This window comes from Oncorhynchus masou, chromosome 23, assembly GCF_036934945.1.
Source record: "Oncorhynchus masou masou isolate Uvic2021 chromosome 23, UVic_Omas_1.1, whole genome shotgun sequence".
Classification (NCBI taxonomy): Eukaryota; Metazoa; Chordata; class Actinopteri; order Salmoniformes; family Salmonidae; genus Oncorhynchus; species Oncorhynchus masou.
In genome coordinates, this window is record NC_088234.1 from 1,848,207 (window position 1) to 1,920,295 (window position 72,089).

Here is a 72,089-nt window from a genome sequence, read left to right on the forward strand (position 1 = left end):
AGAGAAGGGGAGACAGAGAGAGAGAGACAGAGAGAGAAGGGGAGACAGAGAGAGAGAGAGAGAGAGAGAGAGAGAGAGAGAGAGAGAGAGAGAGAGACAGAGAGAGAGAGAGAGAGAGAGAGAGAGAGAGAGAGAGAGAGAGAGAGAGACAGAGAAGGGGAGACAGAGAGAGACAGAGAAGGGGAGACAGAGACAGAGAGAAAGAGAGAAGGGGAGACAGAGTGAGACAGGGAGAGAGAGAGAGAGAGAGAGAGAGACAGAGAAGGGGAGACAGAGTGAGACAGGGAGAGAGAGAGAGAGAGAGAGAGAGGAGAGAGAGAGACTCCTTTAGGGAGACAGAGAGAGAGAGATTTACAGAGAAGGGGAGACAGAGATCCAGAGCAACAGAAAGGGGAGACAGAGACAGAGAGAAGTGAGAACAGGGGAGACACAATAGTGCATCTAAATCATTAGAGGAGGGGTGGGAGAAGAGAGACTCCTTTAGAACACAGTAGACCCAGCAGTATTCTCATATAGAATCCTATAAAGGATAACATTCTGTAAAGAAGAGTGGGGTTTGTACTCCTCCAGTGGTTTGCGAGGGGGAGTGTTCCACCATTGTGATGCTGTAGGAGAGGGGATCAGTAGCAGTGGGCCTCATCTTAACATCTAAAGTGTTGTCCCCATCAGTGTGGAGATTATCTCTCAGGACAGTACACTTGTTCCCACTGAGATGAAGACCGCTGACGAAGAGAGGAGAACGATCCAATGACATCATCCAGATCTCTGCAGCCTAGATGAGTTGTAGGGGAATGGAGAGAGAGAGAGCCCAGAGAGAGCGAGAGAGTAATCCAGACGAGAGATGACAAGAGATGGATTAGAGGTACCACACCAGCTCCATCTAGTGGCTGTACAGTTTACCTAGTAAAGACATTACTGCAGTGTTTCCCAGTGAGGCCAAACCATGACAAACAACATTGAACACTATGGAACAAAAAGCCTTCACTATATCATCCTGGAATATCCAAGGCCTGAGGTCATCTGCCTTTGGCCTGAAGAGCAGAAATCCGGACTTCACCAAAGAAATCGGTAATACAGACACTGTCATCCTGCAAGAAACCTGGTATAGAGGAGACGGACCCACTGGTTGCCCTCTAGGTTACAGAGAGCTGGTAGTCCCATCCACCACACTACCAGGTGGGTGGTATAGAGGAGACAGACCCACTGGTTGCCCTCTAGGTTACAGAGAGCTGGTAGTCCCATCCACCACACTACCAGGTGGGTGGTATAGAGGATACAGACCCACTGGTTGTCCTCCCATTTACAGAGCTGGTGTCCCATCCACCACACTACCAGGTGGGTGGTATAGATTTACGGACCCACTGGTTGTCCTCTAGGTTACAGAGAGCTGGTAGTCCCATCCACCACACTACCAGGTGGGTGGCATAGAATGAGACAGACCACTGGTTGCCCTTAGGTTACAGAGAGCTGGTAGTCCCATCCACCACACTACCAGGTGGGTGGTATAGAGGAGACAGACCCACTGGTTGTCCTCTAGGTTACAGAGAGCTGGTAGTCCCATCCACCACACTACCAGGTGGGTGGTATAGAGGAGACGGACCTCGCCCGCCACCTGGTAGCGACCTGTCAAGGCCGCAATCAAAGCGTGGGCCGGACTGGTTGCCCTCTAGGTTACAGAGAGCTGGTAGTCCCATCCACCACACTACCAGGTGGGTGGTACAGAGGAGACGGACCCACTGGTTTGACCAAGAGGTTACAGAGAGCTGGAGAGTCCCATCCACCACACTACCAGGTGGGTGGTAAAGAGGAGACAGACCCACTGGTTGTCCTCTAGGTTACAGAGAGCTGGTAGTCCCATCCACCACACTACCAGGTGGGTGGTATAGAGGAGATGGACCCACTGGTTGTCCTCTAGGTTACAGAGAGCTGGTAGTCCCATCCACCACACTACCAGGTGGGTTGGTATAGAGGAGATGGACCCACTGGTTGTCCTCTAGGTTACAGAGAGCTGGTAGTCCCATCCACCACACTACCAGGTGGGTGGTATAGAGGAGATGGACCCACTGGTTGACCTGGTTACAGAGAGCTGGTAGTCCCATCCACCACACTACCAGGTGGGTGGTATAGAGGAGATGGACCCACTGGTTGACCTCTAGGTTACAGAGAGCTGGTAGTCCCATCCACCACACTACCAGGTGGGTGGTATAGAGGAGACAGACCCACTGGTTGCCCTGGTTACAGAGAGCTGGTAGTCCCATCCACCACACTACCAGGTGGGTGGTATAGAGGAGACGGACCCACTGGTTGTCCTCTCGGTTACAGAGAGCTGGTAGTCCCATCCACCACACTACCAGGTGGGTGGTATAGAGGAGACGGACCCACTGGTTGTCCTCTAGGTTACAGAGAGCTGGTAGTCCCATCCACCACACTACCAGGTGGGTGGTATAGAGGAGACAGACCCACTGGTTGTCCTCTAGGTTATAGAGAGATGGTAGTCCCATCCACCAAACTACCAGGTGGGTGGTATAGAGGAGACAGACCCACTGGTTGTCCTCTAGGTTATAGAGAGATGGTAGTCCCATCCACCAAACTACCAGGTGGGTGGTATAGAGGAGACGGACCCACTGGTTGCCCTCTAGGTTACAGAGAGCTGGTAGTCCCATCCACCACACTACCAGGTGGGTGGTATAGAGGAGACGGACCCACTGGTTGTCCTCTAGGTTACATAGAGCTGGTAGTCCCATCCAACACACTACCAGGTGGGTGGTATAGAGGAGACAGACCCACTGGTTGTCCTCTAGGTTACAGAGAGCTGGTAGTCCCATCCACCACACTACCAGGTGGGTGGTATAGAGGAGACAGACCCACTGGTTGCCCTCTAGGTTACAGAGAGCTGGTGGTCCCATCCACCAAACTACCAGGTGGGTGGTATAGAGGAGACGGACCCACTGGTTGCCCTCTAGGTTACAGAGAGATGGTAGTCCCATCCACCAAACTACCAGGTGGGTGGTATAGAGGAGACGGACCCACTGGTTGCCCTCTAGGTTACAGAGAGCTGGTAGTCCCATCCACCACACTACCAGGTGGGTGGTATAGAGGAGACGGACCCACTGGTTGTCCTCTAGGTTACAGAGAGCTGGTAGTCCCATCCACCACACTACCAGGTGGGTGGTATAGAGGAGATGGACCCACTGGTTGTCCTCTAGGTTACAGAGAGCTGGTAGTCCCATCCACCACACTACCAGGTGGGTGGTATAGAGGAGACAGACCCACTGGTTGCCCTCTAGGTTACAGAGAGCTGGTGGTCCCATCCACCAAACTACCAGGTGGGTGGTATAGAGGAGACGGACCCACTGGTTGCCCTCTAGGTTACAGAGAGCTGGTGGTCCCATCCACCAAACTACCAGGTGGGTGGTGATAGAGGAGACAGACCCACTGGTTGCCCTCTAGGAGATTGGACATGACAAGCTGGTGGTCCCATCCACCAAACTACCAGGTGGGTGGTATAGAGGAGACTTATTGACCCACTGGTTGCCCTCTAGGTTACAGAGAGCTGGTGGTCCCATCCACCAAACTACCAGGTGGGTGGTATAGAGGAGACGGACCACTGGTTGCCCTCTAGGTTACAGAGAGCTGGTAGTCCCATCCACCACACTACCAGGTGGGTGGTATAGAGGAGATGGACCCACTGATGCCCTCTAGGTTACAGAGAGCTTAGTCCCATCCACCACACTACCAGGTGGGTGGTATAGAGGAGATGGACCCACTGGTATGCCCTCTAGGTTACAGAGAGCTGGTAGTCCCATCCACCAAACTACCAGGTGGGTGGTATAGAGGAGATGGACCCACTGGATGCCCTTAGGTTACAAGAGCTGGTAGTCCCATCCAACACACAACCAGGTGGGTGGTATGAGGAGACAGACCCACTGGTTGCCCTCTAGGTTACAGAGAGCTGGTAGTCCCATCCACCACACTACCAGGTGGGTGGTATAGAAAGACAGACCCACTGGTTGTCCTCTAGATTACAGAGAGCTGGTAGTCCCATCCACCACACTACCAGGTGGGTGGTATAGAGGAGACAGACCCACTGGTTGCCCTCTAGGTTACAGAGAGCTGGTAGTCCCATCCACCACACTACCAGGTGGGTGGTATAGAGGAGACAGACCCACTGGTTGCCCTCTAGGTTACAGAGAGACCCAGCAGTCCCATCCACCACACTACCAGGTGGGTGGTATAGAGGAGACAGACCCACTGGTTGTCCTCTAGGTTACAGAGAGCTGGTGTCCCATCTTACCACATCTACCAGGTGGGTCCCCATATAGAGGAGATGGACCCACTTGGTTGCCACTCTGAGGTTACAGAGAGCTGAGTAGTCCCATCCACCATCACTACCAGGTGGGTGGTATAGAGGAGATGGACCCACTGGATGCCCTCTAGGTTACAGAGAGCTGGTAGTCCCATCCACCCATCTAGGTGGGTGGTATAGAGGAGACAGACCCACTTACCTGCTAGGTTATAGAGAGATGGTCCAAACCACCAAACTACCAGGTGGGTGGTATGGAAGACAAACCTTCACTGGTATCCCTCTAGGTTACAGAGAGCTGGTAGTCCCATCCACCACACTACCAGGTGGGTGGTATAGAGAGACGGACCCACTGGTTGTCCTCTAGGTTACATAGAGCTGGTAGTCCCATCCAACACAAACCAGGTGGGTGGTAGAGGAGACAGACCCACTGGTTGCCCTGGTTACAGAGAGCTGGTAGTCCCATCCACCACACTACCAGGTGGGTGGTATAGAGGAGACAGACCCACTGGTTGCCCTGGTTACAAAGAGCTGGTGGTCCCATCCACCAAACTACCAGGTGGGTGGTATAGAGGAGACGGACCCACTGGTTGCCCTGGTTACAGAGAGCTGGTAGTCCCATCCACCACACTACCAGGTGGGTGGTATAGAGGAGACAGACCCACTGGTTGCCCTCTAGGTTACAGAGAGCTGGTAGTCCCATCCATCACACTACCAGGTGGGTGGTATAGAGGAGATGGACCCACTGGTTGCCCTCTGGGTTACAGAGAGCTGGTAGTCCCATCCACCACACTACCAGGTGGGTGGTATAGAGGAGACAGACCCACTGGTTGTCCCTCTAGGTTACAGAGAGCTGGTAGTCCCATCCACCACACTACCAGGTGGGTGGTATAGAGGAGACAGACCCACTGGTTTCCCTCTAGGTTACAGAGAGCTGGTAGTCCCATCCACCAAACTACCAGGTGGGTGGTATAGAGGAGACAGACCCACTGGTTGCCCTCTAGGTTACAGAGAGCTGGTAGTCCCATCCACCACACTACCAGGTGGGTGGTATAGAGGAGACAGACCCACTGGTTGCCCTCTAGGTTACAGAGAGCTGGTAGTCCCATCCACCAAACTACCAGGTGTGAAACAGGGAAGGGACTCAGGGGGTATGCTAATTTGGTGTAGAGCAGACCTAACTCACTCCATTAAATTAATCAAAACAGGAACATTCTACATTTGGCTAGAAATTCAAAAGGAAATTATCCTAACAGAGAAAAATGTCCTCCTGTGTGCTACCTATATCCCCCCACTAGAATCCCCATATTTTAATGAAGACAGCTTCTCCATCCTGGAGGGGGAAATCAATCATTTCCATGCCCAGGGACATGTACTAGTCTGTGGCGACCTAAATGCCAGAACCGGACAAGAACCTGACACCCTCAGCACACAGGGGGACAAACACCTGCCTGGAGGTGACAGCATTCCCTCCCACATATGCCCCCCTAGGCACAACTATGACAACATAACCAACAAAAACGGGTCACAACTCCTGCAGCTCTGTTGCACGCTGGGTATGTACATAGTCAATGGTAGGCTTCGAGGGGACTCCTATGGTAGGTACACCTATAGCTCATCTCTTGGCAGTAGTACTGTAGACTACTTTATCATTGACCTCAACCCAGAGTCTCTCAGAGTGTTCACAGTCAGCCCACTGACACCCCTATCAGACCACAGCAAAATCACAGTCTACTTAAACAGAGCAATACTCAATCATGAGGCATCAAAGCCAAAGGAACTGAGTAACATTAAGAAATGCTATAGATGGAAGGAATGCAGTTTGGAAACCTACCAAAAAACAATTAGGCAACAACAAATTCAATCCCCTTTAGACAATTTCCTGGGTAAAACATTCCACTGTAATAGTGAAGGTGTAAACTTGGCAGTAGAAAATCTTAACAGTATATTTGACCTCTCAGCTTCCCTATCAAATCTAAAAATCTCAAATAGAAAACCGAAGAAAATTAACAACAATGACAAATGGTTTGATGAAGAATGCAAAAATCTAAGAAAGAAATTGAGAAACCTGTCCAACCAAAAACATAGAGACCCGGAAAACCTGAGTCTACGCCTTCACTATGGTGAATCACTAAAACAATACAGAAATACACTACGGAAAAAGAAGGAACAGCGTGTCAGAAATCAGCTCAATGTAATTGAAGAATCCATAGACTCTAACCACTTCTGGGAAAATTGGAAAACACTAAACAAACAACAACACGAAGAATTATCTATCCAAAATGGAGATGTATGGGTAAACCACTTCTCCAATCTTTTTGGCTCTATAACAAAGAATAAAGAGCAAAAACATATACATGATCAAATACAGATCTTAGAATCAACTATTAAAGTCTACCAGAACCCACTGGATTCTCCAATTACATTGAATGAGTTACAGGACAAAATAAAAACCCTCCAACCCAAAAAGGCCTGTGGTGTTGATGGTATCCTCAATGAAATGATCAAATATACAGACAACAAATTCCAATTGGCTATACTAAAACTCTTTAACATCATCCTTAGCTCTGGCATCTTCCCCAATATTTGGAACCAAGGACTGATCACCCCAATCCACAAAAATGGAGACAAATTTGACCCCAATAACTACCGTGGAATATGCGTCAACAGTAACCTTGGGAAAATCCTTAGCATTATCATTAACAGCAGACTCGTACACTTCCTCAATGAAAACAATGTACTGAGCAAATGTCAAATTGGCTTTTTACCAAATTACCGTACAACAGACCATATATTCACCCTGCACACCCTAACTGACAACCAAACAAATCAAAACAAAGGCAAAGTCTTCTCATGCTTTGTTCATTTCAAAAAAGCCTTCGACTCAATATAGCATGAGGGTCTGCTATACAAACTGATGGAAAGTGGTGTTGGGGGTAAAACATACGACATCATAAAATCCATGTACACAAACAACAAGTGTGCGGTTAAAATTGGCAAAAAACACACAAATTTCTTCACACAGGGTCGTGGGGTTAGACAGGGATGCAGCTTAAGCCCCACCCTCTTCAACATATATATCAACGAATTGGCGCGGGCACTAGAAAAGTCTGCAGCACCCGGCCTCACCCTACTAGAATCCGAAGTCAAATGTCTGCTGTTTGCTGATGATCTGGTACTTCTGTCACCAACCTAGGACGGCCTACAGCAGCACCTAGATCTTATGCACAGATTCTGTCAGACCTGGGCCCTGACAGTAAATCTCAGTAAGACCAAAATAATGGTGTTCCAAAAAAGGTCCAGTCACCAGGACCACAAATACAAATTCCATCTAGACACTGTTGCCCTAGAGCACACAAAAAACTATACATGCCTTGGCCAAAACATCAGCGCCACAGGTAACTTCCACAAAGCTGTGAACGATCTGAGAGACAAGGCAAGAAGGGCATTCTATGCCATCAAAAGGAACATACATTTCAACATACCAATTAGGATTTGGCTAAAAATACTTGAATCAGTCATAGAGCCCATTGCCCTTTATGGTTGTGAGGTCTGGGGTCCGCTCACCAACCAAGACTTCACAAAATGGGACAAACACCAAATTGAGACTCTGCACGCAGAATTCTGCAAAAATATCCTCCGTGTACAACGTAGAACACCAAATAATGCATGCAGAGCAGAATTAGGCCGATACCCACTAATTATCAAAATCCAGAAAAGAGCTGTTAAATTCTATAACCCCCTAAAAGGAAGCGATTCCCAAACCTTCCACAACAAAGCCATCACCTACAGAGAGATGAACCTGGAGAAAAGTCCCCTAAGTAAGCTGGTCCTGGGGCTCTGTTCACAAACACAAACACACCCTACAGAGCCCCAGGACAGCAGCACAATTAGACCCAACCAAATCATGAGAAAACAAAACGATAATTACTTGACACATTGGAAAGAATTAACAAAAAAACAGAGCAAACTAGAATGCTATTTGGCCCTACACAGAGAGTACACAGCGGCAGAATACCTGACCACTGTGACTGACCCAAAATTAAGGAAAGCTTTGACTATGTACAGATTCAGCGAGCATAGCCTTGCTATTGAGAAAGGCCGCCGTAGGCAGACATGGCTCTCAAGAGAAGACAGGCTATGTGCTCACTGCCCACAAAATGAGGTGGAAACTGAGCTGCACTTCCTAACCTCCTGCCCAATGTATGACCATATCAGAGAGACATATTTCCTGCAGATTACACAGATCCACAAAGAATTCGAAAACAAATCCAATTTTGAAAAACTCCCATATCTACTGGGTGAAATTCCACAGTGTGCCATCAGAGCAGCAAGATTTGTGACCTGTTGCCATGAGAAAAGGGCAACCAGTGAAGAACACGCACCATTGTAAATACAACCCATATCTATGCTTATTTATTTTATCGTGTCCTTTACCATTTGTACATTGTAAAAACACTGTATATATATAATATGACATTTGTAATGTCTTTATTGTTTTGAAACTTCTGTATGTGTGATGTCTACTGTTAATTTTTATTGTTTATTTCACTTTATATATTATCTACCTTGCTTTGGCAATGTTAACACATGTTTCCCATGCCAATAAAGCCCTTGAATTGAATTGAATTGAATTGAGAGAGATGTTAGAGGTACCACACCAGCTCCATCTAGTGGCTGTACAGTTTAACTAGTAAAGACATTACTGCAGTGTTTCCAGAGAGAGAGAGAGATGTTAGAGGTACCACACCAGCTCCATCTAGTTGTGGATAGTTTAAATCAGCTGCACCCCTTTGGGTGCCGAGAACAGAGTTAGATAAACTCTGTCGACAACCACATGAATCAGATAGATGCAACTGTTTAGTAACTCACTCAATTCAGCAACTAACTACAAACTAGTCAATCAGACTCAGACCTCTCAATGCATCCACCTAGTAGTGACAGAGTTAGTCTACGGCCAGACACAGTTAACTCACCTAGACTAACCCATCCTAACACTACAGTTAACTCACCTAGACTAACCCACCCCTAACACTACAGTTAACTCACCTAGACTAAACCACCCCTAACACTACACAGTTAACTCACCTAGACTAACCCACCCCTAACACTACACAGTTAACTCACCTAGACTAACCCATCCTAACACTACAGTTAACTCACCTAGACTAACCCACCCCTAACACTACAGTTAACTCACCTAGACTAACCCACCCCTAACACTACAGTTAACTCACCTAGACTAACCCACCCCTAACACTACAGTTAACTCACCTAGACTAACCCACCCTAACACTACAGTTAACTCACCTAGACTAACCCACCCCTAACACTACACAGTTAACTCACCTAGACTAACCCATCCTAACACTACAGTTAACTCACCTAGACTAACCCACCCCTAACACTACAGTTAACTCACCTAGACTAACCCACCCCTAACACTACAGTTAACTCACCTAGACTAACCCATCCTAACACAAAACTCTGACACAACACTACAGTTAACTCACCTAGACTAACCCACCCCTAACACTACAGTTAACTCACCTAGACTAACCCACCCACCTAACACTACACAGTTAACTCACCTAGACTAACCCATCCTAACCTAACCTGACACAGTTAACTCACCTAGACTAACCCATCCTAACCAACCTGAAACCCACCCCTAACAAGTTAGAACAGATCTCCAGGAACAGGGTTGGACTTACAACCCACAGGAGGGTCTCTCTCCAGAACAGGGTTGGAGTTAAAACCTGAAGCAGGAGGTAGAACATCTCTCCAGGAACAGGGTTGGAGTTAAAACCTACAGGAGGGTCTCTCTCCAGGAACAGGGTTGGAGTTAAACCTACAGGAGGGTCTCTCTCCAGGAACAGGGTTGGAGTTAAAACCTACAGGAGGGTATCTCTCCAGGAACAGGGTTGGAGTGTAAACCTACAGGAGGGTCTCTCTCCAGGAACAGGGTTGGAGTGTAAACCTACAGGAGGGTCTCTCTCCAGGAACAGGGTTGGAGTGTAAACCTACAGGAGGGTCTCTCTCCAGGAACAGGGTTGGAGTGTAAACCTACAGGAGGGTCTCTCTCCAGGAACAGGGTTGGAGTTAAAACCTACAGGAGGGTTTCTCTCCAGGAACAGGGTTGGAGTTAAAACCTACAGGAGGGTATCTCTCCAGGAACAGGGTTGGAGTTAAAACCTACAGGAGGGTATCTCTCCAGGAACAGGGTTGGAGTTAAAACCTACAGGAGGGTCTCTCGCCAGGAACAGGGTTGGAGTTAAAACCTACAGGAGGGTATCTCTCCAGGAACAGGGTTAAAACCTACAGGACGGTTGAGAAAGAGAGAGAGAGAGAGAGAGAGAGAGAGAGAGAGAGAGAGAGATAGATATTACAGGATCCTAACTGCTATATTGCCTCATGTATATTCAACAGGTTACATTTAAGCAATAAGGCACCTCGGGGGGTTTATGGTATATGGCCAATATACCACGGCTAAGGGCTGTTCTTATGCACGACGCAAATCGGAGTGCCTGGATACAGATCTTAGCCATGGTTTATAGTGCCAGCCTCAGCCCATACTTGTATCCAAAATAGTAGGCTATTTGAGTGAAAAATATAGTAAAAAAAAAAAAAAAAAGGATTTTCTGTTTTCTCATTGAAAAGTGCTTCTTGTTTTCTTGGTTTTCGTCAGCTAAATCATCTTTTGATTTGTGAATGTGTCGGCATCGGGGACTCGGGACGTGGCTGCGTTGTTGATGTCATGTAATCAGGCCTTTTGATTTCAACAAAATGGATTGATTTTAGTTTAGTAGGCTATTTCTTTCACTACTTCCTTCATGAATCTTAACAGTCATTCTGATCCCAATGATCAGTGTTTTAGTTGAATTATGTTGCTATTATGTTGCTATCCAGCGGTTCTGAATAGCAGCTTTATTTTAAAATCGGTTCTGAATTTGCACCGACTCTGTGCAAATAGCTTTCAAACATATTTATTAGATTTTAACATCTGAAAGGTTTTAGTACCAGAAGAGGACTGGCCACCCCACATAGCCTGGTTCCTCTCGCCCCTAGGTTTCTTCCTAGGTTTTGGCCTTTCTATGGAGTTTTCCTGTCTCAGCCTCCAGCCACCTTGCTTCTGCACCTGCATTGCTTGCTGTTTGGGGTTTTAGGCTGGGTTTCTGTACAGCACTTTGAGATATCATCTGATGTACGAAGGGCTATATAAATACATTTGATAGTCAATCGTTCAATAATACTTTTAGCAAAAAAAGGTTCTTTAATTTACAATCTGTAGAAACTATGAGAATAGAAAGATTCAGAACACAGTTGAAATATATATACAAATACAAATAGACCTGGATGGTTGAATTGAGCTGAAGGACTAAAAACAAACTAAATCTAACTATTGTAAAATAGACTTGTCTGTTAAATGTATATACACTGCTCAAAAAAATAAAGGGAACACTAAAATAACACATCCTAGATCTGAATGAATGAAATATTCTTATTAAATACTTTTTCTTTACATAGTTGAATGTGCTGACAACAAAATCACACAAAAATGAGCAATGGAAATCAAATTTATCAACCCAGACGGATTTGGAGTCACACTCAAAATTAAAGTGGAAAACCACACTACAGGCTGATCCAACTTTGATGTAATGTCCTTAAAACAAGTCAAAATGAGATCAGTAGTGTGTGTGTGGCCTCCACGTGCCTGTATGACCTCCCTACAATGCCTGGGCATGCTCCTGATGAGGTGGCGGATGGTCTCCCGAGGGATCTCCTCCCAGACCTGGACTAAAGCATCCGCCAACTCCTGGACAGTCTGTGGTGTTGGTGGATGGAGCCAGACATGATGTCCCAGATGTACTCAATTGGATTCAGGTCTGGGGAACGGGCGGGCCAGTCCATAGCATCAATGCCTTCCTATTGCAGGAACTGCTGACACACTCCAGCCACATGAGGTCTAGCCACCCAGGGCCAACCGCACAATCATATGGTCTCACAAGGGGTGAGGTCTAGCATTGTCTTGCATGGAGGGCTAGGAGGAACCCAGGTCATGCTGGAGGATGTTGCAACCTCCACGCACAATCATATGGACCTGCTTTCATCTGTGAAGAGCACAGGGCGCCAGTGGCTAATTTGCCAATCTTGGTGTTCTCTGGCAAATGAAAACGTCCTGCACGGTGTTGTGCTGTAAGCACAACCCCCACCTGTGGACGTCGGGCCCTCATACCACCCTCATGGAGTCTGTTTCTGACCGTTTGAGCAGACACATGCACATTTGTGGCCTGCTGGAGGTCATTTTGCAGGGCTCTGGCAGTGCTCCTCCTTGCACAAAGGCGGAGGTAGCGGTCCTGCTGCTGGGTTGTTGCCTTCCTACAGCCTCCTCCACGTCCCCTGATGTACTGGCCTGTCTCCTGGTAGCGCCTCCATGCTCTGGACACTACGCTGACAGACACAGCAAACCTTCTTGCCACAGCTCGCATTGATGTGCCATCCTGGATGAGCTGCACTACCTGAGCCAGTTGTGTGGGTTGTAGACTCCGTCTCATGCTACCACTAGAGTGAAAGCACCGCCAGCATTCAAAAGTGACCAAAACATCAGCCAGGAAGCATAGGAACTGAGAAGTGGTCTGTGGTCCCCACCTGCAGAACCACTCCTTTATTGGGGGTGTCTTGCTAATTGCCTATAATTTCCACATGTTGTCTATTCCATTTGCACAACAGCATGTGAAATTTATTGTCAATCAGTGTTGCTTCCTAAGTGGACAGTTTGATTCCACAGAAGTGTGATTGACTTGGAGTTACATTGTGTTGTTTAATTGTTCCCTTTATTTTTTTGAGCAGTGTAGTATGTATAAACTGGAAGTAGAGGACTACGTTTTGTTGTTCATTAGTTTACTCCAATTAGGGGAGGGGTTGGAGGGTTAGGGGAAATATTATTTATATATATATTTAGGGGAAATATTTATATATATATATTTACCCCCAGAAAATATATGAGGATTGGAAATGATGCAGACAATTACATTGATGGAAACCATAATCCATACCAAATGGAAACATGTAGATTTCCACCTAAATAGACGTACCCAAAAGTACCTGCTATTCAACTGTAATTACAAGATTCTGACATGCCTGAACTGGTATATTTGGAAAGACGACATCTGGGAGATGAGGAAATGATCAGAAGATAGGAGTTACATAGTTCAGAATACACAAGATCAAGCACACAGAAAACTGTTTTGTCAAAATGTTTATTTTATAGTCTCGGGGCTGGTGACAAATAAGACATTGTTATGATCTGTGGCGTTCCGTGTGTATCAAGGTATTCTGTGTTTATTTCGATGAACTTCACAATGGTAACCGGAATGTAGGTAGCAGCCATCTTGAAATTACGGACATCGGCTCTGCCTGCCATTACAAATCTGTATGCCCATATATGGTAGTAAGTCCTACCAAAGATTTTAGGAATCCGGTCAATAGCCAAGATACTCAGCTTTCCGCAGACATCTTGCTTTTGCAGATAGGAGCTACCGTTCGGGGATTTTTGTTTTACATTTAAGATGAAAGCTGATCTTCCAAAAAAAATAAAACGCTTTGCGTTATCAGCCCCTTCATTTGAGGAAGACAACCAATGAAATACTTTATTAAATGTTTGTTAAAAAACGTGATCCCAACTTTCCCCATTTTCAGATGGAGGTGCACCCCAATATGAAGGTGTTCCTAATGTTTGGTATAGTCAATTTAGCATATTGAAGATCGGAGTCTGTACTTTTATCCCCCCAAAAATGTAAAACGTTTTGGAACAGAAGATCAAAAATGTGGGAAGCATTGGACCTATATCATGAGAACCTATGTAAAACACTATCTAGACCTATATCATGAGATCCTATGTAAAACACTATCTAGACCTACATCATGAGAACCTATATCATGAGATCCTATATCATGACATCCTATATCATGAGATCCTATGTAAAACACTATCTAGACCTATATCATGACATCCTATATCATGACATCCTATATCATGACATCCTATATCATGACATCCTATATCATGACATCCTATATCATGACATCCTTATGAACTAACTCAGTAAATTCTTTGAAATTGCTTTGCTTGCCTATATCATGACATCCAGGCTCTGATCAGGCCCTACACCCAAGAAGGGCATCCCACCTCTGGCCTGCTCGCCTCCCTACCATTGAGGAAGTACAGTTCCCGAGCCCAGTCAAAACTGTTCGCTGCTGGCCCCCAATGGTGGAACAAACTCCCTCACGACGCCAGGACAGCGGAGTCAATCACCACCTTCCGGAGACACCTGAAACCCCACCTCTTCAAGGAATACCTAGGATAGGATAAGTAATCCTTCTCACCACCCCCCTTAATGACTTAGATGCACTATTGTAAAGTGGCTGTTCCACTGGATGTCAGAAGGTGAATTCACCAATTTGTAAGTCGCTCTGGATAAGAGCGTCTGCTAAATGACTTAAATGTAATGTAAATGTAAATTGTTTTGTCTCGTTGATATTTTTGTTCAGTCAGAGTCGGTTTAAAGAACTATTCCTTTTGAAATTTTAAAAAAAAATCAGAGTAAAAGCAGGTGTGAGCTGGTTCTAGTCTTTCCAGCAATTATCTGGTGTTAAAATCACTGATGAATCCATCCACCAATCTTCTAGATCAGCTGTTCCCAACCTCGGTCCTCAGGACCCCAAGAGGTGCAAGTTTTGGTTTTTGCCCTCGCACTACACAGCTGATTCAACTACTCATCAAGCTTTGATGATTTGAAATCAGCTGTGTAATGTTTAGGCAAAACCCAAACCTGAGGACAGAGCGCGGGAAAAGCTGATATAGGAGATTCTGAAAATTGTTATCAACAGCATGTGAAATAAACAAACAACAAAACCTTGTTTTTCAGAAATAAATCAGTTTTTAATCTGTTTGTCATCATCAAGGTTTTCCAGCCAGCCATCTGTTCCATAGTGGGGGGAGGGAACGACTGTACCAAGTGTCAATATGCCCTGTGCATGTGGGGGGGGGACTGAGATGGTACATTCTGAGGTTCTGAGTCCTTCAGTAAAAATAACAGAACATACACAATGGGGTCAGGTCACATGACATGGGTTAAAGGTCACTCACATGACACATGAGGGAGTGTCTGTCCGTGTGTATAGTGTGTGTGTGTGTGTGTGTTGCTCCGGGGTGAAGTTTCCCATAGGTGCAGAACTAGGATCAGCTTCCCTTCCTCCCAATCCTTACATCTCCTGTCTCTAATCCAGGAAGTAGACTTTATAAGCCTTGTTCATCTGTTCCAGGAAGATGAATGTGAGGACGGTGTGAGGTCCCAGTCTGGCGTAGTATGGAGTGAAACCCTTCCACAGAGAGAAGAACCCTTCATTACGGATCACCCTCGCCAACACGTCCTGTAGGGGGAGACAGAGAGAAACCCTTCATTACGGATCAACCTGGTCAGGACGTCCTGTAGGGGGAGACAGAGAGAAACCCTTCATTACGGATCACCCTGGTCAGGACGTCCTGTAGGGGGAGACAGAGAGAAACCCTTCATTACGGATCACCCTGGTCAGGACGTCCTGTAGGGGGAGACAGAGAGAAACCCTTCATTACGGATCACCCTGGTCAGGACGTCCTGTAGGGGGAGACAGAGAGAAACCCTTCATTACGGATCACCCTCGCCAGGACGTCCTGTAGGGGGAGACAGAGAGAAACCCTTCATTACGGATCACCCTGGTCAGGACGTCCTGTAGGGGGAGACAGAGAGAAACCCTTCATTACGGATCACCCTCGCCAGGACGTCCTGTAGGGGGAGACAGAGAGAAACCCTTCATTACGGATCACCCTCGCCAACACGTCCTGTAGGGGGAGACAGAGAGAAACCCTTCATTACGGATCACCCTCGCCAGGACGTCCTGTAGGGGGAGACAGAGAGAAACCCTTCATTACGGATCACCCTGGTCAGGACGTCCTGTAGGGGGAGACAGAGAGAAACCCTTCATTCGGATCACCCTGGTCAGGACGTCCTGTAGGGGGAGACAGAGAGAAACCCTTCATTACGGATCACCCTCGCCAACACGTCCTGTAGGGGGAGACAGAGAGAAACCCTTCATTACGGATCACCCTCGCCAACACGTCCTGTAGGGGGAGAGAGGAGACAGTAAATCAGTTTGTCCTGCATCGATTTCTCAGCTTAAAGATGGAACCTGCAGTAGGGGAAACAGCGACACCGTCCGCCCCACGGCCGTTGTTATGGCTTTTATTTTGGTGATAAAGCTGATCTGGTCACGCATCATCAAAACAAATGGCCATATTCTGCTGTTCTATAGAGGGAGACCCGGCAGGGGTGTCAGGGGGAGACCCGGCAGGGGTGTCAGGGGGAGACCCGGCATTGGTGTCAGGGGGAGACCCGGCAGGGGTGGCTGTTTACAGTAACTTTTGTTGTAATATCCCAAACAGACGTGACAGTTTGACCAATAAGGATTCAGCTTGAAGGGAAAGATCCAAATTGACGGGTGCTAAAGGAGCGTTCTACTGGGCCGGGACCAAGGAGCGTTCTACTGGGCCGGGACCAAGGAGCGTTCTACTGGGCCGGGACCAAGGAGCGTTCTACTGGGCCGGGACCAAGGAGCGTTCTACTGGGCCGGGACCAAGGAGCGTTCTACTGGGCCGGGACCAAGGAGCGTTCTACTGGGCCGGGACCAAGGAGCGTTCTACTGGGCCGGGACCAAGGAGCGTTCTACTGGGCCGGGACCAAGGAGCGTTCTACTGGGCCGGGACCAAGGAGCGTTCTACTGGGCCGGGACCAAGGAGCGTTCTACTGGGCCGGGACCAAGGAGCGTTCTATTGGGCCGGGATCAAGGCCATGTTTGACACGTTCGTCCACCGGACCTTCCTCGGATTGGTGTGTTTAGGGACTGAGTACTCACCAGGCCGTCATTATATACAGTACCAGTCGTTTGGACACGCCTACTCATTCAAGAGTTTCTACATTTGTACTATTTGATACATTCTGGAACAATAGTGAAGACGTCAAAACTATGAAATGGAATATGGAGTCATGTAGTAACCAAAAAAGCGTTAAACCAATCCAAATTTTATATTTGAGATTCTTCAAAGTAGCCACTCTTTACCTTGATGAGAACTTTCAACACTCCAGATTCTTGAGGTAGTCACCTAGAATGCATTTCAATTAACAGGTGTGCCTTCTTAAAAGTTAATTTGTGGAATTTCTTTCCTTCTGAATGCGTTTGAGCCAATCAGTTGTGATGTGACTAGGTAGGTATACAGAAGATGGTCTTTTACCAAATAGGGCTAAGTCCATATTATGGCAAGAACAGCTCAAATAAGCAAAGAGAAACGACAGTCCATCATTACTTTAAGACATGAAGGTCAGTTAATCCGGAAAATGTCAAGTGCAGTCGCAAAAAGCGCTATGATGGAACTGGCTCTCATGAGGACCGCCACAGGAAAGGAAGACCCAGAGTTACCTCTGCTGCAGAGGATAAGTTCATTACAGTTACCTGCACCTCAGGTTGCAGCCCAAATGCTTCACAGAGTTCAATTAACAGACACCATCAACTGTTCAGAGGAGACTGCATGAATCAGTCCTTCATGGTTTTGCTGCAAAGAAACCACTACTAAAGGACACCAAGATGTGACTTGCTTGGGCCAAGAAACACGAGCAATGGACATTAGACCGGTGGAAATCTGTCCTTTGGTCTGATGATTCCAAATTTGAGATGTTTGGTTCCGACGCAGAGTAGGTGAACAGATGATCTCCGCATGTGTGGTTCCCACTGTGAAGCATGGAGGTGGTGGTGCTTTGCTGGTGACATTGATTTATTTAGAATTCAAGGCACACTTAACCAGCATGGCTACCACAGCATTCTGCAGCGATACACCATCCCATCTGGTTTGCTCTTAGTGGGACTATCATTTGTTTTTCAAAAGGACAATGACCCAACTCACCTCCAAGCTGTGTAAGGGATTTATGACCAAGAAGGAGAGTGATGGATTGCTGCATCAGATACCTGGCCTCCACAATCACCCGATCACAACCCAATTGAGATGCTTTGGAATGAGTTGGACTGCAGAGTGAAGGAAAAGCAGCCAACAAGTGCTCAGCATATGTGGGAACTCCTTCAAGACTGTTGGAAAAGCATTCCAGGTGAAGCTGGTTGAGAGAAGGCCAAGAGTGTGTAAAGCTGTCATCAAGGCAAAGACTGGCTACTTTGAAGAATCTCAAATATATTTTGATTTGTTTAATACTTTTTTGGTTACACCATGATTCCATGTGTGTTATTTCATAGTTTTTATGTCCTCACTATTATTCTAGTAGTCAAAATAAAAACCATGGAATGAGTAGGTGTCCAAACTATTGACTTGTGCTGTATATACACAATATATATTATCTTATATATGAAGTGATAATACCCGAGAAGTCGGTGTTTGCAGGATACATTGCCAATGTTGTTAGCCCCGAGACAAAGTCCGCTTCACTTTTATACAGTGGGTTACCAACATATTCAAATAATGGACGTTTTCATTAGAAACGTTATTTTGAAGAATTTATTCATACTATTTCATCCAGTTGGTCTTTCGTTCTATTGGGTCGGTGGCCAGAGACGTGACCCAAGTCGTTTGTTGTTGATGACTCCAACGCTTCCTACAGTTGTGTCAAGTTGTCTAGATGTCCTTTGGATGGTGGACCGTTGTTGATACAGACAGGAAACTGTTGAGCGTGAAAAACCCAGCAGCGGTGCAGTTCTTGACAAACCTGGAACCTACTACCATACCCCGTTCAAAGGCACTTAAATATTTAGTCTTGCCCATTCACCCTTCGAATGGCACACACACAATCTAATTTCCATAAAAATCCGTCTTTAACCCGTCTCCTCCCCTTCATCTACACTGACTGAAGTGGATTTAACAAGTGGCATCAATCAGGGATCATAGATTTCACCTGGTCAGTCTGTAATGGATAGAGCAGCTGTTCTTAATGTTTACTCAGTGAAGTTATAACTTACCAGGCCATTCTTAAACTCTGGTTTTCCATCTATCATTCTCATGTTCTGAATCCTGGTCTTGACGATGTCGACGGGCATGGACGCTGCCGTGGTTACCAGGCCGCTGATCATACTGGCACAGAAATGGAGGAAGATCCCGTCCACAAAATACCCTGGGGGGGGGGGGGGGGGAAGTTATTCAAAAAGAATGGATTGCTGTAGGAGATACACCCCAACCCATCTAGGGGAAACACACCCCAACCCATCTAGGGGAAACACACCCCAACCCATCTAGGGGAAACACACCCCAACCCATCTAGGGGAAACACACCCCAACCCATCTAGGGGAATCACACCCCAACCCATCTAGGGGAATCACACCCCAACCCATCTAGGGGAATCACACCCCAACCCATCTAGGGGAATCACACCCCAACCCATCTAGGGGAATCACACCCCAACCCATCTAGGGGAATCACACCCCAACCCATCTAGGGGAATCACACCCCAACCCATCTAGGGGAATCACACCCCAACCCATCTAGGGGAAACACACCCTAACACATCTTTTAGAAGAGAAAGGAGTTCTCCTAACCTGCTATATAACTAAAGCATCGGTTGTTGGGGACTCGGAAGAGGGTTAGAATTAGAGGTCAGGGGTTACCTGTCTCTATAAGAGCCTGTTTGCTCTGAGAGTAGGAGGCCAGCTGGGCAGCGTTGACCACTACAGCACGGGCCATGGTGGGAATACACCCCTGGAGGAACACACACATGGTTACTGTTTTTGTTAAGCTCAGCAGTCTCTCAGAGGTCTGTACTGGAATATAATATAGTAGCAGCGGTAGTATAGTAGCAGTGGTATGGTGGTAGTATAGTAGCAGTGGTATAGTGGTAGTATAGTAGCAGTGGTAGTATAGTAGCAGTGGTATAGTGGTAGTATAGTAGCAGTGGTAGTATAGTAGCAGTGGTATAGTGGTAGTATAGTAGCAGTGGTAGTATAGTAGCAGTGGCATAGTGGTAGTATAGTAACAGCATAGTGGTAGTATAGTAGCAGTGGCATAGTGGTAGTATAGTAGCAGTGGCATAGTGTAGTATAGTAGCAGTGGTATAGTGGTAGTATAGTAGCAGTGGTATAGTGGTAGTATAGTAGCAGTGGTATAGTGGTAGTAGCAGTGGTATATAGTAGCAGTGGCATGGTGGTAGTATAGTAGCAGTGGCATAGTGGTAGTATAGTAGCAGTGGTATAGTGGTAGTATAGTAGCAGTGGTAGTATAGTAGCAGTGGTATAGTAGCAGTGGTAGTATAGTGGTAGTATAGTAGCAGTATAGTGGTAGTATAGTAGCAGTGGTATAGTGGTAGTATAGTAGCAGTGGTAGTATAGTAGCAGTGGTATGGTGGTAGTATAGTAGCAGTGGTAGTATAGTAGCAGTGGTATGTGGTAGTATAGTAGCAGTGGTATAGTGGTAGTATAGTAGCAGTGGTATAGTGGTAGTATAGTAGCAGTGGTAGTATAGTAGCAGTGGTATAGTGGTAGTATAGTAGCAGTGGTATAGTGGTAGTATAGTAGCAGTGGTAGTATAGTAGCAGTGGTATAGTGGTAGTATAGTAGCAGTGGTAGTATAGTAGCAGTGGTATGGTGGTAGTATAGTAGCAGTGGCAGTATAGTAGCAGTGGTATAGTGGTAGTATAGTAGCAGTGGTAGTATAGTAGCAGTGGTGCAGTGGTAGTATAGTAGCAGTGGTAGTATAGTAGCAGTGGTATAGTGGTAGTATAGTAGCAGTGGTAGTATAGTAGCAGTGGTATGGTGGTAGTATAGTAGCAGTGGTATAGTGGTAGTATAGTAGCAGTGGTATAGTGGTAGTATAGTAGCAGTGGTATAGTGGTAGTATAGTAGCAGTGGTATGGTGGTAGTATAGTAGCAGTGGTATAGTGGTAGTATAGTAGCAGTGGTATAGTGGTAGTATAGTAGCAGTGGTATAGTGGTAGTATAGTAGCAGGGGTAGTATAGTAGCAGTGGTATGGTGGTAGTATAGTAGCAGTGGCATAGTGGTAGTATAGTAGCAGTGGTATAGTGGTAGTATAGTAGCAGTGGTAGTATAGTAGCAGTGGTATGGTGGTAGTATAGTAGCAGTGGCAGTATAGTAGCAGTGGTATAGTGGTAGTATAGTAGCAGTGGTAGTATAGTAGCAGTGGTAGTATAGTAGCAGTGGCAGTATAGTAGCAGTGGTATAGTGGTAGTATAGTAGCAGTGGTAGTATAGTAGCAGTGGTGCAGTGGTAGTATAGTAGCAGTGGTAGTATAGTAGCAGTGGTATAGTGGTAGTATGTGCGGTGGTAGTATAGTAGCAGTGGTATGGTGGTAGTATAGTAGCAGTGGTAGTATAGTAGCAGTGGTATGGTGGTAGTATAGTAGCAGTGGTAGTATAGTAGCAGTGGTGCAGTGGTAGTATAGTAGCAGTGGTAGTATAGTAGCAGTGGTATAGTGGTAGTATAGTAGTGGTAGTATAGTAGCAGTGGTATAGTGGTAGTATAGTAGCAGGGTATAGTGGTAGTATAGTAGCAGTGGTAGTATAGTAGCAGTGGTATAATGGTAGTATAGTAGCAGTGGTAGTATAGTAGCAGTGGTATGGTGGTAGTATAGTAGCAGTGGTAGTATAGTAGCAGTGGTATGTGGTAGTATAGTAGCAGTGGTAGTATAGTAGCAGTGGTGCAGTGGTAGTATAGTAGCAGTGGTAGTATAGTAGCAGTGGTATAGTGGTAGTATAGTAGCAGTGGTATAGTGGTAGTATAGTAGCAGTGGTATAGTGGTAGTATAGTAGCAGTGGTAGTATAGTAGCAGTGGTATAGTGGTAGTATAGTAGCAGTGGTATAGTGGTAGTATAGTAGCAGTGGTAGTATAGTAGCAGTGGTATAGTGGTAGTATAGTAGCAGTGGTATAGTGGTAGTATAGTAGCAGTGGTAGTATAGTAGCAGTGGCATAGTGGTAGTATAGTAGCAGTGGTAGTATAGTAGCAGTGGCATAGTGGTAGTATAGTAGCAGTGGTAGTATAGTAGCAGTATAGTAGCAGTGGTAGTATAGTAGCAGTGGTATAGTGGTAGTATAGTAGCAGTGGTAGTATAGTAGCAGTGGTATGGTGGTAGTATAGTAGCAGTGGTAGTATAGTAGCAGTGGTATGGTGGTAGTATAGTAGCAGTGGTATAGTGGTAGTATAGTAGCAGTGGTATAGTGGTAGTATAGTAGCAGTGGTATAGTGGTAGTATAGTAGCAGTGGTATAGTGGTAGTATAGTAGCAGTGGTAGTATAGTAGCAGTGGTATGGTGGTAGTATAGTAGCAGTGGTAGTATAGTAGCTGTGGTATGGTGGTAGTATAGTAGCAGTGGTATAGTGGTAGTATAGTAGCAGTGGTATAGTGGTAGTATAGTAGCAGTGGTATAGTGGTAGTATAGTAGCAGTGGTATAGTGGTAGTATAGTAGCAGTGGTATAGTGGTAGTATAGTAGCAGTGGTATAGTGGTAGTATAGTAGCAGTGGTATAGTGGTAGTATAGTAGCAGTGGTATAGTGGTAGTATAGTAGCAGTGGTAGTATAGTAGCAGTGGTATGTGGTAGTATAGTAGCAGTGGTAGTATAGTAGCTGTGGTATGGTGGTAGTATAGTAGCAGTGGTATAGTGGTATATAGTAGCAGTGGTATAGTGGTAGTATAGTAGCAGTGGTATAGTGGTAGTATAGTAGCAGTGGTATAGTGGTAGTATAGTAGCAGTGGTATAGTGGTAGTATAGTAGCAGTGGAATAGTGGTAGTATAGTAGCAGTGGTATAGTGGTAGTATAGTAGCAGGGGTAGTATAGTAGCAGGGGTAGTATAGTAGCAGTGGTATGGTGGTAGTATAGTAGCAGTGGTATGGTTGTAGTATAGTAGCAGTGGCATAGTGGTAGTACAGTAGCAGTGGTATAGTGGTAGTATAGTAGCAGTGGTAGTATAGTAGCAGTGGTATGGTGGTAGTATAGTAGCAGTGGCAGTATAGTAGCAGTGGTATAGTGGTAGTATAGTAGCAGTGGTAGTATAGTAGCAGTGGTATGGTGGTAGTATAGTAGCAGTGGCAGTATAGTAGCAGTGGTATAGTGGTAGTATAGTAGCAGTGGTAGTATAGTAGCAGTGGTATAGTGGTAGTATAGTAGCAGTGGTGCAGTGGTAGTATAGTAGCAGTGGTATATAGTCGCAGTGGTAGTATAGTAGCAGTGGTATGGTGGTAGTATAGTAGCAGTGGTAGTATAGTAGCAGTGGTGCAGTGGTAGTATAGTAGCAGTGGTAGTATAGTAGCAGTGGTATAGTGGTAGTATGGTGGTAGTATAGTAGCAGTGGTATAGTGGTAGTATAGTAGCAGTATATAGTAGCAGTGGGTAGTATAGTAGCAGTGGCAGTATAGTAGCAGTGGTATAGTGGTAGTATAGTAGCAGTGGTAGTATAGTAGCAGTGGTATAGTGGTAGTATAGTAGCAGTGGTAGTATAGTAGCAGTGGTATAGTGGTAGTATAGTAGCAGTGGTAGTATAGTAGCAGTGGTATAGTGGTATATAGTAGCAGTGGTAGTATAGTATAGTAGCAGCTGTATAGTGGTAGTATAGTAGCAGTGGTATATAGTAGCAGTGGTAGTATAGTAGCAGTGGTGGTGGTAGTATAGTAGCAGTGGTAGTATAGTAGTGGTATAGTGGTAGTATAGTAGCAGTGGTAGTATAGTAGCAGGTAGTATAGTAGCAGTGGTATAGTGGTAGTATAGTAGCAGTGGTAGTATAGTAGCAGTGGTATAGTGGTAGTATAGTAGCAGTGGTAGTATAGTAGCAGTGGTATAGTGGTAGTATAGTAGCAGTGGTAGTATAGTAGCAGTGGTATAGTGGTAGTATAGTAGCAGTGGCATAGTGGTAGTATAGTAGCAGTGGTAGTATAGTAGCAGTGGTAGTATAGTAGCAGTGGTATAGTGGTAGTATAGTAGCAGTGGCATAGTGGTAGTATAGTAGCAGTGGCATAGTGGTAGTATAGTAGCAGTGGTAGTATAGTAGCAGTGGTAGTATAGTAGCAGTAGCAGCGGTAGTATAGTAGCAGTGGCATAGTGGTAGTATAGTAGCAGTGGCATAGTGGTAGTATAGTAGCAGTGGCATAGTGGTAGTATAGTAGCAGTGGTAGTATAGTAGCAGCGGTATAGTGGTAGTATAGTAGCAGTGGCATAGTGGTAGTATAGTAGCAGTGGTATATAGTAGCAGTGGTATAGTGGTAGTATAGTAGCAGTGGCATAGTATATAGTAGCAGTGGTATAGTGGTAGTATAGTAGCAGTGGTAGTATAGTAGCAGTGGTATGGTGGTAGTATAGTAGCAGTATAGTAGCAGTGGTATGGTGGTAGTATAGTAGCAGTGGTAGTATAGTGGCAGTGGTAGTATAGTAGCAGTGGTAGTATAGTAGCAGTGGTAGTATAGTAGCAGTGGTATAGTGGTAGTATAGTAGCAGTGGTAGTATAGCAGTGGTATAGTGGTGGTATAGTAGCAGTGGTAGTATAGTAAGCGTGGTATAGTGGTAGTATAGTAGCAGTGGTATAGTGGTAGTATAGTAGCAGTGGTAGTATAGTAGCAGTGGTATAGTGGTAGTATAGTAGCAGTGGTAGTATAGTAGCAGTGGTATGGTGGTAGTATAGTAGCAGTGGTAGTGTAGTAGCAGTGGTATGGTGGTAGTATAGCAGTGGTAGTATAGTAGCAGTGGTACAGTGGTAGTATAGTAGCAGTGGTATATAGTGGTGGTAGTATAGTAGCAGTGGTATATAGTAGGTGGTAGTATAGTAGCAGTGGTATAGTGGTAGTATAGTAGCAGTGGTAGTATAGTAGCAGTGGTATAGTGGTGGCATAGTGGCAGTGGTAGTATAGTAGCAGTGGTATAGTGGTAGTATAGTAGCAGTGGTATAGTGGTAGTATAGTAGCAGTGGTAGTATAGTAGCAGTGGTATAGTGGTAGTATAGTAACAGTGGTAGTATAGTAGCAGTGGTATAGCGGTAGTATAGTAACAGTGGTATAGCGGTAGTATAGTAGCAGTGGTATGGGGGGGCAGGGCAGCCTAGTGGTTAGAGCGTTGGACTAGTAACCGGAAGGTTGCGAGTTCAAACCCCCGAGCTGACAAGGTACAAATCTGTCGTTCTGCCCCTGAACAGGCAGTTAACCCACTGTTCCCAGGCCGTCATTGAAAATAAGAATTTGTTCTTAATGACTTGCCTGGTTAAATAAAAGGTTAAATAAAAGGTAAAATAAAAAAATGTAAAAAATGGTGGTGGTATAGTAGCAGTGGTGGTATAGTACCAGTGGTAGTATAGTACCGGTGGTAGTATAGTAGCGGTGGTAGTATAGTAGCGGTGGTAGTATAGTGGTAGTATAGTAGCAGCGGTATGGTAGTAGTATAGTAGCAGTGGTATAGTAGTATAGTAGCGGTATGGTAGTAGTATAGTAGCAGTATAGTAGCAGTGGTATAGCGGTAGTATAGTAGCAGTGGTATAGCGGTAGTATAGTAGCAGTGGTATAGCGGTAGTATAGTAGCAGTGGTATAGTGGTAGTATAGTAGCAGTGGTATAGTGGTAGTATAGTAGCAGTGGTATATAGTAACAGTGGTATAGTAGTATAGTACCGGTGGTAGTATAGGTATGGTATAGCGTGGTAGTATAGTAGCATAGTGGTAGTATAGTAAGTGCCATAGTGGTAGTATAGTAGTAGTGGTAGTATAGCAGTGGTATAGTGGTAGTATAGTAGTGGTAGTATAGTGGTTGTATGGTGGTAGTATAGTAGCAGTGGTAGTATAGTAGCAGTGGTGCAGTGGTAGTATAGTAGCAGTGGTAGTATAGTAACAGTGGTATAGTGGTAGTATAGTACGCGGTGGTAGTATAGTAGCAGTGGTATAGTGGTGGCAGTGGTAGTATAGTAGAAGTGGCATAGTGGTGGTATAGTATAGTATAGTAGCCATGGTAGTGGTAGTATAGTAGTAGTGGTGCAGTGGTAGTATAGTAGCAGTGGTAGTATAGTAGCAGTGGTATAGTGGTAGTATAGTAGCAGTGGTAGTATAGTAACAGTGGTATATAGCGGTGGTAGTATAGTAGCAGTGGTGGTAGTGGTAGTATAGTAGAAGTGGCATAGTGGTAGTATAGTAAGTGCCATAGTGGTAGTATAGTAGTAGTGGTAGTATAGTATAGTGGTATGGTGGTAGTATAATAGCAGTGGTATGGTAGTAGTATAGTAGCAGTGGTATAGTGGTAGTATAGTAGCAGTGGCAGTATAGTGGTAGTATAGTATAGTAGCAGTGGTAGTATAGTAACAGTGGTATAGCGGTAGTATAGTAGCAGTGGTGGTATAGTAGCATAGTGGTGGTAGTATAGTAGCAGTGGTATAGTACCAGTGGTAGTATAGTAGCAGTGGTAGTATATAGTAGCAGTGGTATGGTGGAAGTATAGTAGCAGTGGTGGTATAGTAGCAGTGGTGGTATAGTAGCAGTGGTGGTGGTAGTATAGTAGCGTTGGTAGTATAGTAGTGGTAGTATAGTAGCAGTGGTATGTAGCATAGTAGCAGTGGTGGTATAGTAGCGGTGGTGGTATAGTAGGGTTGTGGTATAGTAGCGGTAGTATGGTAGTAGTATAGTGGTAGTATAGTAACATGGTAGGTGGTGGTATAGTGGTAGTATAGTAGCAGTGGTATTGTGGTAGTATAGTAGCAGTGGTAGAGAGTATATTCATTTGTAGTATAGTATATTTATTAATAGTATAGTACAAGTAGTGTATTCATTAGTAGTGTAGTATATGTATTAGTAGTGTAGAAATAGTATATTAGTAGTATATAAATAGTATAGCAGTAGTGTAGAAATAGTATAGCAGTAGTGTAGAAATAGTATAGCAGTAGTATAGAAATAGTATATTAGTAGTAGTGTAGAAATAGTATAGCAGTAGTGTAGAAATAGTATAGCGGTAGTGTAGAAATAGCATAGCGGTAGTATAGAAATAGTATATTAGTCGTATAGAAATAGTATATTAGTAGTAGTGTAGAAATAGTATAGCAGTAGTAGTGTAGAAATGGTATAGTAGTAGTGTTGTAATAGTATCTTACCCTCCATAGTGTGGTGACCCACTCTTTAGTGATGCTGTAGTATAGTAGTAGACGTATAGTAGTTCGATAGTTGTAGCAGTAGTAGTAGTGTAGTAGTAGTAGTAATATAGTAGTAATAGTATCTTACCCTCCATAGTGTGGTGACCCCCTCTTCTTTAGTGATTCTGGCCAGAGCATTGAACACATTAGAATACCCTCTCTTCTGGTCTGCAGGGAGACTGGGGGAGAGAAAGAGAGCGAGGGAGGGAAATTACACAATTAGACATAATTTAACTCCTGTTACCACTGTTCATCTTCTGTCTCACACCCTCCCTCTCACCGTCCGTCAGCGGTCACCCACCCTCCCTCTCACCGTCCGTCAGCGGTCACCCACCCTCCCTCTCACCGTCCGTCAGCGGTCACCCACCCTCCCTCTCACCGTCCGTCAGCGGTCACCCACCCTCCCTCTCACCGTCCGTCAGCGGTCACCCACCCTCCCTCTCACCGTCCGTCAGCGGTCTCCCACCCTCCCTCTCACCGTCCGTCAGCGGTCTCCCCCCCTCTCACCGTCCGTCAGCGGTCTCCCTCCCTCCTCTCACCGTCCGTCAGCGGTCTCCCTCCCTCTCACCGTCCGTCAGCGGTCTCGCTCTCCCTCCCTCTCTCCGTCCGTCAGCGGTCTCGCTCCCGCTCTCCCTCCCTCTCCGTCCGTCAGCGGTCACCCTCCCACCCTCCCTCCCTCTCACCGTCCATCAGCGGTCATCCTGATCAAGGCAACTTCAGCAGGTGTTCCTACGAAGGCTCCGGTTGCTCCAGCCGTCATCCCAATCAGAGCCTTCATGAGGAAGTTGGGCGGGGTCCCGTCCTGTCCCGTCATCTTCTCAAACAACACTGTGTAGATACCTAACCTCGTTGTGGTGTAGGTAGCCTGGCGGAGTAGACCTGCTGACAGACTGGAAACAACAACATGATGTAGATACCTAACCCACACCATGTTGGTAGCCTGGCGGAGTAGACCTGCTGACAGACTGGAAACAACATGATGTAGGTACCTAACACAAACCATGTTGGTAGTCTGGTGGACTGAATTAGTATAATAGTAGAGTAGTGTTATCATAATAGTATTAGTAGTATTGTAACAGTATAGTAATATTGGATGATAACTTGTTTTGAACTAGGACAGAGGAATTTATAACAGACTTTTTCCAGACATAACTTGGGTAAAGGAGATCCCCTGATTGTATGGGATACTTTTAAAATGTGCCTTTAGATGCCATGCAATTCAATACTCATCTCTAAAACACCATTTAGGTTAACAGGGTCCATGTAAACAAAGAAAATTGAAGGACGAAGAGTACACATACATTTGAAGTCGGAAGTTTACATACAAGTTTTAATGACTCCAACCTAAGTGTTTTTCAACAACTCTACAAATTTCTGGTTAAAACCTATTTGGGCTAGGGGGCAGTATTTTGACGTCTGGATGAAAATCGTGCTCAAATAAACTGCCTGTTACTCCAGCCCAGAAGCTAGGATATGCATATTATTAGTAGGTTTGGATATAAAACTCTAAAGTTTCCAAAACTGTTCAAATAATGTCTGAATATAACAGAACTGATATGGCAGGCAAAAACCTGAGGCAAATCCATCCAGGAAGAGCCATTATGTTTTTTCCATTGAAAGCCTATCCACCATATAAAGGGATATGACCCAGATTGCATTCCATATGGCTTCCACTAGATGTCAACAGTCTTTAGACATTGTTTCAGGCTTTTACTCTGAAAAATGTGGGAGATACAGAACTTTCAATCAGTGGCCAGTGGATGCTGTCTCCTACCCGAGTGAAGTTAACCTCTTACACTTATGGTGGCGCTATTTTTCATTTTTAAGAAAAACTGTTCCCGTTTTAAACAAGATATTTTGTCACAAAACAGATGCTCGACTATGCATATAATTGCTACTGTTCGAAACAAAACACTCTGACGTGTCCAGAAATACAAATATCTTCTCTGTGCGTGCCCTTTAACGTGAGCTTCAGGCAAAACCAAGATGACTTGGCATCCAGGAAATGACAAGGATTTTTGAGGCTCTGTCTTTCATGATCTCCTTATATGGCTGTGAACGCAAGAAATGAGTCTGCCCTTTCTGTCGTTTCCCCAAGGTGTCTGCAGCATTGTGACGTCATTTGTGAAGGCAGTTCGTTGGAAGATTGACCATAAGAGACCACATTTACCACGTGTCCGCTCCGGTGTCCTGTCTCTTAAAGATGAATGTGGTGCGCAAAAGTCACCTGCCAGTATTTTTCCATGGGGCACAGAAGATGAGGAAACAGCAAAAGCTATATCCACAGTAACTGCATGTCAATGAAGAGATATGTGAAAAAACACCTTGAAGCCACTGATTCCAAACAACGTTTGCCATGTTTCGGTCGATATTATGTAGTTAATCCATGGAAAAAGTTTCACGTTTTGGTGACTGCATTTGGTCTGATTAGAACTGTTTGGCCATAATGACCATCGCAATGTAAGAAAAAAGGAGGATTTCTCCTACACACAGACACTTTCAGGAAACACTGGCAGCATTTGGTATGTGGGGGTGCTTTGCTGCAGGAGTCTCCTCATTGAAAACATCAGAAGCTCTTCAAAGGTAAATGATTTTATTTATTTGGTTATCTGGCTTTTCAAGACATCAAAATGTTAAAGCGTGCAAATGCTACACAAAATGGATATGCTAAGCATTTGCATTGTGGCTGGCTTACACAAATTAGTCAATTTCTATGGTTCAAAAGCATATTTTGAAAATCTGAGATGACAGTGTTGTTAAGAAAAGGCTAAGCTTGAGAGCAAACAAACATTATTTTAATTTTATTTGCGATTTTCAGAAATCGTTAACGTTGCGTTATGCTAATGAGCCTGAGGCTTAGTCACAATCCCGGATCCGGGATGGGGAGTTTCAAGAGGTTAAACTATAGTTTGGCAAGTCGGTTACTGGGAATGTGCATGAAAGAAATTTTTCCAACAACTGTTTACAGATAGATTATTTCACTGTATCCCAATTCCAGTGGGTCACATATAATAAGTTGACTATGGCCTTAAACAGCTTGGAAAATTCCAGAAAATGTCAGGGCTTTAGATATGTTTTGTTAATTAACATAATTTGAGTCAATTGGAGGTGTACCTGTGGATGCATTTCAAGGCCTACCTTCAAACTCAGTGCCTCTTTGCTTGACATCATGGGAAAATCAAAAGAAATCAGCCAAGACCTCAGAAAAACAATTGTAGACCTCCACAAGTCTGGTTCATCCTTGGGAGTCATTTCCAAACGCCTGAAGGTACCACGTTCATCTGTACACACAATAGTAGGCAAGTATAACCACCATGGGACTGCGCAACCCTCATACCGCTCAGGAAGGAGATGTGTTCTGTCTCTTAAAGATGAATGTACTTTGGTGATCAAAAATGCAAATCAATCCCAGGACAACAGCAAAGGACCTTGTGAAGATGCTGGAGGAAACAGGTACAAAAGTATCTATATCCACAGTAAAACTAAGTCCTATATCGACATAAGCTGAAAGGCTGCTCAGCAAGGAAGAAGCCACTGCTCCAAAACAGCTATAAAAAGCCAGACTACGGTTTGCAACTGCACATGGAGACAAAGATCATACTTTTTGGAGAAATGTCCTCTGGTCTGATGAAACAAAAATAGAACTGTTTGGCCATAATGACCATCGTTATGAAAGGAGGAAAAAGGGGGAGGCTTGCAAGACGAAGAACACCACTCCAACCGTGAAACACGGGGGTGGCAGCATCATGTTGTGGGGGTGCTTTGCTGCAGGAGGGACTGGTGCACTTTGCAAAATAGATGGCATCATGAGGAAAGGAAATGTATGTGGATATGTTTAAAAACATCTCAAGACATCAGCCAAAAATTAAAGCTTGGTTTTCAAATGGGTCTTCCAAATGGATAATGACCCCAAGCATACTTCCAGTTGTGGCAAAATGGCATAAGGACAACAATATCAATGCATTGTGAATGGCCATCACAAAGCCCTGACCTCAGTCCTATAGAAAATTTGTGGGCAGAACTGAAAAACATGTGCGCAAGGAGGCCAACAAACATGACTCGGTTACACCAGCTTTGTCAGGAGGAATGGGCCAAAATTCACCCAACTAATTGTGGGAAGCTTGTGGAAGGCTCCCCGAAACATTTGACCCAAGTTAAACAAATACGAATTGAGTGCATGTAAACTTCTGACCCACTGGGAATGTGATGAAAGAAATAAAAGCTAAAATAAATTATTCTCTATTATTATTCTGACATTTCACATTCTTAAAATAAAGTGGTGATCCTAACTGACCCACAATTCCCTAAACAGTATTTTGAAAGAGGAAGCAAAGTAACTTTAAGCATATGTTTTTGTTTCAGTCTCCTCCATCTCCACTAACCGAAGCTAATTGTCTGGATTTTTTTTCTATCAATAATGGAAAATTAACAGCTGTACATAAAGACTCAGGTGAAGGCGAGGAAGGAACTTCTTGATGCAAGGAGGGAGGGTGGCCACAGACGGTGAGAGGGAGGGTGACCAGGAAATCTCCAGGGCTGAATGGTTGTTGATCTACTCAGAGGAACGTTATTAGCATGTTTGAACCACTCCAACAAAAATGGTAAATTATCAGATAACTCAACAAGAAGGTCTGATTTCATTATTACTGAAACGGGATCTAAGTGGTAAATATAAAGATCATTAAAAACATGGAGGCCCTTTACACTCTGGTGATCAAAAATTATAGCAAAACAAATAGCGCATAGAATTTAAAAAGTATTGTTGGATATTATTCAGACAGCTTTTTTACATGGACGATACACATTGGAGATAATATAATTTATTGGAGATAATAAGTACTGGAAACAGTAGAACACTATGAAAAATCAGGGAAACCAGGCCTGGTATTCATAGCTGACTTTGAGAAGGCTTTTGATCAAGTATGACTGGAATTTATATATAAATGCCTGGAATATTTCAATTTAGGAGAGTCTCTTATACAATGGGTTAACATTATGTATAGTAAACCCCAGGTGTAAAATAGTAAATAATGCCTACTTCTCAGAAAGTTTTCAACTGTCAAGAGGAGTAAAACAAGGTTGTCCTCTATCAGCATATCTATTTATTATGGCTACAGAAATGTTAGCTATTAAAATCAGATCCAACAATAATCAAGGGATTAGAAATCCAGGGTTTAAAAACAAAGATGTCATTGTTCTCAATGATTCATGTTGTTTTCTTTTAATTCCACAATTAGAATCCCTCCACGGATTCAGAGTATCTAGATACTTTTAGAATCTGAATCCCTCCATGACCTCAGAGGATCTAGATACTTTTAGAATCTGAATCCCTCCACAGCCTCATAGAGGATCTAGATACTAAGTATTAAGTAGTATTAGCAGCATAGCAACAGTATGGTAAGTAGTATTAGTAGTACAGTAATAGTATAGTAGTAGTATATAATAGCATAGTAACAGTATGGTAAGTAGTATTAGTAGTACAGTTATGGTATAGTAGTAGTATATAATAGCATAGCAACAGTATGGTTAGTATTAGTAGTATTAGTAGTACACTAATGGTATAGTAGTAGAATATAATAGCATAGCAACAGTATGGTTAGTATTAGTAGTACAGTAATGGTATAGTAGTAGAATATAATAGCATAGTAACAGTATGGTAAGTAGTATTAGTAGTACAGTAATGGTATATAGTAGAATATAATAGCATAGTAACAGTATGGTAAGTAGTATTAGTAGTACAGTAATGGTATATAGTAGTATATAATAGCATAGCAACAGTATGGTAAGTAGTATTAGTAGTACAGTAATGGTATATAGTAGTATATAATAGCATAGCAACAGTATGGTAAGTAGTATTAGTAGTACAGTAATGGTATAGTAGTAGTATATAATAGCATAGTAACAGTATGGTAAGTAGTATTAGTAGTACAGTAATGGTATAGTAGTAGTATATAATAGCATAGTAACAGTATGGTAAGTAGTATTAGTATATAGTAGAATATAATAGCATAGTAACAGTAGGATAAGTAGTATTAGTAGTACAGTAATGGTATATAGTAGTATATAATAGCATAGTAACAGTATGGTAAGTAGTATAGTACTAGTAGTACAGTAATGGTATATAGTAGAATATAATAGCATAGTAACAGTATGGATAAGTAGTATTAGTAGTACAGTAATGGTATATAGTAGTATATAATAGCATAGCAACAGTATGGTAAGTAGTATTAGTAGTACAGTAATGGTATATAGTAGTATATAATAGCATAGCAACAGTATGGTAAGTAGTATTAGTAGTACAGTAATGGTATATAGTAGTATATAATAGCATAGCAACAGTATGGTAAGTAGTATTAGTAGTACAGTAATGGTATAGTAGTAGTATATAATAGCATAGTAACAGTATGGTAAGTAGTATTAGTAGTACAGTAATGGTATATAGTAGTATATAATAGCATAGTAACAGTAGTATTAGTAGTACAGTAATGGTATAGTAGTAGAATATAATAGCATAGTAACAGTATGGTAATAGTAGTATTAGTAGTACAGTAATGGTATAGTAGTAGTATATAATAGCATAGTAACAGTATGGTAAGTAGTATTAGTAGTATTAGTAGTACAGTAATGGTATATAGTAGAATATAATAGCATAGTAACAGTATGGTAAGTAGTATTAGTAGTACAGTAATGGTATATAGTAGTATATAATAGCATAGCAACAGTATGGTAAGTAGTATTAGTAGTACAGTAATGGTATAGTAGTAGTATATAATAGCATAGCAACAGTATGGTAAGTAGTATTAGTAGTACAGTAATGGTATAGTAGTAGTATATAATAGCATAGCAACAGTATGGTAAGTAGTATTAGTAGTACAGTAATGGTATAGTAGTAGTATATAATAGCATAGTAACAGTATGGTAAGTAGTATTAGTAGTACAGTAATGGTATATAGTAGTATATAATAGCATAGCAACAGTATGGTTAATTAGTAGTATTAGTAGTACAGTAATGGTATAGTAGTATATAATAGCATAGCAACAGTATGGTAAGTAGTATTAGTAGTACAGTAATGGTATATAGTAGAATATATAATAGTAACATAAGTAATTAGTAGTATTAGTAGTACAGTAATGGTATATAGTAGAATATAATAGCATAGTAACAGTAGGGTAAGTAGTATTAGTAGTACAGTAATGGTATATAGTAGTATATAATAGCATAGTAACAGTATGGTAAGTAGTATTAGTAGTACAGTAATGGTATATAGTAGAATATAATAGCATAGTAACAGTAGGGTAAGTAGTATTAGTAGTATAGTAATGGTATATAGTAGTATATAATAGCATAGTAACAGTATGGTAAGTAGTATTAGTAGTATTAGTAGTACAGTAATGGTATATAGTAGAATATAATAGCATAGTAACAGTAGGATAAGTAGTATTAGTAGTACAGTAATGGTATATAGTAGTATATAATAGCATAGCAACAGTATGGTAAGTAGTATTAGTAGTACAGTAATGGTATATAGTAGTATATAATAGCATAGCAACAGTATGGTAAGTAGTATTAGTAGTACAATAATGGTATATAGTAGTATATAATAGCATAGCAACAGTATGGTAAGTAGTATTAGTAGTACAGTAATGGTATAGTAGTAGTATATAATAGCATAGTAACAGTATGGTAAGTAGTATTAGTAGTACAGTAATGGTATATAGTAGTATATAATAACATAGTAAGTAGTATTAGTAGTACAGTAATGGTATAGTAGTAGAATATAATAGCATAGTAACAGTATGGTAAGTAGTATTAGTAGTACAGTAATGGTATAGTAGTAGAATATAATAGCATAGTAACAGTATGGTAAGTAGTATTGGTATAGTAGTACAGTAATGGTATAGTAGTAGTATATAATAGCATAGCAACAGTATGGTAAGTAGTATTAGTAGTATTAGTAGTACAGTAATGGTATAGTAGTAGTATATAATAGCATAGTAACAGTATGGTAAGTAGTATTAGTAGTACAGTAATGGTATAGTAGTAGTATATAATAGCATAGTAACAGTATGGTAAGTAGTATTAGTAGTACAGTAATGGTATAGTAGTAACAGTATAATAGCATAGTAACAGTATGGTATATAGTAGTATAATAGTAGTACAGTAATGGTATAGTAGTATATAATAGCATAGCAACAGTATGGTAAGTAGTATTAGTAGTACAGTAATGGTATAGTAGTAGAATATAATAGCATAGTAACAGTATGGTAAGTAGTATTAGTAGTACAGTAATGGTATAGTAGTAGTATATAATAGCATAGTAACAGTATGGTAAGTAGTATTAGTAGTACAGTAATGGTATATAGTAGTATATAATAGCATAGTAACAGTAGGTAGTACAGTAATGGTATAGTAGTAGTACAGTTATGGTATAGTAGTAGAATATAATAGCATAGTAACAGTATATAATAGGTAAGTAGTATTAGTAGTACAGTAATGGTATAGTAGTATATAATAGCATAGTAACAGTATGGTAAGTAGTATTAGTAGTACAGTAATGGTATATAGTAGAATATAATAGCATAGTAACAGTATGGTAAGTAGTATTAGTAGCACAGTAATGGTATATAGTAGAATATAATAGCATAGTAACAGTATGGTAAGTAGTATTAGTAGCACAATAATGGTATATAGTAGTATATAATAGCATAGCAACAGTATGGTAAGTAGTATTAGTAGTACAGTAATGGTATAGTAGTAGTATATAATAGCATAGTAACAGTATGGTAAGTAGTATTAGTAGTATTAGTAGTATAGTAATGGTATAGTAGTAGAATATAATAGCATAGTAACAGTATGGTAAGTAGTATTAGTAGTACAGTAATGGTATAGTAGTAGTATATAATAGCATAGTAGTACTAACCCAGTGTAGATGCCTCCTAGTCCTTCATTCTTCAGTATAGATGCCAGAGCATGGAAGCTGGTCTTGTATTCCCGGGCCTTTCCTCCCTGACCACTCAGCTGCATCCTGTTCTTCACTAGATCTAGAGGCTGGACGAACACTGTCGCTCCCATCCTGGAGAAGGGACACACAGAGAATCCATCTGTTATTTCATAGTTTTTATGTCTTCTACCATGTAGAAAATAACAAAAAATAAAAACCCTTGAATGAGTAGGTGTGTCAAACTACTGACCGTTGCTGTATAGATCGATGTTTTATCTAGATGTGTTGTATATTGACAGGTACTGTATGCATGTATGTACGTACAGTGGGGCAAAAAAGTATTTAGTCAGCCACCAATTGTGCAAGTTCTCCCACTTAAAAAGATGAGGCCTGTAATTTTCATCATAGGTACACTTCAACTATGACAGACAAAATGAGAAAAAAATCCAGAAAATAACATTGTAGCATTTTTTATGAATTTATTTGCAAATTATGGTGGAAAATAAGTATTTGATCACCTACAAACAAGCAAGATTTCTGGCTCGCACAGACCTGTAACAACTTCTTTAAGAGGCTCCTCTGTCCTCCACTCGTTACCTGTATTAATGGCACCTGTTTGAACTTGTTATCAGTATAGAAGACACCTGTCCACAACCTCAAACAGTCACACTCCAAACTCCACTATGGCCAAGACCAAAGAGCTGTCAAAGGACACCAGAAACAAAATTGTAGACCTGCACCAGGCTGGGAAGACTGAATCTGCAATAGGTAAGCAGCTTGGTTTGAATAAATCAAATATGGGAGCAATTATTAGGAAATGGAAGACATACAAGATCACTGATAATCTCCCTCGATCTGGGGCTCCACGCAAGATCTCACCCCGTGGGGTCAAAATGATAACAAGAACGGTGAGCAAAAATCCCAGAACCACACGGGGGGACCTAGTGAATGACCTGCAGAGAGCTGGGACCAAAGTAACAAAGCCTACCATCAGTAACACACTACGCCGCCAGGGACTCAAATCCTGCAGTGCCAGAAGTGTCCCCCTGCTTAAGCCAGTACATGTCCAGGCCCGTCTGAAGTTTGCTAGAGAGCATTTGGATGATCCAGAAGAAGATTGGGAGAATGGTTTCATCTGACCATATGACAAAATATAACTTTTTGGTAAAAACTCTACTCGTCGTGTTTGGAGTACCAAGAATGCTGAGTTGCATCCAAACAACACCATACCTACTGTGAAGCATGGGGGTGGAAACATCATGCTTTGGGGCTGTTTTTCTGCAAAGGGACCAGGACGACTGATCCGTGTAAAGGAAAGAATGAATGGGGCCATGTATCGTGAGATTTTGAGTGAAAACCTTCCATCTGCAAGGGCATTGAAGATTAAACGTGGCTGGGTCTTTCAGCATGACAATGATCCCAAACACACCGCCCGGGCAACGAAGGAGTGGCTTCGTAAGAAGCATTTCAAGATCCTGGAGTGGCCTTGTCAGTCTCCAGATCTCAACCCCATAGAAAATCTTTGGAGGGAGTTGAAATTCCGTGTTGCCCAGCAACAGCCCCAAAACATCACTGCTCTAGAGGAGATCTGCATGGAGGAATGGGCCAAAATACCAGCAACAGTGTGCGAAAACCTTGTGAAGACTTACAGAAAACGTTTGACCTCTGTCATTGCCAACAAAGGGTATATAACAAAGTATTGAGATAAATAAGTATTTGGTCAATAACAAAAGTTTTCCACCATAATTTGGAAATAAATTCATAAAAAAATCCAACAATGTGATTTTCTGGATTTTTTTTCTCACTTTCTCTGTCATAGTTGAAGTGTACCTATGATGAAAATTACAGGCCTCTCATCTTTTTAAGTGGGAGAACTTGCACAATTGGTGGCTGACTAAATACTTTTTTGCCCCACTGTATGTATATAAATGAGTAGGTGTGTCCAGACTATTGACTGGTACTGCAGACAGACGTTGTTTTATCTGGATTTGAACAATAACCTAAAACAAAAGGCCAAATATACCCTGGAGTTGCTAACCAAGATGACATTGAATGTTCCTGAGAGGCCGAGTTACAGTTTGGACTTAAATCTGCTTTTAAATCTGTAAAAGAATTGAAAAGTGCTGTATAGCCATGATCCCCAACACCTTGACAGAGCTTGAAGAATATATATATATATTTTTTTTTTAAAGGATCAAATACAGTCTTGTACAATCCAGATGTGAAAAGCTCTTATAGACGTATTACTCAAGACTCACAGCTCTCATAGACTCAAAAACCTACAGCTCTCATAGACTCAAGAAGACTCACAGCTGTCAGACTCAAGAAGACTTGAAAATAAAAGAGAGCCGCACACTCTTGGAGCTCAGATGCAAAAATTTAATACCAACGTTTCGACAGCCAAGCTGTCTTCATCAGGGTATAATCACAAACAGACTCAAGAAGACTCACAGCTGTCAGACTCAAGAAGACTCACAGCTGTCAGACTCAAGAAGACTCACAGCTGTCAGACTCAAGAAGACTCACAGCTGTCAGACTCAAGAAGACTCACAGCTGTCAGACTCAAGAAGACTCACAGCTGTCATCGAGGCCAGAGGTGATTCTAACATGTATTGACTCATGGAGCTGAATACTTATGCGACAACTATATTAACTTTTTATTTTATTTTTTATTATTTTTTTATTAAACAACCTTTAAAAAAAATAGTCCACTTAGACAAAGCATTTTGTGCAGATTGTTGATGGAAAATTACAATTTAATCCACTTGGTTAAACAATAAAATGTGTAGAAAGGATTGGGGTCTGAAAACTTTGGCAAGGCACTGTAGTCTTCAAGTTGGAATGCATTGCTGTGAAACTACCACATCCGTTTGTGATATTACAACAAAGACAACTTCAAACAAACACTATTTAGGAGTAGAAGAACAGAGAAGAAGAGGAGAGAAGAGCAGAGAAGAAGAGGAGAGAAGAGCAGAGAAGAACAGCAGATATCAGCTCTGCATGCGCGCGGAGACATAAGGGCCTTCAGTGTTATGCCCACAGCACAGACAGAAATACAGCAACATCACCATACACAGCCAACCCACTGTCATCACACCACTACAGTACAGGTACTCCCACTATACGGAGAAGAGACCATTCTGAATAGCACCCTCCTCTACTAGCAGTAAAGCCAATGACCCTCTCTACACTGATAGCACACTTGGTGTAAACTCTACCTCAAACACCCTTTTGATAGATCAGAGGCTATACTTGACAGGCTAGGGTCCCAGGTCTCCCTCTCTGAGAGAACAGACTAGGGTCCCAGGTCTCTCGCTCTCTGAGAGAACAGGCTAGGGTCCCAGGTCTCTCTCTCTGAGAGAACAGGCTAGGGTCCCAGGTCTCCCTCTCTGAGAGAACAGACTAGGGTCCCAGGTCTCGCTCTCTGAGAGAACAGGCTAGGGTCCCAGGTCTCTCTCTCTGAGAGAACAGGCTAGGGTCCCAGGTCTCTCTCTCTCTGAGAGAACATGCTAGGGTCCCAGGTCTCTCTCTCTGGGAGAACAGGCTAGGGTCCCAGGTCTCTCTCTCTGAGAGAACAGGCTAGGGTCCCAGGTCTCGCTCTCTGAGAGAACAGGCTAGGGTCCCAGGTCTCGCTCTCTGAGAGAACAGGCTAGGGTCCCAGGTCTCTCTCTCTGAGAGAACAGGCTAGGGTCCCAGGTCTCTCTCTCTGGGAGAACAGGCTAGGGTCCCAGGTCTCTCTCTCTGGGAGAACAGGCTAGGGTCCCAGGTCTCGCCGCTAATTTTCAACCGCAGTCCCTGAGCAGGTTATTGTTTTTAAATTACAAACCTGAAAAACAATGGGCAGTGAGCCCAGGTCTCTCTCTGGGAGAACAGGCTAGGGTCCCAGGTCAGAGCAACATTCAAGCAGTCCCTGAGCAGGTTATTGTTTTTAAATTACAAACAGAAAAACATAAGACAAGTAACACGTAGTACGCAGACAGAGCAACATAAGACAAGTAACACGTAGTACGCAGACAGAGCAACATAAGACAAGTAACACGTAGTACGCAGACAGAGCAACATAAGACAAGTAACACGTAGTACGCAGACAGAGCAACATAAGACAAGTAACACGTAGTACGCAGACAGAGCAACATAAGACAAGTAACACGTAGTACGCAGACAGAGCAACATAAGACAAGTAACACGTAGTACGCAGACAGAGCAACATAAGACAAGTAACACGTAGTACGCAGACAGAACAACATAAGACAAGTAACACGTAGTACGCAGACAGAGCAATAGCACAAAAAGAAACGAATCAAAAGACAAACGCAACAGTGTTTCCACACCTCACAAGCTACAGACAGCATGGAAAGCGGCAACACACAGATAGGGGTTATGTTGGTGGTCATAAGAGCTTGAACGTAACCGGAGGCATCGACATACAGTTGTCTGGGCCTAACTAGCGGTCAGTGCGTCTGTGGACAGACCCAAATGTCAATGCGTGTGTGCGAAGGTTGACGCCATTATGCCGGGATAGTAACATCTACCGGGCTGTCAACATGCACCGGAAACACACACGAGCTTATCACTTAATGATTACATTAATTCATTACTAAACACATGTTATTCTCGGTTTCTAACTCCCTCTCTAATTTAGTATGCTGTGCCCCTGACCGGTAACCGAGCACCGCTGTCAGCGGGGCTGCTGTGTGAGTGTGACCGCTGAGAGCGGCCTGTAGCCCGGGTACCTACCCTGCCAGTCCCCCAAAGAGGAACTTAATGGCCTTGGGAGAGGTCTTCGGTTTGGAAGCTTCCGCCATTTTCTCTTTGGCTCTTTTCAAACCGGACGACAGTGCCTCGGTAAAGGCCCTGAATCTGGTCGGTACTTTACCTCTAGCGATGGAGCAAGGTGACACGCGGGGGCGCGCACGCACAGACGAAGGGGAAGTAGGTTGGGGAGGGGCGAAGAGGATGACAGAGAACGAGCACGCTGGGGTTTTAATAAAGCTTCGTAGTTGAAAATAAACTTCCAATGTAATTGAGAGATCAAATATATTAGATCTGTCGACAACAAATATTTATTCTTCATCCAGTTGTTTCAAGAATTAATGATCAAATTGGACACTACAAGAGAGGGTCACAGGGGACAGTTGAGTATCTTTAGCACCATTAGAATATCTTTGATAAAGACCTCGCCTGTCAAACCAATCAGTGGATAGAAAAGGCGGGCTTTGGTGCTGTCACGGTACAAAACGTAAATAGGGACGAAACACTCCGACGGATGAAAGAAATGACTTGGGAGTCTACGTTTATTGGTTTATCTTGTTAGAGGGCGGGTTCTGAAGTTCTGCCGCGTTCAAATGCTATTGGAAACTTCGCAACTTCCCGAGTTAAACAGAACATATGTTATTTGCATAGAGCTATCTATTGATTGATTCTCATACTTCTCAAGAGGGAAATTCAGGATCATCTTTCACCAATGATTTAGCAAGTCAGACGGGAAGATTGCGGAACCTGGTGTTCTGTTTGAAACATATGGCGTATCGAGTGGAGATGAGAAGGATTGGTTTTCGGTGGTGAATATAAGGACACAAAATAAATAATGTGGTAGTGAACTCTAGTAAATCCCCTATAAATTCGGTTTATTTTTTGGTCGGAGTGAGGGTTTTGAATCAATGTTGTTACCTGGGAGATCCGTTTGAATTGTGTATGAAAATCGTGTATGCATTGGATGTTATGGTTTTCTGTGTATCCGTGAAACGGAAGGAGCGTACTCTGCGCCTCAAGAAGATATCGGATTGGAATGTGTCGTGTGGATCTTCGAAGCAGCACACCTTTTAAGGGGCTTATCTCTGGGGTGGCGCTAAAAGTCAATGCCAAGGAAATGGTTGGTGCACACCGATTGGTCGATGGATCCTTTCATTTGTTTTTTGAAGAAGAGTCTCTCCCTTACATTTACATTTAAGTCATTTAGCAGACGCTCTTATCCAGAGCGACTTACAAATTGGTGAATTCACCTTCTGACATCCAGTGGAACAGCCACTTTACTATAGTGCATCTAAATCATTTAAGGGGGGGGGTGAGAAGGATTACTTTATCCTATCCTAGGTATTCCTTGAAGAGGTGGGGTTTCAGGTGTCTCCGGAAGGTGGTGATTGACTCCGCAGTCCTGGCGTCGTGAGGGAGTTTGTTCCACCATTGGGGGGCCAGAGCAGCGAACAGTTTTGACTGGGCTGAGCGGGAACTGTACTTCCTCAGTGGTAGGGAGGCGAGCAGGCCAGAGGTGGATGAACGCAGTGCCCTTGTTTGGGTGTAGGGCCTGATCAGAGCCTGGAGGTACTGCGGTGCCGTTCCCCTCACAGCTCCGTAGGCAAGCACCATGGTCTTGTAGCGGATGCGAGCTTCAACTGGAAGCCAGTGTGCTTGGGTTCTGTGATATAAGTTGCCAGCAGATCCAACTCGCTTTCTTAAAGTTGCACTAGGATCAGACCACATTCTTGTGTAGATTATAGGTGGCTAAAAGCTCCACTCCGTCAACCGATGTGCGTGCATGTGCAAGGGCGGTGTCTGTTTTATTGAGGCAGCTTGCACTTTTGTCCACATCGTTGTTGCGTTCCACCCAAAATAGAAAGTCGCCTTGTGTGGTTTATATCCACTAGAGGGAGCCAGAGTAGCTTACCAAGCAAGAGCATGAATGGACCAACTGGCAAGTGTCTTCACTGACATATTCAACCTCTCCCTGACCGAGTCTGTAATACCTACATGTTTCAAACAGACCACCGTAGTCCCTGTGCCCAAGGAAGCCAAGGTAACATGCCTAAATGACTACAGACCCGTAGCACTCACGTCGGTAGCCATGAAGTGCTTTGAAAGGCTGGTCATGGCTCACATCAACACCATCATCCCAGACACCCTAGACCCACTCCAATTCGAAATCCACCCCAACAGGGGCTCCCAAGTGGCGCAGCAGTCTAAGGCACTGCATCTCGGTGCTAGAGGCACCACTACAGACCCTGGTTCGAATCCAGGCTGTATCACAACTGACCGCTATTGGGAGTCCCATAGGGCCCAGTGTCGACCGGGTTTGGCAAGTTAGGACATCATTGTAAATAAGAATTTGTTCTTAACTGACTTGCCTGGTTAAATAATGTTTTTTGTTTTTTTAAACAGGTCGACAGATGATGGCATTTCTATTCACTCCACACTGCCCTTTCCCACCTGGACAAAAGGAACACCTATGTGAGAATGCTGTTCATTGACTACAGCTCAGCGTTCAACACCATAGTGCCCTCAAACCTCATCACTAAACTAAGGACCCTGGGACTAAACACCTCTCTCTGCAACTGGATCCTGGACTTCCTGACGGGCCGCCCCCAGGTGGTGAGGGTAGGTAACAACCAATCTGCCATGCTGATCCTCAATACTAGGGCCCCTCAGGGGTGCTTTGTTGAAGACACAACTATGGTGGGTCTGAACACCGACAACAATGAGACAGCCTATAGGGAGGAGGTCAGAGAACTGGCAGTGTTGTGCCAGAATAACAACCTCCCCATCAAAGTGATAAAGACGAAGGAGCTGATCGTGGACTACAGGATAAGGAGGGCCGAACACGCCCCCTTTAACACTACGGGCTGTAGTGAAGCGGGTCGAGAGTTTCAAGGTCCTTGGTGTCCACATCACCAACAAGCTATCATGGTCCAAACACATCAAGAAAGTCGTGAAGCACGACAAAACCTTTTTCCTTTCAGGAGACTGAAAAGATTTGGCATGGGTCTCCAGATCCTCAAAACGTTCTACAGCTGCACCATCGAGAGCATCCAGACCGGTTGCATCACCGCCTGGTATGGCAAATGCTCAGCATCTGACCATAAGGCACTACAGAGGGTAGTGTGTACAGCCCAGTACATCACTGGGGCCAAGCTTCCTGCCAACATTCACAGTTTTGGTTAGAAAAAGTATGTGAACCTGTACGCTAATGACTCCAAATCTAATTGGAGTCAGGAGTCAGCTAACCTGGAGTCCAATCAATGAGACGAGATTGGAGATGTTGGTTAGAGCTGCCTAGCCCAATAAAAAGTAATATTCCAAAGGGTTCACATACTTTTTCTTGCCACTGTATCCTTACCTCCTGTATATACCAGGTGGTGTCAGAGGACTCTACCGGTACCTCCTGTATATACTAGGTGGTGTCAGAGGACTGTACCGGTACCTCCTGTTTATACTAGGTGGTGTCAGAGGACTGTACCGGTACCCCCTGTATATACTAGGTGGTGTCAGAGGACTGTACCGGTACGTCCTGTATATACTAGGTGGTGTCAGAGGACTGTACCGGTACCTCCTGTATATACTAGGTGGTGTCAGAGGACGGTACCGGTACCTCCTGTATATACTAGGTGGTGTCAGAGGACTGTACCGGTACCCCTGTATATACTAGGTGGTGTCAGAGGACGGTACCGGTACCTCCTGTATATACTAGGTGGTGTCAGAGGACTGTACCGGTACCTCCTGTTTATACTAGGTGGTGTCAGAGGACTGTACCGGTACCTCCTGTATATACTAGGTGGTGTCAGAGGACTGTACCGGTACGTCCTGTTTATACTAGGTGGTGTCAGAGGACTGTACCGGTACCTCCTATATATACTAGGTGGTGTCAGAGGACTGTACCGGTACCCCTGTGTTTTTAGCCTCGGTATTGTTATTGTGTTACTTTTTATTTATTTTTTTACTTTAGTTTATTTAGTAAATATTTTCTTAACTATTTCTTCAACTGCATTGTTGGTTAAGGGCTTGTCAGTAAACATTTCATGGTAAGGTTCTCACCTGCTGTATTCAGCGCATGTGACAAACACACTTTGATTTAATCTCGGCTGGGCGGCATATACAGTAGTGTATAGGATAATATATATATATAAGTTTTGTGTTGATTCCTATGTTGTTGATGTAAATAATATGTGTTGGTCCGTGGTGTGTAATGAGGAGCAACCAGACACTGCACTTGACACATTTATGAACTTGCTTATTCCAGTTACTACTAAGCTCATTAAGAAAATGACTGTAAAAACTGTTAAATCCCTGTGGATTGATGAGGAACTGAAAAAGCACATTTTGACCAAGAAGCTGAGTGATGGAGTGCTGAATCAGATGACCTGGCCTCCACAATGTAGAAAATAGTCAAAAGAAAGAACAACCTTGAATGAGTAGGGTGTTGTAAAACTCTGGACTGGTAGTGTATATAAATACAATACATTCAGAAAGTATTCAGACCCATTGACTTTTTACACATTTTATTACGTTACAACCTTATTATAAAATTGATTAAATTTGTTTTTTTCCCCTCATCAATCTACACACAATAGCCCATAATGACATCACAATACCCCTTAATGACATCACAATAGGCCAAAGAGTTCAATCTTGGTTTCATCAGACCAGAGAATCTTGTTTCTCATGGTCTGAGAGTCTTTAGGGGCCTTTTGGCAAACTCTAAGCAGGCTGTCATGTGCCTTTTTACTGAGGAGTGGCTTCCGTCTGGCCACTCTACCATAAAGGCCTGATTGGTGGATGCAGAGATGGTTGTCCTTCTGGAAGGTTCTCCCATCTCCAGATGAATTCTGGAGCTTTGTCAGAGTGACCATCGGGTTCCTGGTCACCTCCCTGACCAAGGCCCTTCTCCCCGATTGCTCAGTTTGGCCGGGCGGTCAGCTCTAGGAAGAGTCTTGGTGGTTCCAAACTTAATCCATTTAAGAATGATGGAGCCCCTGTGTTCTTGGGGACCTTCAATGCTGCAACCATTTTTTTGGTACCCATCCCCAGATCTGACTCGACACAATCCTGTCTCGGAGCTCTACGGACAATTTCTTCGACCTCATGGCTTGGTTTTTGCTCTGACATGCACTGTCAACTGTGGGACCTTATATAGACAGGTGTTTGCCTTTCCAAATCATGTCCAATCAATTTAATTTATCACAGGTGGACTCCAAGTTGAAGAAACATCACAAGGATGATCAATGGAAACAGGAGGCACCTAAGCTTAATTTCGAGTCTCATAGCAAAGAGTCTGAATATTTATGTAAATTAATCTAAAAACCTCTTTTTGCTTTGTCATTCTGGGGTATTGTGTCTAGATTGATTAGGAAAACATGTAATTTAATCAATTTTAGAATAAGGCTGTAACGTAACAAAATGTGGAATAAGAGGACCATCCTCAGTGAATTTCATAAAAATTGTAAAATATTCAAAGTTATCCTTTTTAGATAAAACTATACTAAATATATTCACCCCAACAAATAATTGATTAAAACACAGTTTTGCAATGAAGGTCTACAGTAGCCTCAACAGCACTCTAAGGTAGCACCATGGTGTAGCCGGAGGACAGCTGGCTTCCATCCTCCTCTTGGTACATTGACTTCAATACAAAACCTAGGAGGCTCATGGTTCTCACCCCCTTCCATGGACTTACACAGTCATTATGACAACTTCCGGAGGACGTCCTCCAACCTATCAGAGCTCTTGCAACATGAACCGACATGTCCACCCAATCAAAGGATCAGAGAATGAATCTAGTACTGAAAGCATCAGCTACAGCTAGCTAGCACTGCAGTAAATAACATGTGGTGAATAGTTGACTCAGAGAAAGACAATAGTTGAACAGTTTTGAACAAAATAATAAAAAAAGATTAGCAAGTCATTTTTTTTCCACTTTCAGTTTCATTAACTTAGCTAGCACATGCAGCTAGCTAGCTTAGCCTACTCAGAGGGATGTTATGTTAGCTAGTTGGATATGACTATCCAACACAACACTGGAACCCTTCCAAGTCAAGGTAAGCTTTTGGTTTTATTAATTTATTGCCACCGGGTTTACTAACGCGTTAGTTCTATTAGCTATTTTGACTATGCCGTTACTTTAGCTAATAAGGTGACAACTATATAGGCTGTGTGTAACAATTATGACATGGTTTGGCATGGAAAGATTTTTTCTCCTGGCCACATATGACTGATGTGTTGTGCATTGAAGTCCACAAGAGAAGGGAAAAGGTGAGAGGAGAACGTATAGATGTGAGAAGGAATACAACGTGGCTGCTATGAAAGTGAACTGTGTTTCACACGTGATCAGGGGTGTATTCATTTAGATGATTCTGTTACGTTTCTTAAACGGAAGCAAACGGAAACAAAACGGGGATAAACATGCCTGAATTTGTCCAATAGAAACTCTTGTTTGCAACTGTTGGACTAATGATTACACCCTATATGAACTAGATGCAGGCAAGAGTGTGAAAGGAGGTTTTGAATGGGTCACTGTCACCTCAAATATTTCTCTTGTCCTGCGTTGTTGTAAATAAATAAATATGTTGTAAATAAGGCCATGCTTATGAATAAATAAATCGCCCTCCTCGTCATAAACGGCACTGACCGCCAGAGATATATATTCCGGGGCTTAAAGTGATATCCCATTATACGCCCCCTGATCACCACGGTAACACGTCCTGTTACCCAGAACCCCCAAGGTCAGAGGTCAACATTGACGGTGTTATCACCCTTAATCAGCCAACCATTTACCTGATTTTGACCTGAGTAATCAAAAGGTTGTAACTAATACAAAGTTTACAGTGTTCAGAGTGGGTGGGTGTGTTTAGTGTGTGTGTGTGTTTAGTGTGTGTGTCCATCGTAGTGGAGGATGAAAGTGCTCCTCTCACAGAACAGAAACATGTCATCACGTTGTTCAGGTTTACTGAGATGGTTCTATTTAATACACGAGGCAACAACCAACATTCTGTTACTAACAAATAAATACATGATTACACCCCTCACAACCCCAGACAACCCCACCCCCAAATGTGTGCGCGTTTGGTTTGCGTGCAGTGTGTGTGTGCGATGCGTGCATGTTTGTCTCCTCTGTGTGTGTGTGTGTGTGTGTGTGTGTGTGTGTGTGTGTGCGATGCGTACATGTTTGTCTCCTCACTGTGTGTGTGTGTTATGCAGCGCGGGGCTGAAGAAGGGCAGGGCTCGGATGTAGAGGTCCAGTCTAGTAGAGAAGAGGTCAGAGGACAGCTGCTCCCCCAGAACACACAAAGGATTCTTCACTATGTACTCTACATACAGCTGGAATAGAGACAGAGATTATAATACTACATACAGCTGGAATAGAGAGACAGACAGAGGTTATAATACTACATACAGCTGGAATAGAGAGACAGAGGTTATAACACTACATACAGCTGGAATAGAGAGACAGACAGAGGTTATAATACTACATACAGCTGGAATAGAGAGAGAAGTTATAACACTACATACAGCTGGAATAGAGAGCGAGACAGAGGTTATAATACTACATACAGCTGGAATAGAGAGACAGACAGAGGTTATAATACTACATACAGCTGGAATAGAGAGCGAGAGAGAAAAGAGGGAGAGAAGAGAGGGGGAGAGAGAAGAGGGGGAGAAGAGAGGGAGAGAAGAGGGGGAGAGAGAAAAAAGAGGGAGAGAAGAGAGGGGGAGAGAGAGAAGAGAGGGGGAGAGAGAGAAGAGAGGGGGAGAGAGAGAAGAGGGGGAGAGAGAAGAGAGGGATACTGGGTTACTTACGCCCCCCATGCTTACCGTGCTGTATATCTGGTGCAGTATATCTTTAGCGTTGGGAACTCCCAGGTCTGTGTTCATTATGATCTTGATGCCAGTAGCTGTCTCATAGTAGTGCAGTTTATACTTGCTGGTCTGAAAGGTCAAGAAACCATCCTTCCTGTGGAGGGGTCAAGGGTAAACAACAGTGAAGGAAGCTGCATAGGCTACTAAACCTTCATACGACTACTCAGAGCAAATCTGAAGACTTCCAATCGTTGAATATAAGATTCAGGAGGATGACCACGCAAAACTGATGTTAACACATACCATACCCACCCACCCATCCATACCACCCACCCATCCATCCATACCACCCACCCACCCATCCACCCACCCACCCACCCATCCATCCTTTCATACCACCCATCCATCCATACCACCCACCCATATCACCCAATCATCCACCCCCCCATCCATATCACCCACCCATCCATCCTTTCATACCACCCATCCATCCATACCACCCACCCATATCACCCAATCATCCACCCATCCATCCATATCACCCACCCATCCATCCTTTCATACCACCCATCCATCCATACCACCCACCCATACCACCCACCCATCCATACCACCCATCCATCCCACCCACCCATCCATCCATATCATCCATCCATACCGCCCACCCATACCACCCATCCATCCTTACCGCCCACCCATCCATACCACTCATCCATCCCACCCATCCATCCATATCATCCATCCATACCACCCACCCATCCATCCCACCCAGCCATACCACCCATCCATCCTTACCGCCCACCCATCCATACCACCCACCCATCAATACCACCCATCCATCCATAACACCCACCCATACATACATACATACCACCCACCCATAAATAGCAACCCACCCACCCATCCATCCATCCATACCACCCACCCTTCCATCCATACTACCCATCCACCCACCCATACATACCACCCACCCATACCTCCAACACCACCAATCCATCCATCCATACCACCCACCCATACCACCCATCCATACCACCCATAACACCCACCCATCCATACCATCCACCCATACATACATACTACCCACCCACCCACCCATCCATCCATACCACCAACCCATCCATACCACCCACCCTTCCATCCATACCACCCACCCACCCACCCACCCACCCATCTATCTATACCACCCACCCACCCATACCACCCATCCTTACCGCCCACCCATACATACCACCCACCCATCCATACCACCCATCCATACATACATACCACCCACCCATACATACCACCCATACATGCATACCACCCATACATACATACCACCCACCCATCCATCCAAACCACCCATCCATACATACATACCACCCGCCCATACATACCACCCACCCATCCATCCAAACCACCCATCCATACATACATACCACCCGCCCATACATACCACCCACCCACCCATCCATACCACCCACCCTTCCATCCATCCACCCACCCACCCATACATACCACCCACCCATACCACCCATCCATCCATACCATCCACCCACCCACACCTCCAACACCACCAATCCATCCATACCATCCATCCACCCACCCATCCATACCACCCATCCAGCCATACCACCCACCCACCCATCCATCCATACCACCCATCCATACCACCTACACATACATACCACCCATCCATCCATACCACCCATCCATACCTCCAACACCACCAATCCACCAATCCATCCACCCACCCATCCACACCACCCATCCATGCCATCCACCCACAGCACCCATCCATGCCATCCATCCACCCACACCACCCATACATACCACCCATCCATACCACCCACCCATCCACTCTGAAGGATACATATCCAGGGGAGACATCTTGCTGCAGAAGGATCTAATGGAGAACAGCATCCCATACATCAGCTTAAACTCCTGGGAGAGAGAGACATGAGGGAGAGAGAAACCAGTCTAGACAATTGTATCACTTATGTTATAATAAGGTCTGTATGAAACAAACTTGTATGGATGGTTATGAAGATGGGTGGTAGGTATATATGGGTGGGTGGTATGAAAAACTATGTAGTCTATACAAAACACTATGAAGCCTGTATGGATGGTTATGAAGATGGGTGGTATGAAACACTATGTAGTCTATACGAAACACAATGAAGCCTGTATGGATGGGTGGTATGTATGGGTGGTATGAAACACTATGTAGTCTATACGAAACACTATGAAGCCTGTATGGATGGTTATGAAGATGGGTGGTATGTATGGGTGGGTGGGTGGTATGAAAAACTATGAAGCATAAATGAAGCGTTATGAAGCCTGTATGTCACGTTATGCCTCCTGTCTCACCTCTTCCTTGGAGATGCCGGCCTGTTTCTTGCGGTTCCACTCCCCATAGTGCAAACAGCTTCCGTTACGATCAAAAATGTACAGGTTATGAACCGTCATCTATACAGGGGTCAGAGGTTAAAGAGGTCAAATCGGAGGGTCTGCTGTCCAGACCTCTGGCAGTCTCTATGGGGGTGCCACAGGGTTCAATTCTTGGACCGACTCTCTTCTCTGTATACATCATTGAGGTCGCTCTTGATGCTGGTGAGTCTCTGATCCACCTCTACGCAGACGACACCATTCTGTATACTTCTGGCCCTTCTTTGGACACTGTGTTAACAACCCTCCAGGCAAGCTTCAATGCCATACAAATCTCCTTCCGTGGCCTCCAATTGCTCTTAAATACAAGTAAAACTAAATTCATGCTCTTCAACCGATCGCTACCTGCACCTGCCCAACATCACTACTCTGGACGGCTCTGACTTAGAATATGTGGACAAATACCTAGGTGTCTGGTTAGACTGTAAACTCTCCTTTCAGACCCATATCAAACATCTCCAATCAAAAGTTAAATCTAGGATTGGCTTCCTATTTCGCAACAAAGCATCCTTCACTCTTGCTGCCAAACATACCCTTGTAAAACTGACCATCCTACCTATCCTCGACTTTGGCGATGTCATTTACAAAATAGCCTCCAATACCCTACTCAACAAATTGGATGCAGTTTATCACAGTGCAATCCGTTTTGTCACCAAAGCCCCATATACTACCCACCATTGCGACCTGTACGCTCTCGTTGGCTGGCCCTCGCTTCATACTCGTCGCCAAACCCACTGGCTCCATGTCATCTACAAAACCCTGCTAGGTAAAGTCCCCCCTTATCTCAGCTCGCTGGTCACCATAGCATCACCCACCTGTAGCACACGCTCCAGCAGGTATATCTCTCTAGTCACCCCCAAAACCAATTCTTTCTTTGGCCGCCTCTCCTTCCAGTTGTCTGCTGCCAATGACTGGAACGAACTACAAAAATCTCTGAAACTGGAAACACTTATCTCCCTCACTAGCTTTAAGCACCAACTGTCAGAGCAGCTCACAGATTACTGCACCTGTACATAGCCCACCTATAATTTAGCCCAAACAACTACCTCTTTCCCTACTGTATTTAACTTATTTATTTATCTCCTTTGCACCCCATTATTTTTATTTCTACTTTGCACATTCTTCCATTGCAAATCTACCATTCCATTGTTTTACTTGCTATATTGTATTTACTTTGCCACCATGGCCTTTTTTTGCCTTTACCTCCCTTATCTCACCTCATTTGCTCACATCGTATATAGACTTGTTTATACTGTATCATTGACTGTATGTTTGTTTTACTCCATGTGTAACTCTGTGTCGTTGTGTGTGTCGAACTGCTTTGCTTTATCTTGGCCAGGTTGCAATTGTAAATGTGAACTTGTTCTCAACTTGCCTACCTGGTTAAATAAAGGTGAAATAAAAAGAAATAAATAAAATGGTCAGGGTTCACTTCGACCACAACTGGTGACATTGTGAATCCGTTATATTGCCTTTTAAGTCATGTGATGGCTAACCTCGAAACTACCCCTATTATGAAGTGCAAGACAGAGCGAGGAATTACTACTTCAATCTTTGGACTCTCCCTTACTAAATATTCGCCGTGCAACTAACTACAATATAAACGAGTGTGTGATGTTGCTATTGAGCTAATGTTGGCTAGGAAGCTAAACATTCAAGATATCTAGTTACACTGCGCTATCTGTGACGTTACTAGCATTATCTAACTTCGAAAATAACTAACAAATAACTATTATTAAAGAGAATTAGTCGAGAATCAAAAACTGTTCACCTTTCTCTTCCTGTTTCTTACAGAAATACCCCAAAAGAGACGCCCCTTCTACTGCCTGACGATAAAAAGTCTGCCAAAACTCGTTCGTTCCGGGTATGAAATTAATAATTGGAAGGAGAGCAAAATACTAAGAATTAATTAATGATTGGAAGGAGAGCAAAATACTAAGAATAAAATAGTATGTCTGTTTGTGCTACTATTTTACGCATCAAGATAGAATTTGTGCGATAATTTCAGAAAGGCACTCCATAAACTGCGTTGTTTTGTCAAGCTACGTGAGGAGATGCGCTACTTGCGTACAAGTGCTCCAACTCGACTATTACTTTCGTATCTTTGGTATCCACATAGACCCGTGCGCCGGGTTGCCATGTTCGCGACTTTCTGGTTTACTTAGAAGACGATGTCGGGGGTGAAGTTGTAATGGTCGCGGGTTTAGGGTTTTTGGGCTAGTTTTAAATTGCACCTCGGCCGCAATGGCAATTTCTTAAAAATATATACCTAACAAAAATATAAACGCAATAATTTCAACGATTTTACTGAGTTACAGTTTATATGAGGAAATCAGTCAATTCATTAAGCCCTAATGTATGGAATTTCACATGACTGGGGGTTCAGCAAGGTGGGCACCCACAGGGGAGCCAGGCCCACCCACAGGGGAGCCAGGCCCAGCCAATCAGAATGAGTTTTCACCACAAAAAGGGCTTTAATTACAGACAGAAATACACCTCAGTTTCATCAGCTGTCTGGTCTCAGACGATCCCGCAGGTGAAGAATTTTATTTTTTATTTAACCTCTATTTAACTAGGTAGGCTAGTTGAGAACACCTTTATTTAACCAGGTAGGCCAGTTGAGAACACCTTTATTTAACCAGGTAGGCTAGTTGAGAACACCTTTATTTAACCAGGTAGGCTAGTTGAGAACACCTTTATTTAACCAGGTAGGCCAGTTGAGAACACCTTTATTTAACCAGGTAGGCCAGTTGAGAACACCTTTATTTAACCAGGTAGGCCAGTTGAGAACACCTTTATTTAACCAGGTAGGCTAGTTGAGAACAAGTTTTGATTTACAACTGTGACCTGGCCAAGATAAAGCATAGCAGTGCGACACAAACAACAACACAGAGTTACACATGGAATAAACAAACGTACAGTCAATAACCCAATAGAAAAATCTATATACCATGTGTGCAAGTGAGGTAAGATCAGGGAGATAAGGCAATAAATAGGCCATAGTGGCGAAGTAATCAACATTTAGCAGATTAACACTGGAGTGATAGATGAGCAGATGATGATGTGCAAGTAGACATACTGGGGTGCAAAGGAGAAGAAAAAAATTATGGGGATGAGGTAGTTGGGTGGGCTGCTTACAGATGGGCTATGTACAGGTGCAATGACCTGTAAGCTGCTCTGACAGCTGATGCTTAAAGTTAGTGAGGGAGATATGAGTCTCCAGCTTCAGTGATTTTTGCAATTTGTTCCAGTCATTGGCAGCAGAGAACTGGAAGGAAGGTGGCCAAAGTTGGAATTGGCTTTGGGGATGACCAGTGAAATATACCTGCTGGAGCGCGTGCTATGGGTGGGAGTTTCTATGGTGACCAGTGAACTGAGATAAGGCAGGGCTTTACCTACCAAAGACTTATAGACGACCTGGAGCCAGTGGGTTTGGTGATGAATATGAAGCGAGGGCCAGTCAACGAGAGCATAGAGGTCGCAGTGGTGGGTAGTGTATGGGGCTTTGGTGACAAAATGGATGGCACTGTGATAGACTGCATCCAATTTGCTGTGTTGGAGGCTATTGTGTAAATGACATCGCCGAAGTCAAGGATCGGTAGGATAGTCAATTTGGCAGCATTAGTGAAGGAGGCTTTCTTGCAAAATAGGAAGCCGATTCTAGATTGAATTTTGGATGGGAGATGCTTAATGTGAGTCTGGAAGGAGAGTTTACAATCTAACCAGACACCGAGGCATTTGTAGTTGTCCACATATTCTAGGTCAGAACCGTCCAGAGTAGTGATGCTATTTGGGCGGGCAGCAATCGGTTGAAGAGCATGCACTTAGTTTTACCAGCATTTAAAAGCAGTTGGAGGCCACGGAAGGAGTGTTGTATGGCGTTGAAGGTCGTTTGGAGGTTTGTTAGCACAGTGTCCAAAGAAGGGCCACATGTATACAGAATGGTGTTGTCTGCGTAGAGGTGGATCAGAGAATCACCAGCAGCAAGAGCGACATCGTTGATATATACAGAGAAAAGAGTAGGCCTGAGAATTGAACCCTGTGGCACCCCATAGAGACTGTCAGAGGTCCGGACAACAGGCACTCTGATTTGACACACTGAACTCTGTCTGAGAAGTAGTTGGTAAACCAGACGAGACAGTGATTTGAGAAACCAAGGCATTTGAGTCTGCCAATATGTGATTGACAGAGTCGAAAGCCTTGGCCAGGTCGATGAATACGGCTGCACAGTAATGTCTTTTATCGATGGCGGTTATGATGTCGTTTAGGACCTTGAGCGTGGCTGAGGTGCACCCGTGACCAGCTCTGAAACCAGATTGCATAGCGGAGAAGGTACGGTGGGATTCGAAATGGTCAGTGATCTGTTTGTTAACTTGGCTTTCAAAGACCTTAGAAAGGCAGGGTAGGATAGATATAGGTCTGTAACAGTTTGGGTCTAGAGTGTCACCCCCTTTGAAGAGGGGGATGACCGCGGCAGCTTTCCAATCTTTAGGGATCTCGGACGATATGAAAGAGAGGTTGAACAGGCTAGTAATAGGGGCTGCAACAATTGCGGATACATTTAGAATATAATATATAATGTTACTTACCCTACATTATTCATCTCATATGCATACGTATATACTGTACTCTATATCATCGACTGCATCCTTATGTAATACATGTATCACTAGCCACTTTAACTATGCCACTTTGTTTACATACTCATCTCATATGTATATAGTGTACTCGATACCATCTACTGTATCTTGCCTATGCTGCTCTGTACCATCACTCATTCATATATCCTTATGTACATATTCTTTATCCCCTTACACTGTGTATAAGACAGTAGTTTAGGAATTGTTAGTTAGATTACTTGTTGGTTATTACTGCATTGTCGGAACTAGAAGCACAAGCATTTCGCTACACTCGCATTAACATCTGCTAACCATGTGTATGTGACAAATAAAATTTGATTTGATTTTGATTTAGAAAGAGAGAGTCCAGATTTTGCAGCTCTTTCAGAACATCAGCTATCTGGATTTGGGTAAAGTTGACCCGGGGAAGGGGTAGCCAGGTGGAAAGCATGGCCAGCCGTAGAAAAATGCTTATGGAAATTTTCGATTATCGTTGTGGATTTTAATCATTGTGGAATCTGAAAAGACATCTCGAAAGCATTATGGTATACTCACTATACTAACATACATGCTCTGTTAACTTACATGCTAAAAGAAAGGAATGAGGTGGGTAAGCAAAGTATTTATAAACAAAATATCTGATCTCTTAAACGTTTTGTTACTTTTTGTTCTATTATCTATACATTAGGCCTGGCATATTCCCACATTCAGGGAGCTTTCCATTTTGGGTTATTTTACCTAAAAACCTTTCAGGCCTACATATAGAAAAATAAGGCCTACATATAGAAAAATAAGGCCTACATATAGAAAAATAAGGCCTACATATAGAAAAATAAGGCCTACATATAGAAAAATAAGAAACAGCTATGCATCTCTCCCCAGCAGGACAAGAGTGGCCAAACGGGTGTTTAACTTCCCCAGTGCCTCTGCATCTCTCCCCAGCAGGACAAGAGTGGCCAAACGGGTGTTTAACTTCCCCAGTGCCTCTGCATCTCTCCCCAGCAGGACAAGAGTGGCAAAACGGGTGTTTAACTTCCCCAGTGCCTCTGCATCTCTCCCCAGCAGGACAAGAGTGGCCAAACGGGTGTTTAACTTCCCCAGTGCCTCTGCATCTCTCCCCAGCAGGACAAGAGTGGCCAAACGGGTGTTTAACTTCCCCAGTGCCTCTGCATCTCTCCCCAGCAGGACAAGAGTGGCCAAACGGGTGTTTAGCTTCCCAGTGCCTCTGCATCTCTCCCCAGCAGGACAAGAGTGGCCAAACGGGTGTTTAACTTACCCAGTGCCTCTGCAAGTGAGGAGAGGATATTCTCAGCTGTTGGCTGGCTCACCAGAAACTATGCAATAGAGTGGCCAAACTCATGTTTCTAAAAATTAATTTAAAAAATTAATTCAAAGGCAATAACAGAGTCATTTTTTATTTTAATTTGTATTTAATTCTGTCAGGATTTGGCCAGGGTTGTTCCGGGTTTTGGTCACTAGATGCCCCCATTGTGCTTTTTGACCTTGTGTTTTTTCCCTTGTTCCCCATTATTATTTGCACCTGTGCCTCGTTTACCCTGATTGAATTTAAACCCTTAGTTTCCCTCAGTTCTGTGCTCTGTGTTTGTATGTTAGCACCCAGCCCTAGTGTTCTGTGTATTCTTGTCGATTCCGGTGGATGCTCTTGTGAAATTCTGTTTTTGGTTTTTGAGTATCTCTTGAGGCTTTTTTGTGCTATTCCTACCACCTTTTGGATTTGCCTTTTTTGTAATGAAGGACTTCTCCTTTTTACTTTATTAAATACACCGTCTTAAGTACTGCTGTGTCTGCCTCATCTTCTGGGTTCTGCTGACTATTCGTGGCTCAGTTGGTTAAGTGACTGTTTCTCACTCCGGAGACCCAGGTTCGTAACCGGGTCCTGACAGAAACACAGAGCCAAAAATGAACCCAGAGGCAGCCAGTTCCCAGGACCTTTTGCCATGCTGTCCCACCACCAGGAGACTGTCCAACGCCACGAAGCCGCCCTGGTTCAGCAAGAGGCCTTAATGGCTAGACATTCTCATCTTCTGTCGGAGATGCTGACTTCCATTAAGCAAATATCTGATCGTCTTACCCCGGCAACAGTTCCCGTCCCAGTACCTCAGATTCATGTACCCATGGCAGTTAACCCCCTGGCTGAACCTCGTCTTCCACCTCCCCAACGGTTCTCAGGTGATCCAAGTGCTTGTAAAGGGTTTCTCACCCAATGTTCTCTCTCCTTTGAGCTACAACCTTCGTCGTTTCCCACCGACCGGTCTAAGATCGCTTATATCATCACCCTGCTGTCGGAAAAAGCCCTGGCCTGGGCTACTGCTGTGTGGGATGCCCATAGTTCCTGCTGTGCCAGCTACTCTGCCTTTGCTGAGGAATTCAAACGAGTGTTTCAAGGCCCAAGCAGTGGTTCTGACTCAGCCAAACAGCTCCTGACTCTCCACCAAGGTTGGCGCAGCGTGACGGACTATGCCATCCAGTTCCGCACGGTGGCAGCAGCAAGTGGCTGGAACAACGAGGCGCTCACGGTGTGCTTTCTGAAAGGCCTTTCCGACACTATCCAAGATGAACTGGCCACTCGGGAACCACCGGACAATCTCGAGTCCCTGATCAAGTTGGCCTCACGCATTGACCAGCGCCTGAGAGAGAGAGAACTCAACCGTAGACATCTAGCCCCTATCAGTCCCAGCTCCGAGTCCCCACCTTTATCCTCGCTGGCTCCATCGGAACCCATGCAGATTGGACGCATCTCCCAGGCTGAGAGAGACCGCCGGATGAGGGAGCGACGCTGTCTATATTGCGGCAAACCGGGCCATTTCCGTTCCACGTGTCCCGGGCTCCAGGGAAACGCTCTGTCCCGTACAGACCGGGGGGAACTGTAACGGGAAACATAACCTCCTCCCATCCGTCCAACTCCCGTCTGCTCATTCCAGTCACCCTCTCCTGGGACAACCACAAGCTTCACCTTCAAGCCTTGGTAGACTCTGGAGCTGCAGGTAACTTCATGGATGGTGTCTGGGCGAAGGAGAATGGCGTTCCCTCTGAACCTCTAAGTGAACCCATGAGGGTCACTACATTGGATGGAAGCCCTTTGGGATCTGGACTTGTCACTCATGTCACTACCTCCTTGCGACTTTCAGTTTCACAACACCAGGAATTGATGAACTTTCATTTGATCTCCTGTTCCGAGTTCCCTCTCGTCCTTGGATACCCCTGGCTTCACAGCCATAACCCTCACATCGACTGGTCTGTGGGCACTATCAAGCAGTGGGGTCCTACGTGCCAAGCTACTTGTATTTTCCAGAATTCCCGAGTTCTACTCCCGAGTCTTTAGAATCCATCGACCTGACCCGAGTTCCCGAGTGTTACCATGACCTCAAACGGGTGTTTAGCAAACAGAGGGCCACCATGCTACCACCCCATAGACCTTACGATTGCCCCATCGACCTGTTTCCGGGCACTTGCCCCCCAGGGGTCGGATCTTTTCCCTATCTCCACCCGAACGAGCTGCTATGGATACCTACATCAAGGACGCTCTGGAAGCAGGCCTCATGCGTCCATCCACCTCCCCGGCGGGAGCAGGGTTTTTCTTTGTGGCCAAGAAAGACGGTGGATTACGTCCTGCATCGACTACCGGGGACTCAATGCCATAACCGTCCGTAACCGTTACCCGCTACCTCTTATGGCCACAGCCTTCGAGCTGCTCCAGGAAGCAGTTGTTTTCACTAAGCTTGACCTGCGGAACGCATACCATCTTGTGCGGATCAGACCTGGTGACGAATGGAAGACCGCTTTCAACACGCCTACTGGTCACTATGAATACTTGGTGATGCCCTTCGGCCTGACCAACGCCCCCAGCGGTGTTCCAAGCGCTCATAAACGATGTGCTTAGGGATATGCTTAACATATTTGTGTTCGTTTACTTGGATGACATCCTCATCTTTTCGAGCTCCCTTCAAGAACACACTAAGCATGTCAGACAAGTACTCAAACGCCTCCTAGACAGCCATCTGTTTGTTAAGCCGGAAAAATGTGAATTCCATTCATCCCGAGTACAATTCCTGGGATTTGTAGTGGAACCCGGTCGAGTCCAAATGGACTGCAGGAAGGTAGGGGCGGTAGCGGATTGGCCCACCCCAAATCCGTTAAGGAAGTTCAGCGTTTCCTGGGCTTCACAAACTTTTACCGCAAGTTCATCAAGAACTTCAGCTTGGTGGCAGCCCTCTCTCAGCTTTAACCAAGGGTGGCAATGCAAGGTTTTTGTGGGGAAGAGAAGCTGAGACGGCCTTCCAAGGACTCTAGCAGCGCGTTCTCTCTGCTCCCATCTTGATACTACCGACTACGGATGAACCATTTGTGGTGGAGGTAGACGCATCAGAGGTTGGTGTTGGAGCTGTCCTGTCTCAGAGGGGTGAAGACAAGAAGCTTCATCCGTGCGCTTTCTTCTCACACCGGCTTACCCCGACTGAGAGGAACTACGATGTGGGGGATCGTGAACTCCTAGCGGTTAAGATGGCATTGAAGGAATGGAGACACTGGCTCGAGAGGGCTTCTCACCCGTTTCAAGTGCTTACGGACCACAAAAATCTGGAGTATATCCAGCAGGCGAAGCGGTTGAACTCTAGACAAGCTAGATGGTCTCTTTTCTTCAATCGATTCCAGTTTATCCTCACCTATCGGCCCGGGTCGAAGAATCTCAAACCGGATGCCCTGTCCCGAGTCTACGCTCCTGCCATTCGAGATGACACGGACATGCCTGTCCTTCCTGCTGCTAAGATTGTGGCTCCGATCTCGTGGCAAGTTGAGGATACCGTGAGACGTGCTCAAGCTAGCGAACCGGACCCGAAAGGAGGTCCTGCCAATCGGTTGTTTGTCCCCAAGGCAGTGAGGACTCAGGTCCTTCTGTGGGGGCACTCCTCTCGCCTCACCTGTCATCCGGGCGTAGGTCGCACCTTGGAGTTCATCCAGCGTAAGTTCTGGTGGCCTACCATAAGAGAAGACGTTGCCACTTTCAAATGCCTGTCCCGTGTGCTGCCAGGGCAAATCTTCTCACCTCCGCCCTCAAGGACTCCTTCACCCTTTACCTGTTCCCCACAGACCCTGGTCCCATATCTCATTGGACTTTATTACTGGACTTCCTCCATCCCATGGCAATACTACTATCCCAGTCATAATCGACAGGTTTTCAAAGGCGGCCAGGTTCGTCCCTCTGACTAAGTTACCTTCTGCCAAGGAAACGGCTGAGTTGGTAATTAATCATGTGTTCCGAGTCTTCGGCATTCCTCAAGATATGGTTTCTGACAGAGGTCCCCAGTTCGCCTTAAGGTTTTCGAAGGCCTTCTGTCAACTCATGGGATCTTTCTGCCAGTCTATCTTCAGGGTACCATCCGGAGTCCAACGGCCAAACCGAGAGGATGAATCAAGAGCTGGAAACCACCCTCCGATGTATGACTCGTGACAACCCGTCCACATGGTCATCCTTTATTGTTTGGGCCGAATACGCGCACAACACCTTGCGCTCCTCCTCCACTGGTATGTCCCCGCACGAGTGTCAGTTTGGCTATGCTCCTCCATTGTTCCCGGACCAGGAGGCAGAAGTCAGAGTGCCTTCAGCCTTGAAGTTCATCAGACGCTGTCGGCTTATGTGGAGGAAGACCCGTCTTAATCTTATGCGTTCCTCACAGAGGTACCAACAACAAGCCAACAGACGTCGCCGTCCCGTGCCTACCCTGCGCCCGGCCAGAGAGTCTGACTCTCCACAAGAGACTTACCTCTACGGGTGGAGTCTCGCAAGCTGTCCCAAAATACATCAGTCCCTTCAAGGTTGCCAGGAGAGTTAACCCAGTTTCTTATCGCCTACACTTACCCAGATCCCTTAAGATTAATCCCACATTTCACATTTCATTGTTAAAACCTGTTGTTTTTTCTCCCTTGTCCCAGCAGACAGACCTCCGCCTCGTGTCATTGGAGGCCAGCCGGCTTATACCGTCCATCGGATACTGGATTCCCGCCGGGTGCAGCGGTCCTGGCAGTATCTGGTGGACTGGGAAGGCTACGGTCCCGAGGAGCGCTCCTGGGTTCCTGCCAAAGACATCCTGGACCCTGACCTCATTCGTCAGTTCAGGGCCCTCCACCCTGAGAGACCTGGTAGGAACGTCAGGAGCCGTTCCTAGGGGGATTCTGTCAGGATTTGGCCAGGGTTGTTCCGGGTTTTGGTCACTAGATGCCCCCATTGTGCTTTTTGACCTTATGTTTTTTCCCTTGTTCCTCATTATTATTTGCACCTGTGCCTCGTTTCCCCTGATTGTATTTAAACCCTTAGTTTCCTCAGTTCTGTGCTCTGTGTTTGTATGTTAGCACCCAGCCCTAGTGTTCTGTGTATTCTTGTCGTTTCCGGTGGATGCTCTTGTGGAATTCTGTTTTTGTTTTTGAGTATCTCTTGAGGCTTTTTTGTGCTATTCCTACCACCTTTTGGATTTGCCTTTTTGTATTGAAGGACTTCTCCTTTTTACTTTATTAAATACACCGTCTTAAGTACTGCTGTGTCTGCCTCATCTTCTGGGTTCTGCTGACTATTCGTGGCTCAGTTGGTTAAGTGACTGTTTCTCACTCCGGAGACCCAGGTTCAGAACCGGGTCCTGACAAATTCCAAGTATATCACAGCATATATGCTCAATACTTAGACTATTGTCACGACTTCCGGCTCCCCTCCTTTGTCATGTTCTGACCTGAGTTCTTTGTTTTCTGATTGAGAACCATACTTAGGCACCCTGTTTGTCCCTGATTGAGAACCATACTTAGGTAGCCTGGTTTCACTTTTGAGTTGTGGGTGATTATTTTCCGTGTCAGTGTTTGTGCCACACGGGACTGTTTTGTTTGTTTCGTATTTCACGTTGTTATTTTGTAGTTTAGTGTTCATGTAAATAAAGTATCGTTATGGACACTTACCACGCTTACAGTAAACCATACCAACTGCTTATAGTAAACCATACCAACTGCTTAAACCATACCAACTGCTTATAGTAAACCATACCAACTGCTTATAGTAAACCATACCAACTGCTTATAGTAAACCATACCAACTGCTTATAGTAAACCATACCAACTGCTTATAGTAAACCATACCAACTGCTTATAGTAGTAAACCATACCAACTGCTTATAGTAGTAAACCATAAACCATACAACTGCTTATAGTAGTAAACCATACCAACTGCTTATAGTAAACCATACCAACTGCTTATAGTAAACCATACCAACTGTAAATTATAGTAAACCATACCAACTGCTTATAGTAAACCATACCAACTGCTTATAGTAGTAAATCATATCAACTGCTTATAGTAAACCATACCAACTGCTTATAGTAAACCATACCAACTGCTTATAGTAGTAAACCATACCAACTGCTTATAGTAAACCATATCAACTGCTTATAGTAAACCATATCAACTGCTTGTAGTAGTAAACCATACCAACTGCTTATAGTAAACCATACCAACTGCTTATAGTAAACCATACCAACTGCTTATAGTAAACCATACCAACTGCTTATAGTAAACCATACCAACTGCTTATAGTAGTAAACCATACCAACTGCTTATAGTAGTAAACCATACCAACTGCTTATAGTAAACCATATCAACTGCTTATAGTAAACCATACCAACTGCTTATAGTAAACCATATCAACTGCTTATAGTAAACCATACCAACTGTTTATAGTAAACCATATCAACTGCTTATAGTAAACCATATCCAGTGGGTATCGAGCGCTGCTCGAGTGAACATTTGCAATGGAAGTTATGGAATTCCCTCAGCTGCTTCTGTTATGGTTAAAAGTCCACAATGAAACTGGCAAAGACACATTTGCATCTGTTGGCCATTAATTAGCCTATTACTTTCTATGACAATGTAGGCTCCTGTAGCCTACCGTTTTGTAGGCTACGATAAATATGTTGAAATGATGATACCACTGGAGTCAGTGCAAATCAAGTTGTGCCACTTGTGTAGCTTACCTGAAGCTGTCAAACTGATTTAATAGTCTGTAACTTCAGTTTATTGTTTGTGTCATTATGCAGTTCTTAATGACCATGTCTAGTTCATGAAATGGGAAGTTATCAATTGTGATCACAGTCACAGTTTTATCGAAATTGTCGATCAGCTGTTAGAATGCATTAGATTGAAGGTAATAGTCAGTTAGATTAGGCAACAGGTAAAATAAACCAAAAAAACACTGGCTGTTGTTGACAAGCATAGGCCAATTCAGTTCAAATCCATATTATTAATTATTTATATTAATTATTTCATTCAGTGTTTGAAATTATGAGCCCATCCCCAGTAGCCTATTCTAGTAGACTATAATTGGGCAACGGAAGCACTTCTCACCTCGAAATTGCCTTGCTATTCATGTTGAATAAATTCGTCTGTAAATTTGAACTAAGCATGCTGCCAAATCGTCCATTTTACATCTTGCCTAGGCTACTGCAGGCTATCTATTAGATGTCGGCCTATCAGGGGCTTTTGGCTACCTGAATCTAGCTAGTACCAAACCATGGAAAACTGGTTTGGTTAACTAGATGCAGTTAAACAAATGGCCTAATTACGAGTTAACTATTTATAACGGTTTGTAGTCTTAACATCTGGCATATAATAACGGCTCAATTTCCAGAAAATAGCCTAACATTCGTTTTTTGAAGTTCAATAAGGGCAAATTATATTTTCTCTTGCGACATTAAAATACATTAGCTAGCAATAATTATTATTTTGATGGAAAACCGAATTTAGCTTCAAAGGTCGTTAGAAGTTAAATCGAGATTCCTTCTTAATTCGCTCGATAACGTTATAGAAAATAGGTTAATTGACTAAATGTGTCAACCCATCTCTTGCTGTTAAAAAAATCACAATGTAGGCTACTATTCAGACCTTGTGTGCAGCACTGTGATATATCAGCTGATGTAAGAAGGGCTTTATAAATACATTTGATTTGAGTGCGGGTTTTGAGTAGTCAGGGGGAGAGCAAATTTACTTGACCTGGCAACCCTGGACGTTCACTAAATAAGTGGTTTCAAAATGGCGGCAGCAACGGCGATGCGGTTCGGTCAGCTCTCCTCCGGTAGCGACATGGCACCGGACTGGACCACGAAGGAAGTCAGCACCGGGGTAAGTGGTCCGCATGGTGTGGCTGAAACCGGTCCCGATATATTGTACCAGTGCAAAGTTAGCAAGTTAGCCAGAACTTTGTTACCTCCGCTGAATGAGACAGCACTTCTGGCGTCAGTCATTGCTAGCTAAATTACTAATGATAGCCTCTCCATCAAACCAAGTTCATTCATTATCATTTCGAGCTATCTCATACAACTAATATAGTTAAATTGAGACCGTTGGCTAATGATTTTTGATTAGTTACGTTTGAACAAAACTTAACCAAATATTTTATAAGTAAACCATGACAGACCACAGCCTGTCGTTTCTAATGGGAACAAGTCCGTCATAGTGGGCAGGGCCAAGCACGAGGTAGTGAGATCTGTTAGTGTTTCATACTGGAGAGGGAATGCAAATCAACCACGCTGGACAGAGTGGAATCAGGTGTATCAAAAAGGCCGTTTATTGATCAAAGATATCTTGTCCCGCAGTTTAACGTGCACGGATTTAGTTCATATAACCCGGTAAGGAGTCAGGTGAAAAAGAGGCCTAGATATTGGTCACAACAGATTTTATACATGGAATATGTAGGTGGAGTCTTGTCGTGTTGATCACCTTCTCAAAGCCCTGGTAGTGTCGTTCAGATCACCTTCTCAAAGCCCTGGTAGTGTCGTTCAGATCACCTTCTCAAAGCCCTGGTAGTGTCGATCACCTCAAAGATCATCACTTCTCAAAGCCCTGGTAGTGTCGTTCAGATCACCTTCTCAAAGCCCTGGTAGTGTCGTTCAGATCACCTTCTCAAAGCCCTGGTAGTGTCGTTCAGATCACCTTCTCAAAGCCCTGGTAGTGTCGTTCAGATCACCTTCTCAAAGCCCTGGTAGTGTCGTTCAGATCACCTTCTCAAAGCCCTGGTAGTGTAGTTCAGATCACCTTCTCAAAGCCCTGGTAGTGTCGTTCTGATTTCTATCACCAGAAGCATGTGAACAAGATGAAAACACACAGTGCATTCAGAAAGTTCTCTCTATGTTCTATATGTTAACCCTATATATTCTATATGTTAGCCCTATATAACCCTATATATTCTATATGTTAACCCTATATAACCCTATGTATTCTGTATGTTATCTATATAACCCTATATATTATATATGCTAACCCTATATATTCTATATATTAATCCTATATATTCTATATGTTATCTATATAACCCTATATACTATATATTAACCCTATATATTATAAATGTTCTCTATATAACCCTATATATTCTATATGTTAACCCTGTATAACCCTATATATTCTGTATGTTATCCCTATATAACCCTATATATTATATATGTTCTCCATATAACCCTATATATTCTATATGTAATCTATAACCCTATATGTTCTCTATATAACCCTATATACAGTGCCTTGCAAAAGTATTCGGCCCCCTTGAACTTTGCGACCTTTTGCCACATTTCAGGCTTCAAACATAAAGATATAAAACTGTATTTTTTTGTGAAGAATCAACAACAAGTGGGACACAATCATGAAGTGGAACAACATTTATTGGATATTTCAAACTTTTTTAACTAATCAAAAACTGAAAAATTGGGCGTGCAAAATTATTCAGCCCCTTTACTTTCAGTGCAGCAAACTCTCTCCAGAAGTTCAGTGAGGATCTCTGAATGATCCAATGTTGACCTAAATGACTAATGATGATAAATACAATCCACCTGTGTGTAATCAAGTCTCCGTATAAATGCACCTGCACTGTGATAGTCTCAGAGGTCCGTTAAAAGCGTAGAGAGCATCATGAAGAACAAGGAACACACCAGGCAGGTCCGAGATACTGTTGTGAAGAAGTTTAATGTCGGATTTGGATACAAAAATATTTCCCAAGCTTTAAACATCCCAAGTAGCACTGTGCAAGCGATAATATTGAAATGGAAGGAGTATCAGACCACTGCAAATCTGCCAAGACCTGGCCGTCCCTCTAAACTTTCAGCTCATACAAGGAGAAGACTGATCAGAGATGCAGCCAAGAGGCCCATGATCACTCTGGATAAACTGCAGAGATCTACAGCTGAGGTGGGAGACTCTGTCCATAGGACAACAATCAGTCGTATATTGCACAAATCTGTCCTTTATGGAAGAGTGGCAAGAAGAAAGCCATTTCTTTAAGATATCCATAAAAAGTGTTGTTTAAAGTTTGCCACAAGCCACCTGGGAGACACACCAAACATGTGGAAGAAGGTGCTCTGGTCAGATGAAACCAAAATTGAACTTTTTGGCAACAATGCAAAATGTTATGTTTGGCGTAAAAGCAACACAGCCCATCACCCTGACCACACCATCCCCACTGTCAAACATGGTGGTGGCAGCATCATGGTTTGGGCCTGCTTTTCTTCAGCTGGGACAGGGAAGATGGTTAAAATTGATGGGAAGAGGGATGGAGCCAAATACAGGACCATTCTGGAAGAAAACCTGATGGCGTCTGCAAAAGACCTGAGACTGGGACGGAGATTTGTCTTCCAACAAGACAATGATCCAAAACATAAAGCAAAATCTACAATGGAATGGTTCAAAAATAAACATATCCAGGTGTTAGAATGGCCAAGTCAAAGTCCTGAATCCAATCGAGAATCTGTGGAAAGAACTGAAAACTGCTGTTCACAAATGCTCTCCATCCAACCTCACTGAGCTCGAGCTGTTTTGCAAGGAGGAATGGGAAAAAATTTCAGTCTCTCGATGTGCAAAACTGATAGAGACATACCCCAAGTGACTTACAGCTGTAATCGCAGCAAAAGGTGGCGCTACAAAGTATTAACTTAAGGGGATAAGGGTTTTTGATTTGTTAAAAAAGTTTGAAATATCCAATAAATGTCGTTCCACTTCATGATTGTGTCCCACTTGTTGTTGATTCTTCACAAAAAAAATACAGTTTTATATCTTTATGTTTGAAGCCTGAAATGTGGCAAAAGGTCGCAAAGTTCAAGGGGGCCGAATACTTTGACAAGGCACTGTATTATGTTAACCCTATATAACCCTATGTTTACATGTCTCTCTCTCTCTTTCTGTCTCTCTCTCCCATTCTGTCTCTCCCATTCTGTCTGTCTGTCTGTCTCTCTCTGTATCTCTCTCAGACCACCATTATGGCAGTGGAGTATGATGGAGGTGTGGTGATTGGTGCAGACTCCCGTACTACTACTGGGTGAGTTGTCTGTAACAAGGAACCCAAACCGGCTGTGCCATCGTACATACATGTATTTTGTCCCCTTCACCAAACGCGATCACGACACGCAGGTTAAAATATCAAAACAAACTCTGAACCAATGATTTTAATTTGGGGACAGGTTGAAAAGTAATTTATAGTAATTTAGCTAGTTAGCTTGCACTTGCTAGCTACTTTGTCCTATTTAGCTAGCTAATTAGTCCTGGGATATAAACATTGATTTGTTATTTTACCTAAAATGCACAAAGGCTTTCTACTCCGACAATTAATCCACACATAAAACGGTCAACCGAATCGTTTCTAGTCATCTCTCCTCCTTCCAGGCTTTTTCTCTTGACTTTATATTGCAATTGGCAATTTTTATAAATTAGGTGCATTACCGCCACTGACCTCGTTCGTCTTTCAGTCACCCACGTGGGTATAACCAATGAGGAGATGGCACGTGGGTACCTGCTTCTATAAACCAATGAGGAGATGGGAGAGGCAGGACTGGCAGCGTGATCTGCGTCAGAAATAGAACTGATTTCTATTTTAGCCTGTGGCAACGCAGACGCTCGTTGGCGCACGTGACGCGAGCTGTGTTGTCAGCCCGTGACCATTATGATTGTCTCTCTCTCTCCCTCTCTGTCTGTCTCTCTCAGTGTCTGTCTGTCTCTTTCTCTCACTGTCTCTTTCTCTCACTGTCTCTTTCTCTCACTGTCTCTTTCTCTCCACTGTCTCTTTCTCTCACTGTCTCTTTCTCTCCACTGTCACTTTCTCTCTCCACTCTCTTTCTCTCTCCACTCTCTTTCTCTCTCCACTCTCTTTCTCTCTCCACTGTCTCTTTCTCTCCACTGTCTCTTTCTCTCTCCACTCTCTCTCTCTCTCCACTCTCTCTCTCTCCACTCTCTCTCTCCACTCTCTCTCCACCACTCTCTCTCTCTCTCCACTCTCTCTCTCTCTCTCTCTCTCTCTCTCTCTCTCTCTCTCTCTCTCTCCACTCTCTCTCTCTCTCCACTCTCTCTCTCTCTCCACTCTCTCTCTCTCTCTCCACTCTCTCTCTTTCTCTCCACTGTCTCTCTCTCTCTCTCCACTGTCTTTCTCTTTCTCTCTCTCTCTCTCTACTGTCTCTCTGTGTTTCACTCACTCACTCACTCACTCACTCACTCACTCACTCACTCAGAGATGTCTGTGTGTGTTAGGGATGTGACCATTATGGTATTTTGGCTAACAATTCATTTCCTACAAATGGCTACAGTTATTGTGATAGTTGTCATTTTTGTTGATGAGCTTGTAATGCATAAAGAAAAGACTGTCATACCTAGTGATGAAACCCCTGTGTCGAAAACAAATGGTTTGGACTTTTGGAAATGAAGCTTCTCCACCCAACAGTTCTGCTCGTAAAATGACCAACTTTATCCACTTCATGGAAAAATAATAAACTTCTATTGGATAAACTACTACTACTATCTGCTAGAAAGTAGAGTTCACCCCCCACCTAAATTCAATGTGTTAAGACCATTGTCATGATTTATTTTCACCTGATTGTTCATAATGGTTGGTTACACAACTATACAATCATTCAGCCCTATTGTGTGTATCTAACCCTCTCTCTCTCTCTCTGCCTCCTCTCTCTGTCTCTCTCTCTCTCTAGGGCCTACATAGCCAACCGTGTGACAGACAAGTTGACTCCTATTCATGACAGAATCTTCTGCTGTCGGTCTGGTTCTGCTGCCGATACTCAGGCTATAGCTGATGTTGTTACCTACCAGCTGGGGTTCCACGGGTAGACTATATTTACAGTTCAACCACGTATCACAGAGGTATCAGTCATAGTAAAAGTGGACTCAGTAAAGTAGCTAGCAGCCAAATCATTGAAAAGACAGGAAACAACAGTATGTTAGGTACACACTGTCCTCTACTGCATCCACACTACTGTAAAATACAACAGTATGTTAGGTACACACTGTCCTCTACTGCATCCACACTACTGTAAAATACAACAGTATGTTAGGTACACACTGTCCTCTACTGCATCCACACTACTGTAAAATACAACGGGAAACAACAGTATGTTAGGTACACACTGTCCTCTACTGCATCCACACTACTGTAAAATACAACAGGAAACAACAGTATGTTAGGTACACACTGTCCTCTACTGCATCCACACTACTGTAAAATACAACGGGAAACAACAGTATGTTAGGTACACACTGTCCTCTACTGCATCCACACTACTGTAAAATACAACGGAAACAACAGTATGTTAGGTACACACTGTCCTCTACTGCATCCACACTACTGTAAAATACAACGGGAAACAACAGTATGTTAGGTACACACTGTCCTCTACTGCATCCACACTACTGTAAAATACAACAGGAAACAACAGTATGTTAGGTACACACTGTCCTCTACTGCATCCACACTACTGTAAAATACAACAGTATGTTAGGTACACACTGTCCTCTACTGCATCCACACTACTGTAAAATACAACAGTATGTTAGGTACACACTGTCCTCTACTGCATCCACACTACTGTAAAATACAACAGGAAACAACAGTATGTTAGGTACACACTGTCCTCTACTGCATCCACACTACTGTAAAATACAACAGGAAACAACAGTATGTTAGGTACACACTGTCCTCTACTGCATCCACACTACTGTAAAAAAACAACAGTATGTTAGGTACACACTGTCCTCTACTGCATCCACACTACTGTAAAATACAACAGTATGTTAGGTACACATTGTCCTCTACTGCATCCACACTACTGTAAAATACAACAGGAAACAACAGTATGTTAGGTACACACTGTCCTCTACTGCATCCACACTACTGTAAAATACAACAGTATGTTAGGTACACACTGTCCTCTACTGCATCCACACTACTGTAAAAATACAACAGTATGTTAGGTACACACTGTCCTCTACTGCATCCACACTACTGTAAAAATACAACAGTATGTTAGGTACACACTGTCCTCTACTGCATCCACACTACTGTAAAATACAACAGTATGTTAGGTACACACTGTCCTCTACTGCATCCACACTACTGTAAAATACAACAGTATGTTAGGTACACACTGTCCTCTACTGCATCCACACTACTGTAAAATACAACAGTATGTTAGGTACACACTGTCCTCTACTGCACCCACACTACTGTAAAATACAACAGGAAACAACAGTATGTTAGGTACACACTGTCCTCTACTGCATCCACACTACTGTAAAATACAACAGGAAACAACTGCATCCACACTACTGTAAAATGTATGTTAGGTACACACTGTCCTCTACTGCATCCACACTACTGTAAAATACAACAGGAAACAACAGTATGTTAGGTACACACTGTCCTCTACTGCATCCACACTACTGTAAAATACAACAGGAAACAACAGTATGTTAGGTACACACTGTCCTCTACTGCATCCACACTACTGTAAAATATGTTAGGTACAACAGTCCATGTAAAATACAACAGTATGTTAGGTACACATGTCCTCTACTGCATCCACACTACTGTAAAATACAACAGTATGTTAGGTACACATTGTCCTCTACTGCATCCACACTACTGTAAAATACAACAGTATGTTAGGTACACACTGTCCTCTACTGCATCCACACTACTGTAAAATACAACAGTATGTTAGGTACACACTGTCCTCTA

At 43.8% G+C, this 72,089-nt stretch overlaps 2 protein-coding genes and 1 pseudogene across 3 annotated transcripts; 1 reads left to right on the forward strand and 2 right to left on the reverse strand.

Annotated features, from left to right (window-relative positions):
• Positions 1-15,220: 15,220 nt before the first annotated feature.
• slc25a11 (solute carrier family 25 member 11) lies at positions 15,221-41,359 on the reverse strand. 2 transcript variants are annotated; one of them, XM_064930946.1, is made up of 7 exons: positions 41,168-41,357; positions 36,410-36,562; positions 28,172-28,378; positions 27,577-27,667; positions 19,998-20,088; positions 19,355-19,506; positions 15,221-15,736 (listed from the first exon to the last, which is right to left on the reverse strand). In XM_064930946.1, exons 1-7 carry the CDS (start codon positions 41,233-41,235, stop codon positions 15,584-15,586), a joined length of 915 nt encoding a protein of 304 aa, XP_064787018.1. In that variant the 5' UTR covers positions 41,236-41,357; the 3' UTR covers positions 15,221-15,583. The 2 variants fall into 2 exon arrangements, with proteins under 2 accessions (XP_064787018.1, XP_064787019.1); XM_064930947.1 differs by lacking the exon at positions 15,221-15,736 and adding an exon at positions 16,374-16,463 and having other exon boundaries at positions 41,168-41,359.
• A 6,771-nt stretch (positions 41,360-48,130) lies between these two features.
• On the reverse strand, positions 48,131-53,302 carry trappc1 (trafficking protein particle complex subunit 1). The gene is made up of 5 exons (XM_064930948.1): positions 53,196-53,302; positions 51,347-51,445; positions 50,850-50,920; positions 49,010-49,148; positions 48,131-48,514 (listed from the first exon to the last, which is right to left on the reverse strand). Exons 2-5 carry the CDS (start codon positions 51,443-51,445, stop codon positions 48,371-48,373), a joined length of 453 nt encoding a protein of 150 aa, XP_064787020.1. The 5' UTR covers positions 53,196-53,302; the 3' UTR covers positions 48,131-48,370.
• An 11,782-nt stretch (positions 53,303-65,084) lies between these two features.
• Positions 65,085-72,089, forward strand: part of LOC135510163 (proteasome subunit beta type-6-like) — a 12,559-nt pseudogene continuing 5,554 nt past the window's right edge.

Bases quoted from the DNA above. Each gene is read 5' to 3' on its own strand.
- trappc1 (XM_064930948.1), bottom strand. From the start codon at position 51,445: ATGACGGTTCATAACCTGTACATTTTTGATCGTAACGGAAGCTGTTTG. The intron at 50,921-51,346 runs GTGAGACAGGAG...TCTCTCTCCCAG, and splicing joins CCGGCATCTCCAAGGAAGAG to GAGTTTAAGCTGATGTATGG. The intron at 48,515-49,009 runs GTAAGCATGGGG...TCTCTATTCCAG, and splicing joins TGCACCAGATATACAGCACG to CTGTATGTAGAGTACATAGT.
- slc25a11 (XM_064930946.1), bottom strand. From the start codon at position 41,235: ATGGCGGAAGCTTCCAAACCGAAGACCTCTCCCAAGGCCATTAAGTTC. The intron at 27,668-28,171 runs GTGAGAGGGAGG...TCTCTCCCCCAG, and splicing joins AGGATGACCGCTGATGGACG to TCTCCCTGCAGACCAGAAGA. The intron at 19,507-19,997 runs GTAACCCCTGAC...CCCCCCCCCCAG, and splicing joins ACAGGCTCTTATAGAGACAG to GGTATTTTGTGGACGGGATC.